Source organism: Balaenoptera musculus, chromosome 2, assembly GCF_009873245.2.
Source record: "Balaenoptera musculus isolate JJ_BM4_2016_0621 chromosome 2, mBalMus1.pri.v3, whole genome shotgun sequence".
In the NCBI taxonomy this organism is placed as follows: domain Eukaryota; kingdom Metazoa; phylum Chordata; class Mammalia; order Artiodactyla; family Balaenopteridae; genus Balaenoptera; species Balaenoptera musculus.
In genome coordinates this window covers 33,367,952-33,440,040 of record NC_045786.1, presented here as the reverse complement: position 1 = coordinate 33,440,040, position 72,089 = coordinate 33,367,952, and the positions used below count along the sequence as shown (strand labels likewise).

Here is a 72,089-nt window from a genome sequence, read left to right as displayed (position 1 = left end):
CTTAGAAACCTGGGTTGGGCGGTCATACGCAGGATTGAGATGAGGAACTCAGGAGAAGTGATCTGAAAGGAGAAGGTGATGTGTGTAGTTTAAGCATGCCGAGTTTTGGTGCCTGAGGGCCATGGACAGGAGTCCGTTCTTTCTTTTTTTATTGAATTATAATTGACTTACAATATTATATTAGTTTCAGGTGTACAACATAGTGATTCAATGTTTTTATATGTTACAAAATGATCACCATGATAAGTCTAGTTACCATCTGTCACCATATAGAGTTATTACAATACTATTGACTATATTCCCCATGCTGTACATTACACCCCCGTGACTTATTTATTTTACGGCCGGATGTTTGTACCTCTTAGTCCCCCCCAGCTAGTTTGCCTGTCCCCCTCACTCTCCCCGCCTCTGGCAACCACCAGTTTGTTCTCTGTATCTCTGAGTCTGTGTCTGTTTTGTTTTGTTTATTCATTTGTTTTGTTTCTTAGATTCCACATATATGTGAAACCATATGGTATTTGTCTTTGTCTGACTTATTTCACTGAGCATAATACCTTCTAGGTCCATAAAACTCCTAGAAGAAAACACAGGCAGTTAGCTCTTTGACATTAGTCTTAGCAATATTTTTTGGATATGTCTCCTCAGGCAAGGGCGACAAAAGCAAAAATAAACAAATGGAACGGCATCAAACTACAAAGCTTTTGCACAGCTTTGTAACAAAGCTGAAATGAAATCAAATTTATATTTTAAGGCAGGACAAGAAAATTTAAACATAAAATTATCTCTCTGTGTCCCTTTGGGTCTCCTCCCTCCCTAATGTGCAGGGTGCACCTGCATTACACATTAACCAGACCTCCTCAAAGATGGGAACGCCTGCTCAACCTTGAAGATCAATTTTTTTCCTTCCTCCTGATGCTAACAATATAACTTCTTAAAAGAACAGCATTCTTTCCCAGCTCTGCAGGGGGTCATGGTGACTTGCTACTTGCTTTGTAAATGCCTACCTGGACCATTTGTCTTTGGTGAACTTTATGTAAATATCAATATATCATCCTGATGAATGATCCTTTATCTCGAAAATGTGTATAACTGTGTTTTTGACTTTTTTTTTTTTCTTTTATCTTTGGCTGCATTGGATCTTCGCTGCTGCACGTGGGCTTTCTCTAGTTGCGGCGAGCGGGGGCTACTCTTTGTTGCGTTGCGCGGGCTTCTCATTGTGGTGGCTTCTCTTGTTGCAGAACACGGGCTTTAGGCGGGCGGGCTTCAGTAGTTGTGGCTCACAGGCTTCAGTAGTTGTGGCTCGCAGACTCTAGAGCGCAGGGTCAGTAGTTGTGGCGCACGGGCTTAGTTGCTCTGTGGCATGTGGGATCTTCCCGGACCAGGGCTCGAATCTGTGTTCCCTGCATTGGCAGGCGGATTCTTAACCACTGCGCCTCCAGGGAAGTCTGACTATGTCTTCTTTATTCACTGAATCTACAGTGGGAACCCAGTAGATATTTGTTAAATGAATGAGTGTGTGTGTGTGTGAGAGAGAGAGATAGAGAGACAGAGAGGAAGGGGGAGAGGAGAGGCATGTATGTGTGTGGATAGGGAGGGAGAGAGAGAATGAGAGAAATACTTGTCATCCTTTTGTAGGCTTGTGGGGAATATGAGATTAGCAGGCACAGGATAAGAGCATAGCAGACACACACACTCGGGGTCCCCTCCTCCTTCCGTAGCTAGAAATGACAGGCTACTGTCCTGTAATCTGAGCAGCCAGGCTCTCCTGAGCAGGTCATCCGAGGGTCATCAGTGGTGGCCGTGGCCATGGCAATTACTGTAAAGGGAACCCGGGACTCTCACCTCACTACTGCCTGGCTGACCCTTTTCAATGACAAATGCATCAACCTCAGGGAAGAAGACAAGAACTGATCACAGACAGAGATTGAGTGGCCTGAGATTTCATTTCACTCTCTCTCCTTTCCTACCCTAAGCTCAGAGCTTTTTAAAAGTCTTCTTCTCTCTCAGCTTTTCCTCTCTTCCATCAGCTCTTCCCTTCATGGGGGCACAGCTTACTTGAATTAGAAGTGCATCCCATCTGCTAGACAATGCTGAGGTTTGGAGTCTGGAGTCAGATAGAGGATATGGGGAGATGCCAGCAGTGCCTGGAGCTGTACCTCATACCCAGCCCTGAAGGGGAAGAGGAGGCACAGGGAGTGAAGAGGCAAATGGTCTTTTTGGAGTGGGGCTTCCTTATGGCTCCTCAGGGGACTGTGGGCTTTTGAGCAGGCAGTGCTTCCTGGGAAGCGTCCATCCAGACCCACTCACTTGTAGGAGAGTCAGGAACCACAGACCTAGGATCAGGACGGTGATGAGAAGTCTGTGAGTCCCGGAAACTCTGCACTCCGCCCGCCCCCGGCCATTTGCTACTGCCTTCTGCTTTCCCAGAGAAGAAGCCCCTTAAAGCAACAGTGCGTGCCTGTCTCTGGAAGTAAAGCAGGAGGGAAGCTGGGGCTCAGCCCCACTCCAAGAGACGCCCAGAGACAAGGGTGGGATGAGGAGGCCAAGTTCTCAGAGGACGAGTAACTCTAGACTCCAGCAAGGATGGAAAAGAGGGTGCACAGTAAACAGGGACTCTGCAGCACCAGGGCTCCCATGGGCCATCACCAACTCGAACCTAATCTTCCTGGGAGCAGGTACAAACCTGCACACCACCTCTCAACACACACACACATACATATACACACACATACATACACACACGTACATACACACATACACAAACATACACACACACATACACACACATATACATATACATACACACACACACATGGTCACCCGTTCTGGGCTGAAGGAGGAGACGAGGGGCCCAAAGATCTCTGTACTGAATGATGCAGATCCCAGAGAGGTCAGACTCTTCCGGGCTGATCTTTCAAACTCGATGGTTCTCGAATCACCAGGGATCATGCTTGAACAAAGATGGCTAGGCGCTTCCGCCCAGAGACTCTGATTCAGATCTGGGATAGGGCCCACGAGTTTGCACAGCTAACAAAAATGAGAATTCCCAGGTGATGCTGATGCTGGGGTCCTGGGGCCACCCTTTGGGTTCTCAGGGGCTGCTATGGTCAGGCTGCAGGCAGATCCGTTTAGGAGTGTTGACAGACTGGAATGGCTTTGGGAAAGCCTGGAAAAGAGGAGGAGTCATGGAAATTGGTGCATGACATCCTGGCAGGTGCCAGGACAAAGGTTGTGACAGCAGAAATAAATGGGAAAGAGTCAGATGGAGAGCAATTTCTTTTGCCTGAAAAATTTACAGCCCTAAAGGCTCCACCAGTCACAGGATTTTTTATGCTCCCTGTGAACCTGCTGGCATTCCTCAAAAAGTTAAACATAGAAAATTACTATATGACTCAGCAATTCCCCTCCTGGGAATATACCCAAGAGACCTGAAAACACCTGCCCGCACAGAAACTTGTATAGGAATGTTCATAGTGGCATAACAGTCAAACAGTGGGAAACAACCCCAAAGTCCATCAACTGGTGACTAGATAAACAAAATGGAATATTATTCAGCCATAAAAAGGAATGGAGTATTGATCCATGCTACAACATAGATGAACCTGAAAACATGCTAAGTGAAAGAAGCCAGTCACAATGGACTCATATTTTGTCATCCTAGTCCTATAAAATGTCTACAATAAGCAACTCTATGGAAACAGAATGCAGATTAGTGGTTACCAGGGTCTAGTGGGTGAGGAGAAGAGGAACTATCTGTTTTATGGGTGTGGGGTTTCTTTTTGGAGTGATGAAAATGTTCTGGAATTAGACAGTGGGATGGTTGCACAACATTATAAATATACTAAAAACCACTGAATAGTTTTAATAGTTTTAAAACACTTCAGATTGATATGTACACATTGCTATATTTAAAATGGACCTACTGTATAGCACAGGGAGCTCTGCTCAATATTAGGTAAAAACCTAAATGGGAAAAGAATTTGAAAAAGAATAGATACATGTATATATATAACTGAATCACTTTGCTGTCCACCTGAAACTATCACAACATTGTTAATTAACTATACTCCAATATAAAATAAAAAGTTAAAACAAAAACAAAAAAATTAAAAAATAAAATACTCCAAATGGTGGGTTTTATGTTATGTGCATTTTACTTCAATGAAAAAAAAATTTTTTAATAACCTGCTTACATTTTTCTTTCTCTCTAGATCCCCTTCAGGAGGGCAAGACTTGAATCCAGGACTTAGAAAAGAGTGTTCACATAGGGAAGAGCAGACTTTGAGGGAAACAGCTCAGAGTGAGTGCCCTGCCTTCATTTACCATGGCTCGGTAACGCCTGTAACTATGGGGCATGGAGAACAATTGCTTCCATCCCATACACACAGCTCCTGTTACACAGCAGGAAAATGCCAACCTTCTCTCGGGCACCTTACGTTAGAAGCAAACATGCCTTACAAACAACAGCCTTGCTCCTGGTGGCAAAAATCAGTCCAGGGGACCAGTGCTGCCTGGCTTTATTATGGAGTCAGCGGGAGGGGTGGGCAGCTGGCCGCAGGCATCAGTGGGGCTGCAACCCAGCACAGACTTGATACAGACAACGCAGCCTTCCCCCACCAAGGCACTGAGTCACTGGGCTTAACACAGGGGCCCTGAAAAGGACCATGCCCTTCCCTCATTCACTCGTTTGTTCATTCAGCATTGACTGAGCAACCGCTACCTGTCAGCTGCTGTACTGGGTGCTGGCCCAGCGATAAACGAGTCAGGTGTAACCGAGCTGCTTCTCCTCTGCCTCTGTGGACACAGGGAGACTCAGGTGAGGCACCTGCCTGCCTGCTTCCATCTCAGGAAAGCACTTCTGCACACACTGCTGTAGCAAGCAGAGGTATGGATAAGGTATGGGCTGGTTTATGCTGTGCAAAATTTAACCAACAGATCTAGTGGCTGAATGCTATGAAATCTATTTCTTGCTCAAGTTGTCCATGACCAGTAGGGGTCAGTAGGGAGCTCTGCTCTACGCAGTCCTTCACGGACCCTGACTGATGGAAATTCTACCATATTGTGGCTGTACTGTTTGGAATCCATGGCCTTCTCCATCACCTGGCAGGAGAAGCAGGTGCTGAGAAGCCTTTGCATTGGCAGTTCGAGGCTTCATCCTGGAGGGGACACACTCATGTCCGCTCAAAATCCATTAACCAGAAAGAATCAAATATAACCCTCCCATGTGCCCAGAAGGAGAGAATCACTGTGGATTAGCACTAGAAGCCTCCACGATAGTCACCTCCAGGGGAGAGCACTCATTTCGTCCTATGGACTTGGTGGACACAAATATCATAACAATATAAGTAGTAAAAAATGCAAGGGAAAATATTCAGAATCCCATCACCCTAACAAATCAACCATTTTGGGTTTTCATTTTTTTTCTCTTCCTTTCACTATTCATCTGAATAAATAATTGTACATTGTTTAGTGTTTTTCAGCATGTTTTGCTCATTATCATATGACAAACATTTTCCCACAATCTTCATTAGCATTACTCTAATAACTGGCAACCATTTCAATTGATGGGTCCATCTTTAATGATTCTTAACTATTCTCTCGCCCTAGGCGTACTCATTATACACCAGGCTCCGCACTCACGTTTTACCTGTGTAACCTGGCTCAGTCCTCACAACACCCCTAAAATGCAGACACCCGTTTATCCTCCTGTCCAGGGAAGGAACCCGAGACATGAAGATGGTGAGTAAAAAGCCCAAACCCTCTCAGTGAACAAGTAGCAAAGCCAGAATTTGAACCCACATTTGTCTGGCTCCAAAAGTTCACCCGTGGTCACAGCCAGCTGGTCTCTATTGTGGATCTTGCTTCCAGAAACCCTGCGAGTGTCTCATGGCACCAGAGCTTTTGCTGTTGCCCTGCATCCCACAGAACCCCCCCTTCCCTGGCACATTAAGACCTTCCCCAAAGCGGGTTCCCAAAGAATTCCAGGTAATGGGCTCTTTACTAAGGATTTTCTCCAGGAGACAAGAGAAGGTTACATTGTAAACCATTCAGCAAGACTTTCTGAAAGTTTGTTCTAAAGGTGTCTTTCTCAGAATGTATGTATGTATATATATATACATACATATATATATATGTATAACTGAACCACTTTGCTGTATAGTAGAAATTAACACAACATTGTAAACAATTATACTTCAATAAAATAAAATTTTTTAAAAAACATGTCTTTCTCTCTTCGCAAAATATCAGCCCCTCTGGCAGCTGTTTAATAATGCCTCCCTCCACCCCCTTCCTGCCTCTGCCCTGCTGCCTCTCTCCAGAATCCTCCCCCTTATTCCGCTCGAGCTGCAGCTCCAGAACCTCCCGAAAACTTGTCCTCTGCTTCCCAATCCTCTCCCAGATAGTTTCCTCTGGCTGCATCTCTTTCTGGGCCGGGATCTCACACCCTCTCCCGGCTCTCCAGTTCTCTCCACCTCCCAGTCCCGCCCCCTTCAGCAAGAGGCGATCGTGGATGCCCATCCAAGATGCAGGCCAGCTACGAGTCCTTCCCCCTTTAAGAGGTGGCAGGAGGGTGTTATGCATGACTAAGGTAGTCAGGGGTCTTCCATGCCATACCCTTCCCCTCATACTTTAGTGTATTTCCTGAGGGCACGTGGGTACCGCCTGGAAACAGGCTACAGCAGACCAGCACCTCCATACCTCTTCCTATGGTACGAGGGACCATAGGCTGGGCTGACACCTCCCTCCTGCACCTCCTCCAACGGGGCTTCGCTCCCTTGTCTGCATCTCCAGCCCCGAGGGACACTGAGCATCGGCACCCGTGAGTCTAAATGCCCTGAGCCCTTGGCTTGGCAGAACCTAGGGAGGCAATAGACCAGGAGGTCTGGTGTCACTTGGCCACACAGTAACAATTTCAACTTCAAGAGTGAAAACGTGACGATGGCAGGTGAGGCGGTTGGACATGGCAGAAACTGCCTCAGCCAGAGACTCAGGAGACGGGTTCTAGTTCTGGGATTTTGGACTGAAGTCTCAGGACTTTGGACCAGCTACTTAATCTCACTGTACTCTCCGTTTCCTCATCTGCAAAACAGATATCGTTCCCTGCCCGTTCCGCCCTGCCTGTACAGATGATGTATGAGAAAGGGCCCTGCACACTCTGAGCTGGTCCAGCTGGCAGGCGCCACCTTCTTCCCTGGGGCCTCTTCATTTAGGATTGGGCCATCCATCAGTCCTTTGCGAAATGCAAAGAGGAGGGACGGGCCATCACCAAAACCTGCTGCCCGCCGCCCTTCTAGTTCACTGAGAGCATGAGTCAGCCTGAAGTTTCTGGCCCCGAAATGCAGGGTGATGGGAGACGGAGGGGGAGCTGACCCCACAGCTCTGCCTTGTCGTCAGCAGCGGCAGGGAGCCCAGAGCAGAGGCAGAAATGGTACTACAATGCAAACAACAGCCAACAGCTGCGGATTTTCCAAAGCTTTCCCTCAAAAGCCACTTCTTCCACCCATCCTGGGATGGTATGCCAGAGCTGATGGGAAGCTCAGGGTGCTCCAGTCCAGTGGAGAAAAGGTGACCAGAGAGAGCAAAGGGTTGGTCCAAAGTCACGTGCAGAATCCTGCCCACTGTGCCCTTTCCAAGCTGCCTCCTGAGGTGGCCCCTGAGGTCTTTCCTGAGGGTCTTTGGGTCTCCTCTTCCCAGGTCTCGGAGGCAAGCAGCCCTCCTCTGGGCTAGGACATGGCCAGACAGGGAGAAGCCCACAGCTGAGCTTTCACAGGCAGACCCTGCCCCAGTGCCTGACACCCAGCACGGGAGGCAGGAGCTCTCCCATCCCCACCAGGCAGCAGCCTTGCCTCCCGCACCAGGTACCCCACCTGGGCATCCATGTCCTCAACTCGGGCCCATCGCTAAAGACACAGAACCTAAGAAAACAGTGACCCGCCCTCGTGAACATGCACTCCAATGAAGAGAGACAGACCACACCCAACTATACAAATAAATACAGTGGGGATAAATGCTACAAATAAACAAAGCAAGGTAAGTGAGACACAGTGGAAGGGTCAGAGTTTCTATTGTGTATAGAATGATCATGGAAGTTATCTGACATTTCAGCACAGGAGAAAGGGAGGGTGCTGTCCTTGTTGATCTCTGAGGGAAGAACGGTCCTGGTTCTTCTGAGCAGGAAGTGCAAAGGCCCAGGGGCAGGATGAACTGGGGATGCAGAAGAGCCTGTTGACTCTCACGCTGAAGAAGCATGAGTGCGGGTGGAAGGGGCAGGAGAGGAGGGTGGAGAAAGACCAGGGTGATCTCCTAGGGGCTGTAAGTCATTGAAAGACTTTGGATTTCACTTTGAAATGGAAAACCAGTGGAGATTTCTGCAAAGCAGTGGTAGGTGTTTTGTTTTTTTTTTTCACTATTATTAGTGAAACATTGCTTTACAATGTTGTGTTAGTTTCTGCTGTGCAGCAAAGTGAGTCAGCTATATGTATACATATATCCCCTCTTTTTTGGATTTCCTTCCCATTTAGGTCACCACAGAGCACTGAGTAGAGTTCCCTGTGCTATACGGCAGCTTCTCATTAGTTATCTATTTTGTACATAGTAGTGTATGTATGTCAGTCCCAATCTCCCAGTTCATCCCACCCCCCCCTTCCCGCCTTGGTAACCATAAGTTTTTTCTCTACATCTGTGACTCTATTTCTCCTTTGCAAATAAGTTCATCTGTACCATTCTTCTAGATTCCACATATAAGTGATATTATACGATATTTGTTTTTCTCTTTCTGACTTACTTCACTCTGTATGACAGTCTCTAGGTCCTCCACATCTAAAGCAGTGGTAGGTTTTAAAGAGGGTAGATGTGGCCACTGTTTGGAGGAGTGGTCAAATTCTGAATGTATTCTGTAGATAGGACCAACTTAATTAACTAGTAAGTGGAGAGTAAGAAAATGCATCAAAAGTGACAGGAGGGGTTGAGGCTGAGTGGAATCTGCTGCCTGCGTCTCCTTACCTACGGCAGAGCCAGTTTCCCAGGCTGTGCCCCCACTGTGGGCTTCAAGAGAAGACCACAGTTGTCTGGAACCACGAAGCTGCCAGCCACAGACAGCAAGCTGCGTCGCCCAGGCCCAGAGCAATCGGAACCTTGGGCTGGGAAGGAGCCTTGGAGACAGACCAGTATGACCCTCCCCCGCCCCAGCCCGTGTCAGAGCTCAAATCCCTCGGCAGCCCTCCAGGCAGTGGCCACCCACCGGTGCTGTGCTGAGAATGTTACGGGTGATTTCAAGCCACCAATGGCTTACAAACTGGCTTGAAATTTTCCAAAAATTTAAAACTGGCTCTTGCCAGCTAGTACAGGCTTATACTAGCACCTAGGGCACCACTTCCCTCCACTCTCTTGTTGAGCATCTCCTCAGACGGAAAACCTACTGCGTTCGTAATTCATCCCATGCTGGGTTACAGCCAGAAGCTTTGGAAATATTTTCCCCCCAACTGTCTCCTTGCGAATCCGGCCATTGAAGTAAAAGAACCCCTGGGCCACCAGCAGGAATTGGGAACCAGGAAGCTATATGCCTGCTTCATGAGGAGGTCATAGATGCATGTCACCTGCTGCAGAGAAGGCATTGGTACCTATAAATGTGCTAAGGACCCACGGGCACAGATTCTGGGGCCTTCAATGGCATCACTGGGGTACAAGCTGATGCCAATGATGATCGCCAAGCAGGGAAGAGCAAGCAGACTCCACAGGGTAAGGTTGGTGCCACCCTACCTGTAGTCTCTCCCACAAAGAGGGCAGGCTTCCACAGAAGCTGACTCCAGTGCTCAAATATCCACCAAAATCAGGTGCAAATGAGTGACACTTTAATCCTGTTGGAAGCGACCTCTGAGTTAAAAACTCAGTAGACACAGGACATCCCTTTATGAAGGATGCCACTGATTTGTTCCCGGTGCATGCCGAGTAGGAGCAGGTGGGCAAATTTCTCTTTTTAAAGGTCAACAATAGGGCTGAGCCAACCCAGCGACACTCTGCTAAGTGGTTTACATTTGATGTTGCATTTGATCTCTGCAACAATCCTGCAGAATTGTTATCTCCATTTAATGATCGAGAAGATGCCCTGACTTGGCCATGGTTATATGTCTAATGAGTTGCAGAGCTGTCTGACTTCAAGTCCAGCATTCTTTCCAGTGCACCCCAACTTCCCCCAGGGACCATTGAGCCCATTTCCAGCATCACAGTCTCAAGTTAATGACCAGTGTGGTCAAGAGTGATATAATTGTCTGCTTAATGTTCCCACCCCCTTTTCTCTGGATGGAGACATGTCAGAACACGGCATCACTGTTCCATCCAATGATTGTGGTGATTAATGTCGTATTCTATTATGGCCCCATCCCGTTGGCCACAGTTTACTGGCTATGGGAGGCTGTATTGTTGCTCTGGGTGACCCTGGCTTCACTGACATTAGGCTTGGCCAAGTGATTTGCTCTGGCAGCAGCTTTAAGACCTGTGTCCACTCTTTCCCTCTGCCATCAGGCCAAAAATATTCCATATAGAAACTTGTTCTTCATCTTGGGTTCCCAAGTGGGGTTCCCAAGTGGGGTTCCCAAGTGGGGTTCCCAACATGGTACCAAGCCACAGCCCACCCACAATGGACGCACAGCGTGAGTGAGGGGTAAACTCTACTGTAGTGAGACGCTGAGATTTAGGGTTGGTTTGTGACTATGGCATAACCTCGTCTATCTTAACTGATGCCCCAGCTAGCAGGAATTTGTCCCAAGCTGGGTTAATGAAGCCATGACTTGGAAATTTAAAAACTAAGAACCAAGAAAATTCATCAGTTTGGGTGACTAAAGCTGTTACATAAAACTCAGGAGGCTGCCGTGTTTTCATGGGTTGATGAGGAATGGAACCAAGGGTCAGATTAAAGAGAAGAAGCAGATATGGTGAGGAGAGAGAGAAACCTTGAAACCTGTGCTTCTCCAGCAGCCCTTTAAGCTAATTGGCATCTCGGTCCTTACTCTGCCTTGGTTGTCTTACTCTCCTTGGATTCTCTAATCCTTCCAGGAAGTATGCCTTATTTTTAAGCTAGTTTAAGTTGATTTCTGTCCCTTGCAACCAGAACCCTACCTTATCCATCTCATTTCACAGATGAGACCCTGAGGATCAGAAAATGGATAGGACTGACCCAAGTTCTCAGTGTCCTCCGTGGCAGTACCAAGACTTCACCCAATTTGGTCCAGTGCACTGTCCTCATTCAGCTAGAGGGCAGGTGGAAGGTGCACAGGGGATGCTTGGGATTAATCTGGGGCTAAGAATTTGCAGCCAGGGAACTGAGTTCTCAGAATTTGAAGAGAGAGACGAGATTGGGAAAAGCCTAGAATATCAGGATGCTGAAGGACCGAAACATAATGTGGGAACTTTCCCCCAAGATTTTTCTTCTGAATGTTTAAATAATATATGTTCATAATTTTTAAAACCTATGTCATTTAGAAAAGTATAAAAAAGAAAGTAAAAAAGTCATCTGAAATTCCATCATTCAGAAAGAAAGCCTGTTGAACTATTAGTTGATTACTCATCCGATATCTCTCTAAGCCTATATATATAATATATATATAGCCATATATAAATAGATTCAATTTTACATAAATGGGATTACATTATGTATGTGTGTCTCAGTTCGTTCAGGCTGATATAACAAAATACCATGAACTGGGTGTCTTACATGCAGCAGAAATTACTTCTCACAGTTCTGGAGGCCAGAAGTCCAAGATCAAGGCGCCAGCTGACTTAGTGTCTGGTGAGAGCCAGCTTCCTGGTTCACAGACATGTTTCCTTCCTGCTGTGTCTTCTCATGGTGGACGCAAGTAGGGAACTCTCTGGGGTCTCTGTTACAAGGGCATAATCCCACTAAGGAGGGCTCCACACTTATGACCTGGTCACCTCCCAAAGCCCCCGCTTCCTATACCCTCACAGGGATTAGGTTGCAAAATATGAATTGTTCAGGGACATATTTAGTCTATAGCAATGTGGTTTTGCAAACTTCCTTTTACACTTAATATTATGTCGTGAACATTTTTTCTGCCAATAAGTACAGAGTCACATTGTTATCATTAATGGCTACAAAATTCTCCACCCTATGGAGGAAATCATCCTGGCATGTCCTCTGTGAGATTCCATTAAGTACACAACATAGCACAAGAGCTGAGAGCTGGTGTCCGGAGTTAAACTGCCTCAGTTTAAATCCCAGTCCCCCATTTTCCAGCTGTGGGAACTTGGGGAAGTTGCTTCACTTCTCTGTCCTGTCTCCCCTTCTGTAAAATGGAGACGCTAACACTATCTTTCTATTCAGCTGGAGTTAGTAGGGGGGTTTGGAGAGATTTGTTTTATTTTGCTTTGTTTTTGAGAATTAAGCAAGTTTATACACAGGAAGCGCCTAGAACAGTGCCTGCATCACAGTAAAGTCTCAATATATGTGATTATTACTTAATTAACCCGTCCCCTAGCTATAGACATTTAGGTTGTTTCCAATTTTTCACTCTTATAAATTCTTTATGCAAAGCAGTAAACATCCACTGTATGCATTTGATTCACTTGTCAAATTATCTCTTTAGATAAATTCTTGAAAATGGATTTGCTTGGTTTATGGCTATGCGCGTAAAGTATTCAATTTTGTTCTTAAACTGCTTTCTGGAAATAATACTAATTTACATTCTCAGCAACAGTGAGAAGAGAATGCCTGTTTTTCCAAGCCCCACGCCAACATTGAGTTTTGTCAATATTTTAAAATTTGCCAATCAAGAAAGTAAAAAGCACAACCTCTCAAACTTCTTATTTGTATTTATTTCATTGCAAGAGAGGATGGCTATTTTGTCCTATTTACCGGATACTGTGAATTGCCTGCTGGTCTCTTTAATTCTCTGTTCTATTAGGGTGATCATCTTTTTTGGTAATGACTGTAAAAGTTCTTCATAAATTACGTACATTAAAATGTTGCTGTAATATTAGGTCTACCAGATAAAAGACAGGACATCCAGTTAAATTTGACTATCAGATAAACAATTAATGGCACATACTCATACTAAAAAATTATATGTTGTCTACCTGAAATTCAAATTTAACTGAGTGTTTGTATTTCTATTAGTCAAATGTAGCAATCTCATATCATATATATACATATATATAGTAAGTATCTTTCCATTTTGTCATTTACTTTTTTTTTTTTAAACATCTTTATTGAAGTATAATTGCTTCACAATGGTGTGTTAGTTTCTGCTTTATAACAAAGTGAATCAGCTACACATATACACACGTTCCCATATCTCCTCCCTCCCGCATCTCCCTCCCTCCCACCCTCCCCATCCCACCCCCCCCAGGCGGTCACAAAGCACCGAGCTGATCTCCCTGTGCTATGTGGCTGCTTCCCACTAGCTATCTATTTTACATTTGGTAGTGTATATATGTCCATGTCATTTACTGTTTAACTTATTTTATGGTGTCTTTTTTATTTTAAATTTATTTATTTATTTATTTATTTTTGTCTGCATTGGGTCTTCGTTGCCGCACGCGGACTTTCTCTAGTTGCGGCGAGTGGTGGCTTCTCTTGTTGCAGAGCATGGGCTCTAGGCGCATGGGCTTCAGTAGGTGTGGCACACGGGCTCAGTAGTTGTGGCTCGTTGGCTCCAGAGCGCAAGCTCAGTAGTTGTGGCGTACGGGCTTAGCTGCTCGGCGGCACGTGGGATCTTCCCAGACCAGGGATCAAACCCATGTCCCCTGCTTTGGCAGGCAGATTCTTAACCACTGTGCCACCAGGGAAGTCCCTTATGGTGTCTTTTTTAACAAAGAAATTTATTTGGATTTTTAATAAATCATACCTATCAGTCTTTTCCTTTATGGTTTCATGATATACTTAGAATTTCACAATCCCAGGTTTACAACAAATATTCACCTATATATTCATCTAATTATTTTTTGGCTTCACTTTTTTACCTTCAGTATTGGATGGATTTGGAATTTATTTTTGGCCTAGGGAACTATGTAGAAAATCAGCTTCCACTAGTCCAGTATCATTTTTTGAAAAATTCCTCTATTCTATCAACTTGAAGTGCCACATTTTAACACCACAATTTCTCATGTACTTCTAAATTTGAGCTCTTCGTCCTGCTCCATTAAACAGTCATCTCTGGGGCAGTAACATGCTGTTTTAATTACTGTGGCTTTGTGATAAAGGCGGTGTAGCGTGAGGGAGGTTTAAGCACAGGTGCAGAGGTTATGGAGGCAGAATGCCTGCATCACATCCCTAATCCCCTACTCCTAGCTGTGTGATATTTATTCTACAGGGCCTGCATTTTCTTATCTGAAAGTGACAGCAATAGTAGTATCTGCATCACAGGTTTGTTGTGAGGATCAAAATGCATTAATACATGTAAAGCACTTCCTTAAATAGTGAGCCCTGGGTCACTGTTGCATTTTATTTATTCCTTCATGCATGTATACATTCTTTCATTTTAATATCCAACAGGCCTAGTTTTTCTTATACAGAACCAGGCCTAGTTTCTCTTCTTTATCAACATTGTGTTGACTGTTCTCTCTTTATGCTTCCACATGAGACCTACAATCATTATGTCAAGTGAAAAAAAAAGATTCTACTTGGAATTTGATGAAGACTCTATTGAATTTACAGGTAAAGAGGATGTCACAAGGTTACAGTGTTGGCGTATTTTTGTCCCAGAATAAGGATTGTGTCTTAATAGATTCCAGTCTTCTTTGATGCCTCAGTAGACAGTAGAAGTTTTTAACAAAGTAGAATATATTCCCTGGTAAATTTATATTCCTAGCTTTTTATGGTTTTGCTAGTAGTAAGAATGATATTTTTTTCCACTGGCATTTCTAACTGGTTAGTAAATACACAGGAACGCTGTTAGTTTGGGATGTTTATTTTGTAACCTGCCAGTTCCTTGGAAAAGCCTACTATTTCACTCAATCTTCAGTTTGGATTTTCCATCTAAACAATCACATCTGCTGCATATAGTCATTGTTTTTCTTCTACTTCCCAATTTTTAAAAACCGCCCCCCCCCATTTTTTGTTTGTTTTACAAAGGCACAACTTCAGCGTTTTTACACCTTTTTCCTTTTCTTGTCTAATTGCATCAACCAGACTTTCCAAACCAGCCTCTTGGTCTTGCTCCTAACTTTGATGGAAACGTTTGTCTCGCTATGAAGCGTAATGCAGACAGATGCTCTGAGAGAGGTATCTGCTTTCCCATGAAGGAAATATCTGGTGGGAACGCTTGTGAACAGCATATCAGAGAAGCCCAGACTGGTCTGTGCGCCTGCAAGGGGCTCTTGGGCCCCCTCCGCGCTATCCACGCTCTGGTCTGGGGGCTGAAGTTTCTCCCTGCGTTTCCGTTTGAACAGCCTCCAGCTGCCTCGCCTTTAAAATGCCAGGGCGGCCGCGGCTCCGCTCAGAGCCCCCCTCTCGGCGGCTGGCCCGCGCTCGCCGGCGCCGCCGGGGCTCTGACTCAGCCGCAGCCCGGTCGCTGCCCGCCGAGCCAGCTCCCTCCGCGCCCCGCAGCTCCCTCCGCGCCCCGCGCCCCTGGCCGGCACGCGCCGCAGCGAGCGCTCGGGACGGCCTCGCCAGGTAAGCATTGCAGGAACATCCCGGCACCCGCCGCCGCGGCGCCTGCGGGGCTGGGGCGCAGCGCGGTCGGCGGTGCCGGGGCGTCGCGCGGGTGGGTCCCCGGCCGCGGAGCCAGCCCGCCGGCCACAGGCGGAGGATCTGCTCGCTGGGGTCCTGCCAAGCCCCGCCGCCCCCTCCGCGAGGGGACCCGCCTGGCCAGCCGGGACCGGGACGCCCCTCCTGGTGGCACGGCGCCCGGGACGCGCCGCGGTGGACACGGGAGGGCTGGCAGGTGGCGGCAGCCTTGGGCCGCCCGGGTGGGAGCCGAGCCGGGCTCCGCGTTGCAGCAGCCCCAGTTCTGCTTCGGGGCTCGGGTCTCTAAAGCCTGGAAGAGCGGCGTGCTGTGTTCAAGGCGTAGTCACTCTCCTGAGCCGTCCTCTCTCCCTTTGGGGGTCCTCGACCCCTCTCCACTGGGGGGTTTAAGGAGTCTGAGTTGAAACTGAATCAAAGTTAGAAATTTCTTCTCGTTAAGTTCAGTGCCTAAAATTCAGTCCCTTCTTGTGGCTGACAGTGTACCTGGAACAGATTTTTCTCAGTGTAGCTGATGAAGGTCACATTTGAGGTAACTTCTGGGGAAAGTTCTGTTGGTGGCAGCCTTTCTAAAACGTCAGGCCCCGTTGGATTTTGTCCGGATCTGCAGCGAAAAGCCTCATACAACCTTTCAAATATTTTTTCCCTTGTCAGTGTAGAAGCAGAGAATGACTGGGTGATTTTGGGGGAATGCATTATGGAACTGACTTTTATAACAGTCTCCATTGCCCATAAGGAAAGTTCTGGAAGGGAAAACCTGTCAGGAAAGACCAAGGTGATACACCTTCTCACTAGATGCTCAGTAAGGTCACAGTGTGGCTTTGGACCCAGAAATAAAGTCCCAGGCAGGACCTTCCCTGGGAGAGATTCCGTTCTAGTCCACTTCTGCATCAGCTTGAAGGATCTTCTTAATCACTGTGTGGGTTTAGCTGAACCTCCCCAGATTCCAACCAGAAAATCAGAGTATCTATGATGCAATCTTACTCCTTTACATAAAATATGTACCCAGTAAATTAGGGGGTTGATGCCTAGGTTCCAGGTAACTTGGGTCTCCTGTACTTTCCCTCCGTCTCTTTAAGCCACCACTTGAGATGAACTGTAATAACCTGACTTGTGGTCTTTGCAAACCTACGAAGTGGGTTTAGGACATCAGAAAGCCAAACATCCAAGGCCTTAGATGTGATTTACGAATTGGATTTGGATTAAGGCTATATTTTCAGGGATGGCTCAGCCTAAGACATGTAGCAGCTTTGAGGAGAAGGAAAATTGTCAAGCAAAAACTTACCCTGGAAAACTGTTCTGGAACCAATGACTTCACATTTATCCAAAAGAGATATTGTGGGTAAGCTGTTAGTTGATTCTATATGATCTTTAGTATAGTCTTATTCCAAATGATTAATTTCCCAGTCACTTCTTTTTTCAGTTGTATTTAATATCTCTGAACAACGTTCAAGTAATGAATGCCTGAAGTATAATGTGTCTCTGAACTCAAATATGTTTGGAAATTTACAGCAAATTTCCGGCCATTAGATAGTTAAGATGTAAATTTAAAATAGACAAGGTTATGGTAAAATAAAGGGCTTTTAAAATAGTAGGAACCTGAATTAGCCTGAACAGAAATAGTTCTATTAACCGCTTGTAAGTTGTGATTCAGAGGACTGCATTTCTCTCCAGTTTATTTACTTACAGGGTTAATGAAAAAGGTAGCCACTCTGAATATACTGCCCTGCTAGTTAATTTTTCTCCAACAAATACTTACACTGCCAGGCCACCCGATCACAGCACAGACTCAAAATCTGCAGTCCTAGGGTGGTTTGTGTGCAGTATCATTCAAATTCGACAACATTTCCAAGATTTAAATGGAAAATGAAATGGTATCAAGGAAAATGTCCTTAAATTATCCTGTCCGGCCACAATAGAAAGAACAGTGTTTCTAAAATTGACAAAGTTCCAAGACTCTGAAGCTATTGCTCTAGTAAGTCCTGACGTGTAGGAAGACCATAATGGCTCTGAATTTTGGCATCGAAGGCTCTGGAACTGGTCCATGTCAGTGAATTTTTTAGATAACTGAAGTTCACATTAAAACATTAAAAGTGGCAACATTTTCAAATATTTGATTTGTTTGGGAAGGAAATATTCCTCAAGTGCACTCCGTGCTTCCCTACAATCAGACAGCTGGCTAATGGGAATGTATGCATTTCCTGATGCCTGGGGACCAGCCCTGTGAAAATCAGTTATCTTGTGTCCATAGGGGAGAAGGAGCCCTGACGTTTGCATCCAACAGATCAGCATTTAGTCCTGGCTCTGCCTGTGGTCAGATGACCTTGACTTAATCGAGATGCCTTTCTGAGCTTCTGTTCCCTCATTTGTAAAACCCTAGGAGAACCGATACCTAAAAGTCAGTTCCATTTGTTAAGTACTTACTGTATGCTAAGCATTTTATACATGCTGTCATTTAATTCCCAGAGAAACAATTATCATTCCCATTTTCCTGATGAGGAAACTTATGATCAGAGAAGCAACTTGAATTACCCAAGGTTAATTCAGGGTAGGAAAGCTGCTCTTCCAGACTGGGATCATCTGATTTTGAAACCTATATTCTTCTGACCTATCATATGAAGTTGCTAAAAGGAAAACATCCCTGATGTAGAGTCAGCACTCAAAAAAAAAAAAGGTAGCTGCCCTTAACTATGATGACCAGTTCCACTTTGTGAGGGTGAAGTTAAATGAGGTCATTCATGTTTGAGCCTGGGGAGTGGTCCCTCTGTAACTGGTCTCTATACAATCAGTTATTACATGGAAGCTCCTAACTCCTTCTGAGACTCGGTTTCCCTGTTTTAAACTTAGGAAACCATTGCCTTCTTTGCTGGGTGGTTGTGGAAATCATACTTGGTGATGTATATGAAAGAGCCTAGCACATAGTAACGAAGTCCTTGTGGACCTCCCCTTCCGGTGTCTGCCCCTGTCTTTACCATGGACGTCGGTGCTCCGTAGATTTCCTCTGTGTGTTCTTGAACACAGGACCCTATGCTGGCCATTCCTGAAGACGGTCCCCCCAGGGACAATGATGCTTCAAGCCCTTCAGATGGAGCCCCCTTGGAAAACTTATTTCAAGGGAAATATAGAAGGCCAACATCCTTGATGGGAAGAGGTGAGGTTGGGATCCCTCATGCCAGAATCTCATAAGAGACCCCTGTAGCACAGCATCCTTCAGCGTGCCTGTCCCCTTTAGTCATGTCCTGCCCTCTTGCTGACCCAATGACAAAAGAGTGAACGTGCCCCTGGGTTTCAGTAAATGACTGGCCTCAAGGCACACATTTCACGTTCAGTATATAGTTTACACTCTGTTCTTATGGGAATTTAAAAAAATGTTTAATTCTTTTGATATTTTTTAATGTTTACATTATTTTTAAGTATTTTATTCTACTCCATAATACAACTTTGTGTTAATATAAAGCAAGGCAGCCCACTACCAACACCACTCTGGGAAGAAGTGCCCTTCTATCCTGGGCCACACTTCTGCACCCTCCATGGTATGCATACCCCAGGTAGGGAGGCCAGGCCCTAGAAGGGTTTGGACCCTTCCTCTAAAAGATCTGGCTCCTAATGCCTTGGCACATAGAACCCCACAGACTCCAGAATGGCGTTTCATCCTTGCCCTTGGGATGGCGTGACAGCAAGGAACCCTGAGTTTCCCCTACAGATTGAGCAGGGTTAGAGAAGCAGCCACTCCTGCAACCCACGCCCATGGCAGACATTGGGGTTGAAGTATGATGTTGTCTGAGACCTCTCTCCTTGGCTTGCAGACAGCTGCCTTCTCCCTGTGTCTTCACATCGGCTTCCCTCTGTGTGTCTGTGTCCTAATCTCCTCTTCTTACAAGGACCCCACTCATATTGAATTAGGACTCACCCGTATGACTTCCTTTTACCTTCATTACCTCTTTAAAGGCCCCCATCTCCAAATACAGTCACATTCTGAGGTTCTGGGAGTTAGATCTTCAACATATGACTTGAGGGGAGCCGGGGACACAATTAAGTCCATAACAACATCTGAAGGGAATGATGCTTGAACTTGGCCTGTTTGAGAGGGTGCGGTCCAGGCTGGCACAGTAACGAGACCCCATACAGAGGAACAGCCACAAGTACCAGGTCTCTGGAGGGCGCGGATGGACCTGCATCCAAACCTCCATCATTAGGGCAGTTGTTCAGCTTCCAGGATGGCCCTCCTCTTGGAAATAGTCTGCTCCCCTCTCTTATTAACTGATGTTTGGGAAGGGTGCTCTTGTCCAGTGGGCCAACGGACTGGCCAAACGGACGTTCTGGATTTGACTCCCAGGAGGTGACCTGGGCTCCATCAGTATCGACCGTCAGGCGGAATTGTCCAGTATGATCAGAGCATATGTCCCCCTTCCCTGTGCCCCAGTTAAAACACTAAGATAGTCGTTCTCAGTGTCTACAGAAGAAGGGAGAAACGTTGCCACCATTAGCAAACCACGCTTTGAAACTCCTGCGCCTCCCCAGTGGCCGCATCTCCAAGCGAGCAAGGACAATATTGTTAATCAATATACATACCCAGTCGACTGTAACTCTCCTAAAAATCTGTCTTCTTGTTCAGCAATTTCTCTGATTTCTGAGAATACTCCTTAGAAAGATAATGAGCATCTATGTGAGTGTGGGGAGGTTGGGTTTGCAGTATTTCTATCAAGAATTGATTTCCGGGACTTCCCTGGTAGTCCAGTGGTTAAGAGTCCATGCTTCCGGGGCTTCCCTGGTGGCGCAGTGGTTGAGAATCTGCCTGCCAATGCAGGGGACACGGGTTCGAGCCCTGGTCTGGGAAGATCCCACATGCCGCGGAGCAACTGGGTCCGTGGGCCACGATTACTGAGCCTGTGCTCCGCAACAAGAGAGGCCGCGATAGTGAGAGGCCCGCGCACCGCGATGAAAAGTGGCCCCCTCTTGCCGCAACTAGAGAAAGCCCTCGCACAAAAACGAAGACCCAACGCAGCCAAAAATAAATTAATTAATTAATTTAAAAAAAAAATCTGTTAAAAGAGTCCATGTTTCCAACACAGAGGGTTCCCGTTCGATCCCTGGTCGGGGAACTGAGATCCCACATGCCACATGGCATGGCTAAAAAGTAAATTAAAAAATAATAATAAATATAAATAAACATAAGCATAAAAATAAAGATATCCAAAAAAAGAATTGATTTCCCCTCTTACCACTCCGCTCCCCGTCCCCTCAGTGCCTCCACTCCCCCATTCAGAGGAGGGGTTCCCCACCTGTGATTCCAAGCAAGGAACCCTTCAGCTGCTCACAAGACAAAAGCTACCATCTTAGAGGCATCTTAGAAGCAGAGGTGGTGGGGGTTATGGGATAATTGAAGGAAAAGGCTTCCTACATGGGAATGTGGCCAGGGTGATGGAGGATGGGGAAGAGAGAGATCCAGTAATCAATTCCTTGGCTGGTGAGACTCAAAAATTATGGGACCTTGGAGATATTCTCCCAGGGGGGACACGAGGGACTCTGGGTTGTCAAGTTCCCCGGACCTGGCTCCAAATCTTAACTCCACTGCTTACAGCTATGTGACCACGGACAAATCACCCCACCACTCTGAGCCATAGTTTTCTCACGCATAAAATGGAGATATGAACGCTGAATTCCGAAGTTCCAGGAGGAGCATACAGAAGAGAATATGTGAAATCAAGTAGCACCATGCTTACCATGCAGCAGGCCTGCAGAAGTGCGTGTGGAACCTGACTCTGATTGTACCTGACGTTGCAAGAATGAAACAGAGAAATTCTCGAAGAATCAGCTGGGAGACTCGTTGTAGGATTCAGATTCAGAGGCTCAACTCTGAACCCCTGAATCAGAACTACCCGGCACAGAGCTGGCAATGCACATTTCAACAAGCTCTGAGAGAGATGATTAGCACGCTAAACTTTGGAGTCTAAAGTTTGAGAATCACACCCCCTGCTTGGGGAAATTAGCACCGTTTGCACCCTTGCTTGATTTAGACTATGGACCCCTCCAGGTCCACAGCTCCTTCTGTCTGGACAGAAACACGAATGCTCTCTCTCCTTCTCCACCTAGAGAGGCACATTCGTTCCCACAACGGGCTTCACTCAAGGGCATTTTGTAATTTCCTGTTTTCCACAAAAGTCATGACAAGCCGGCTGCAGCACGCCCTGCAGCCAAAGCTTTGCTGTCCAGGCTGACGTGGCCTCAATCTCCGCTGCACCAGCCCTGGAAAATCACAGAAGGACAAACAGCGGAGGCTGTATCTGGAAGGAAACCTGTGCTTCTAGGTCTAAGGCAATTGTGTCTTTGACCATGACTTTTTTACCACAAAAGTCCAATTTCAATATACTGCTCCAATTTCAATCTATATGTTCATCTTTGATCTGTCTTGTGGTATTTTTTTCACCTTTATACAGAGTAAACTTTGAAATTATCTCAGTTTGCTTCTTTGGAGGAAAAAGATTTTAATAGCTTAATAGCTGAGTCCTTTGGATTCAGAGCAAGGAAGGTTTACCATTTATTTTTAAAGGTATTTGCTCTGAAAAAAATATTTTTCTGATTATTCAAGTTTTAGATATACTTTGTAGAAGTTTGGGGAAATACTGAAAAATAAAAAAAGAAGGAGGGCTTCCCTGGTGGCACAGTAGTTGAGAATCTGCCTGCTAATGCAGGGGACACGGGTTCGAGCCCTGGTCTGGGAAGATCCCACATGCCGCGGAGCAACTGGGCCCGTGAGCCACAACTACTGAGCCTGCGTGTCTGGAGCCCCTGCTCCGCAACAAGAGAGGCCGCGATAGCGTGAGGCCCGCGCACCGCGATGAAGAGTGGCCCTCGCTTGCCGCAACTAGAGAAAGCCCTCGCACAGAAACGAAGACCCAACACAGCCATAAATAAATAAATAAATAAATAAGGAAATAACAACTACCTACGATCCCCAGCACATAACTATCATTTTGGTAGTTCCTCCTGTACATACCTTTTCCCCCTGTATACACACCTTTTTGGTGTTATTGCTCATTTGCTTGTTTACATAACTGGAATTTGTGAGCATAAAACCAATGACTTGTGGTCAAGAGCAGAGGATGCTGTGGGGTTCAGGGGTGGCCTGGGGCAGGGCTCACTCTTGGAGAGTGAGTTTGATGAGGACTTTGGACGATGGGCAGGATTTGAGCAGCACAGGTAGGCAGGGTGGCATTTCAGGCAGCGAGGGTGGTGGCAGAAAGAAATAGGGGCAGTGGGGACAGAGCCTCAGGGTGGTTTTGAAACATGTCCACAAGTTCTTTGACACTCATTCCACCAAGAGGTGGAGCCCGTGCCGCCCCCCCCGCCCCCCCCTCCCCCTGCCTTGAGCCCAGGTGGGCCTTCGTGGCTGCCTCAGTGAATAAAACTGTTAACACAAGTTTGAGTGCCCGACGCACAGTGACGATGCACAGTGAGGCCAAACAAACGGAAACATCGGAGTTTGGAACAGAGAAAGGTTTATTGCAAGGCGACGGGTGGCTCATGCCCTAAAAAGCCTCAAGCTCCCAGAAGGGTTTTGGCAAAGCCTTTTTAAAAGCGAGGTGAGGGAGGGGGATCGCAGGGTAGGTAATCAGATCGTGCACAATTCACTGATGGGCTGATGATGAGGGAACAGGGCGGGGTCACAGGGGTTAACTTTGTCAGTCCTTAGGCTCCGGGAGGCCTGGGGCAATGTGCTCATGGTCATCAAGTAGATAACATCTTCCATTTGATGGGGGGTTGTCACATCTGCAAAACAACTCCGGAAATTTGCGTCAAATACTGTTATCTAGGTACTTCAGAGAGGAGCTAAAGCAGAGGATATGGGGGGAAGGAAGGCCCCATAGGGTCCTGCTCAGTTACAAAATGAGGTGCAAGGGATGCTTTGTGGCTTCTGGACTGGGTTAGAAAAGGCCATTCGACTAATGCTGGCCTCTCTTGGGACCCTTGCTCTGTGACCCTTGAGCTGCCTGAGGTCGCCACGTGGAGAGACCACGTCGCTGAGGGCAATGCCCGAGGAGCCTGGGTGCTGCAGCCCCCGCTGTGAGTCTTCCCAGCCTGGACGTGAGACGCGTGAGTGCCGGAGCCTTCCAGAGGACCCCAGCCCCACCCAGCACCCGGCCTTAACTGAACGTCAGAACTCCGAGCAAGAACAACCAGGCTGAGCCCAATCAGCCTCCAGCTTCATCAGCAAAACAAATGACTGTTATTTGTTTATGAATAAATAACCAGAATAAGTCTCTTCAGGGACCATGTTTATTTCAGTCTTGAGGCAAACACACGATTGCCAAGGGCAACACGAGGATGGCTGGGGTCAGAGCCTAGAGGCCCTTGATGCCCGAGGCCTAATTTCCCCAAACTGCTCAGCTACAAGTCATCACCTGCAGAGGGATAGAATAACAGCAGCTGGTGTTTGCACCATCATCTCTACACGTGGGCACTAAGCTTAGTGCTTTCTGTGACGTCACTCCTCGAATCCTTATCTTGACTCTATAAGGTTGCTGCTGCAACCATCACCCTATTTTACCCGTGAGGAGACTGAGGCACCAAGAGATTAAATAATTGACCCAAGGTGCATTGCCAGTAAATGGGATCAGGGCTGAGATTCAAAACCCAGGGACTGGCTCCGGTGCCTAGTCTCAACCTTTATACTCTCTCCCTCTTCAAGGAGTGCTGGAATACAGACGAGATTGTATATCTGAAGGGGTAGGTACTTAACGTATCAGGGGCTGAACTGACCTTCTCTGCGGGAAAGATCTAGTCCGAAGGGCTCCGGGAGGAATGGCAGGAGCAACGGCATCACCAGGACACTCATCAGAAACGTAAGTCCTAGTCACTGTGTCGCCTTTGCTTTGATTGCAGAGGCCAGTGTCTGGGTCTGATTAACCTTCCTCACAACCAGAACTGTGCAGACTATCCAATCCTTGCTCACCCGTCCACCCGCATCGCCCTTTGCTGTGAGCCCTTCTGCACAGACTCAGAGGAGAGTCTACCCAGTCTTCATCAATGACGGTCCTTTACTTTCCCAAAAAAGAGACCCCTTAATATTCTGCATGTCCTCCTGGGAGAGGGAGGCCTGGCTTTGCCCCCTCCCCGTGTCTTACCTGGGGAGCAGGCAGCTACAAGCCCAGCCTGCCATAGTCAACCGTGTGTCAGGCTACCCCTCCCCACAGTTCGGTTTATCAAGAATAATAAAAGGATGCTTGTAGGGCCTGTTGATTTCAACACATCCTTTACCAGCGTATCCCCCATCGTCCTGAGCTGGGGGCTTTGCACATAAACTCTCAGGCCTCATCTGTTCACTTGAATCTGCCTTGCTGGGCTCAGAGGAAAGAAAGCATTAGCAGACTGTGAGAGGATTGCTCTACGTTCTGCAGAAAACAAGCCGACATTTTCAAGGACTCTAAACAGAGAAGGGTGATGAGTCATAACGGGCTGGACTCATCTTCCCATTTCCCACACCCTTGGTGACTGGGATGTGAAACTTGGCCAGGTGCTGCATGACGGTCTCTGTGCGGACGGGGAGATCCAGAAGACGGACGCTGCGCTGCGCCGCGCTCCAGTGGAGCCGGACTCCTCTCGCTCTGCAGATGGCCCAGAGCATCAGACCCCTCCAACACCCACTGCTTTCCCCCAGGAGCCGCCAACACCATTCTTTCCACTTGTGCAAAATGCTCTCCCATGTTTGTTTTTGTTTTTTTATAAATTTATTTATTTTATTTTTTATTTTTTGGCTGCATTGGGTCTTTGTTGCTACGTCCAGGCTTTCTCTCTGGTTGTGGCAGGCGGGGGCTGCCCACCCCACTCCTCATTCACCCACCCAGTGGCCACCCTTCATGTTCTCCTGGGGCCTGGTTCAGAGAACAAGCCAAGGTGGCAGTGGACAAAGGGAATTCCCTGGGTGGTAAAGTGTCTAGTAACCATTGCAGTGGCCACTGACCAATGTGTAACTTTTCCAGCATATCTTGGAGAGACCTAACTTTGCATTTACCAAGCTGGGGGAGCTTAAAACAGTCCCCAACAACCAGGCCACATAGGAGACCCTGGAGGCTCCTGAAGCCAGGCCTTGCTGGTTGTGCTGACCCACATCTGTTCTGGGGGGCAGGTCAAGGGAAATGCACAGCCTCCTTCCTGAGTGAAGAGGACGTGGTTGAAAGGAATCAGAGGATTGGTAGATGGAAGCCACAGCTCAGCGTGGTCACAGACGAAATCTTTGACAAGTCCAAGGCTCTGGACCTCCCTGGGTAACAATGATTGCATGTTCTAATTCATGACCTGCTTCTTGAAGCAACACATGCCTGGGATAGCAAAATCAAATACCTCCAGAAGCCCGGCAGGTGACATAATGACTGAAGCAGGCTGGGTCTAAGACAATAGGGAGTGGTGGAGACTGTGGAAAATGAGACCCAGGAACAGTCTAAAGGGGACACTGGCAACTTAGCTCCTACTACACGTTGCTGAGCAGATACGTAGGCCCAGGATCGCCAGACCCGACAGTTTTCCAAAAGCAGAAATTCTGAATCTTATCTAAAATCTCCCAATGGCCAATTCTTTAAAATTAAAACAAAATTAAACTCATAGCCATTCTGCAGCCCAAGCATAACATATCTTTGCCCAAATCTACCAGAGGACACTTTTGTGACCTTGGATGTCCACACTACGCTGGCATTGTCTGGTGGAGTGAAATAGGAGACCCAATTTAGAAAACAGACAATTCAGAGCTGTTCTGGTGAGGAGCAGCCAGATGGGACCATATCTTGGCCGCCCTTTGCTGCCCCAGGGGGTGTTGGCCCTGAGACCATCAAAACTGAGGATTCTTCCCCAGGCTCACAGTCGCCCTCTGGTGGGCCAGGAGAGTTTCTGCAGGTTTCAAACTAGCCACAAAGTCCCTGAAAGCAGAGGGTGAAGGGCGTCTGGGGTGAAGAAGCTCGTTTCAGGACCCGTCCATCTCGCCTGCCTCTCAACAGGGTCAGTCACTTGGAGTGACCGTGATGCAGTCAAAATGCAGCCCCTCTGTCTCTTTAGGGTGCCCCCAAATCTTCTCAACCTATGTCACGTATAATAGGCTCAGAGATATCTGCCTGGATAAGGAGGTCTCTCCAAACCTCAGTTTCCCATCTATAAAAGAGGAATACTAGTCCCCGCTCTGCCCACCTCCCAAGGGCATTATAGGAATGCAAACGGGATATGGATGTGAAAGTGTTAGATGTGAATCAAGGCAGAAGATAGGGCTTATTGCCATTTTGCATGTCTGGGTTCTTGGCTAGCAAGAGCAGACGAACTTGACTTTGGTCCTTCTCTCCTCCTTCCCCAGCTGCACTAGGCAGGCCTCCAGGAGGTAGGCCCAGCATTATGGATTTCTGAATGTCCTGATCATCAGGACGCTGTGGCTTTGCCAGTGGCAGTGTGTTTCTGTCATGCTATGGGTAGAAGGGGTGGCCCACAAGCAGCTCTGCTTGCTCCTGGGTGGGCTACTGCAGGGGGCCCACACTGGTCTGGAGGGGTACCTGCCTCCTCGACAGCCAGAGAGCACGTCCAGTCCTCCAGACACTGGGTGATGGCAGAAGGTAGAGCAGGGGCTGCCATCCTCACTGTGCCCAGCCACTGAGCATGGGGCTGCCCTCATGGGGGTCCCTGCCCTCAAACGGGGGGAGGAAAGGAAGATGGGCACATAGCTGCTGAAGCCTTTCTATGTTGGACCAGAGCACACACTTGAAGCCAAGTCATAAGAAACCGGAAAGGAGATCTTCAATTCAGATCAGAAGGGGTGGATTTGAACTTGGCCTGAAATATTTCTCTGGGGAGTGGGCTTTAGGGGCAGAAGGGTCTGTGTGAACAAAGGCATGGAAGTGAGGAAAGATAATTTTTTTTTTGGAACCAAGATTTTCAGTTTAAGAGGTAAGAGATATGTTCATTTGTTCATTTTAATTGGCATTATTATACATGTATGATTTTTTAAGATATTTTTCCTGATTTGATCCAATGAAGAGACCAAGAAGCAATAACACCCTCGTAGCACTGAACATCCCTAGGACCCAGATTTTGGTATCTAAATGCAAGTTCCCATTAAAGGGAACCAGTACTCCTTAGGGAAATGACTGATTCTAGGGACTGTTACCAACTGATGCCAAAGAAGACTTCAGGGACTGAGATGATGTCAAAGGTTATAAAAACCAGATTAATAGGGCTCCCTCCGGGCAAAACTGGGACAATTTTTGCCTGATTCTACTTGATTTAAATGTATTGACTATGTGAAAATCTACTGAATTGATCAAAATATTGTGTTTGTGAAACACAGTGATTGGAGTATAATAAATAAAAAGGAGAAGCAGGAGGCAAGAAAGGAAGCGGAGGGGAGGGAGGGAAAGAGAGGAGGGGAGAGAGGGAATGGGGGAAGGAGGAAAAGAAGTGAGGGGGGGGAGCAAAGGCCACTCTCCCACCTCGACACCCACTGCCTTAGGAAATCTGGACTGTTAAAAATAGGAAGGCAGGGCTTCCCTGGTGGTGTAGTGGTTGAGAATCCGCCTGCCAATGCAGGGGACACGGGTTCGAGCCCTGGTCCGGGAAGATCCCACATGCCGCGGAGCAACTAGGCCTGTGAGCCACAATTACTGAGCCTGCGCGTCTGGAGCCTGTGCTCCGCAACAAGAGAGGCCGTGATAGTGAGAGGCCCGCGCACCGCGATGAAGAGTGACCCCCGCTTGCCGCAACTAGAGAAAGCCCTCGCACAGAAACGAAGACCCAACACAGCCAAAAATAAAAATAAATTAATAAATAAATTTATTAAAAAAAAAAAAATAGGAAGGCACATAGCACAGGGAGATCAGCTCGGTGCTTTGTGACCACCTAGAGTGGTGGGATAGGGAGTGTGGGAGGGAAACGCAAGAGGGAGGAGATATGGGGATGTATGTATAGGTATAGCTGATTCACTTTGGTATACAGCAGAAACTAACACACCATTGTAAAGCAATTATACTCCAATACAGATGTTAAAAAAAAAAAATAGGAAGGCCTTTCCTGCGAGCTCCCTGCCCATCCAAACCCTACTTGTTCTGGAGGGGGGGCAGGCGGGACTCTTGGTGGGAAGGCTTCCCAGGAGACATCCCTGCAGGGCTTCTCCTGCCCTGAGCACCTGGGCCCTGGCCCTGGGGAGTGGTCTGGGTGAGCGGTCACACCCAGGGGCTCTGCTGCCCATAGATAAGCCTTTGACCACCAGACCACTTCTTAGTTACTATTGGCTGGGCCATTGCTAGGTTTCTTTTTTTTTTTTTCCATATGGATAGAAATTTATTATTTGTAGAGCACAGTTCCAATAAAATTGGGAGAATTTTCAATATCTCTCCCTTAATAAAGAAAAATTTTAGTAAACAAGATGACAAAGTATCCATATTATTTGGAGAAAAATTTTAACATACCTTGTAAAACAATTCTGAAATTGAAGAAGGTAAATTAAAATGATAATTATGGACTAATATGAATGATTTAATGTTTTACAGGTGAATTTCTTGGAAGTCACTAAAGTTTATAGCAGAGTTGTATTTTATATGTGTTAATACCTGTGTGATACCCAGGGAATCTGTTTATTTATAAAGCAGAGGTACCGTGACTCTCCCCACCCCCAAGGCCTTGGCCAGGGGGCAGTGAATGAGCACTAAGGCTTTCAGGCACAGCAGCTGGTATTGGCTGGATTTCAGCACTTCCACCTTGTAGCGCTAGTCTCCCAGCGGCTTCCCCTCAGGGCCTGGCACAAAGCAGGACCCAAAGGTGAAGGAAGCCAGGTTTCTCCTGGGGACTTCTCTATGTCCCAGGATGTCTGGATGGCTTCAGAATAACGATGCTGGCTGCTGAAAAGAAAATAATGTCCCTCGTCAAGGGCTGCTTGAGCGTTTATTCACTGGTTTTATTTTCACTTACATGTGACATGTGCTACTGGTTTTTATATCTTGTACAAAGTGCCTCCAATAAACAGATGCATTTTTATTTTATTTTTTTCCTGGCTGCACCATGCGGCATGTGGGATCTTAGTTCCCAGACCAGGGATCGAATCTGTGCCCCCTGCAGTGGCAGGGCAGAGTCAACCACTGGACTGCCAGGGAAGTCCCAAACAGATGTATTTTTAAAGAGCTCTTATCAATGAATCAGTGAGACAAATCAGCTTCTAAAATCCTTTTCCCCTTAACAGATGTCTGGAAAGTTCTCAGGACTTCCAGAAGGGAGTCTCCATGGAGAGACTTCTCACTTTACACGGTGATTAGGAACTGATTCCGCTGCGAAGAGCTTATCATTTGGTGGGAGGCGGGGTGCTGGGGGGAAGTTGAGCCTGCAGTTCAATGTAACAGATCCGCAGGCCGGTGGATCAGTTTAGCGTGGGCTCTGAGCCATGTCCCCGTCGGGGTCGCCTGGCGGAACAGGCAAAACAAGACAGCCATATAGAGAGGGAGAGCTTGGTCCTCCCTGGGGATGAGGGACACGGGCAGATGCAGATTTTATGAGCTCTAAAATTTATACAATTCGGGGAGCCCTCCTTCATAAAGCAACACAACATTATGAAAAAAAAATTAAGCACAAAAGAGAATCTTTATTTCGAATGAGGAAATAAATCACAGCAAATTACAAATAATAAAAACATTTCAAAAATTTTTTTGTTTTAAAAAAAGGTAGGGCTTCCCTGGTGGCGCAGTGGTTGAGAATCTGCCTGCCAATGCAGGGGACACGGGTTCGAACCATGGTCCAGGATGATCCCACATGCCGCGGAGCAACTAGGCCCGTGGGCCACAACTACTGAGCCTGCGCGTCTGGAGCCTGTGCTCCGCTACGAGAGAGGCCGCGATAGTGAGAGGCCCGCGCACCGTGATGAAGAGTGGCCCCCGCTTGCCATAACTAGAGAAAGCCCTCGCACAGAAACGAAGACCCAACAAAGCCAAAAATAAATAAATAAATAAAATTAAAAAAAAAAAAAGATAAAAACCCTACAGACATCACAAAATCCATAAAAATTAACATAATTTTAAAAATTCACTGCTTGCCCCACCTGGATGACATTCTTATTCCTACATTTTTGGCTGAATTTTGATCTCCCCTTCCTATCTCAACTACTTTGGTAAAATCATTTCTACAGAAAACAGAAATAGTGTCAATCTTCTTTCATAGTTGGCCAAACTTTGATTTTTTTTGGGGGGGGTGCTTAATTTCAAATGTTTCTTTTAGCTTCGCACCTCATTACTGATAATGTCTTAAATTATCATATGTGAGGAAACCTCTATCATGGCTTTTTCACTTATCAGGGGTAAGATTGCAAGGCATTCCCAGCCTTCTCAGGCACGGACTGATCTTAACTATTCTGCATGATGACACTCAGCCAGCTGTCTTCCACGTCCACACTACAGTGGGGTGTTCAGAGCTTCCTCAAATCCTCATGGGTGTCAGTATTTCATGCCAATCCAGTAAGAAATCAATAAGAGCCACACAGATGGCTGAGCTAGGCCGTTTCAGGCCAGGAAGAGCGTGCCCAAGACAAAGGTGTGGAGTCTACTCTGGGGAAGTCCGGGCAGCTCGGGGGGTCCATGAGGCAGGAAAGCACATGGGAACAGACGGAGAGTGGGAAACAGTGTCAGAGGCTGGCAAGGCTCTGAAAATAGACTAACCTGCCTTTGCTTAAGGAATCCAAGGCCTGTCCATGACCATCGATGCATGGGAAAGCCAATACAGTAGATTCTAAAGATCAAGTCAGACAAGCCTCAGTTTCGATCTTCCCTGCCACTTTGTAGCCCGGGGAAACCTAGCTACACGTGGCATTTTTATACACAAGTCATTGTGGACCAGGTAAATATGTTCCAGTGATCCAAACTGAATGTATTTCCAACTGAACTTCCTCTTGGCCTGATCCCTCAAATGCTGCTGATTCTCGAAGGCCTCAGACTGGAGGGGAAGGGAGCCCAGTGGTGGGCAGCTGGAGTAGGAAGACGTAGTGTTCTTAATCATTTGAAGTTAATATATCTTGCTTTTGCAAATTTTGCTAAAATACATGACCACGAGAACATACTGTTAGAGCACATGCCTCCCAAGGTCTTAGAAAGGGCCCACGCAAATGAGGGGCCCTGAACCTTAAGCACCATTAGCCTTATGGGAAAGGCACCTCTGAAGAGGGACACAGAAAGTCTGGGAGGGCTTCCTGGAGGAAAGGGCTATTGAGCCAGGCCTAGGAGACTTTTTTTTATTTCCTGTGTAACTGTCAATTTTATTTAGTTTTTATCTTTTAATTTTAAAAAATTGCAGTAAAATATACATATCATACAATGTTACCATTTTAACCATTTTTAAGTGTATAGTTTAGTGGCATTGAGTACATTCACATTTCTGTATAACCATCACCACCATTCATCTCTGGAATTTTTCCATCTTCCTAAACTGAAACTCTTTGCCCATTAAACAATAACTTCCCTCACTCAGGCCTAGGGGACTTTGGCTGGTCAGTGAGAGTGAACATTTAAAGTGCAGGGACTAGAATGAACCAAGGTCCCCGGTGTGTCAGGAGCAATGGAGAGGGGGCAGGGAGGCTTGGGCAGAGCCAGGCCACAGCGGGCCTTGAAGTCTTGGCCAAAGGGCTGACTTGACCCTAGGGATGATGGAGCTGTAGCACGTTGGTGATTAATGCGGCCCTTTGACGTGGCTAGTCTGGCAGTGGACGTCCGACAGAAAGATGGGCCGCAGGGGACCAGGAGGAGGGACCCGGGTCAGAGTGCTAGGGCTTGTGAAAGAGCGGGAAGGGAAGGGAATGTCTGGACAGGGAGGGCTTCAGAAAGCCGAGCCTCCAGAGCTAGGATGTGGAAGACAGAAGCAAAAGGTCCAGGAGAACCCAGGCAGCACTGCTGTCACCCATCGCTCAGAATGTTAACAGGTGTCACTTGAAAGAAAAAGGAAGTTGTGGCCAAATAAATCTAGGAAACACTAATTATGAAACAGCTACACCGAGGAATGGATAAAGAAGCTGTGGTACATATATACAATGGAATATTTCTCAGCCATAAAATGGAACGAAATTGGGTCACTTGTAGAGATGTGGATGGACCTAGAGACTGTCATACAGAGTGAAGTAAGTCAGAAAGAGAAAAACAAATATCGTATCTTAACGCATATATGTGGAATCTAGAAAATGGTAGAGATGATCTTATTTTGCAAAGCAGAAATAGAGACACAGAGGTAGAGAACAAATGTATGGATACCAAGGGGGAAGAGGGGGTGGAATGAATAGGGAGATTGGGATTGACATATATACACTATTGATACTCTGTATAAAATAGGTAACTAATGAGGACCTGCTGTGTAGCACAGGGAACTCTACTCAATGCTCTGTGGTGACCTAAATGGGAAGGAAATCCAAAAAAGAGGGGATATATGTATACATATAGTTGATTCACTTTGCTGTACAGCGAAACTAACACAACATTATGAAGCAACTATATGCCAATAGAAATTAATTTAAAAAGAAAACAGCTACTCTGGATCTCTTGGGACCTCTAACACAGAAATCAGCACACTTTTTTCAGTAATGGGTTGGATGGTAAATATTTTAGGCTTTGAGGGCTATGTGGTCTGAGGCCACTGCCGTGCAAAAGTGGCCATAGATGTGTAAACACAGGTGTGGCCATGTTCTAGGAAAACTGCACTTATGGACACTGAGATCAGAACTACATATCCTTTTCGTGTGTCGTGATTTCAGTTTTTTTGTTTTTTCAACTATTTAAAAATGCAGAAACCATTCTGATCTCATGGGCTATGCAAAAACAGGAGGGGACCAGATTTGGCCCACGGGCTATAATTAGCCGATGCCACTGTTCCATGTCAGGGTGCAGTGGGAACATCCCAGAGGGACCAAGAGATGGGGTGCTTCCCAAATGGACTGAGCAGCGCTCAAGGGGTCCCTTCCCTGTTCCAACATGTTCCAGGAAATGTTGGGCTAAGAATTTCAACCTGCAGGATTTAGTATGGTTCTCAGCTGCTACAGTTTGAATGTTTGTGTCCCCGCCGAGTTCATGTATCGAAATCCCAACTCCCAAAGTGATGCTATTAGGAGGTGGGACCTTTGGAAGGGGCCTGGTCATGAGGGTGGAGCCCTCGTGAATGGGACTGGTACCCTTACCATAGAGAGAGTTCCCTGGCCCCTTCCACCATGTGAGGACACAGTGAGATGTCTGCATCCTGGCAAAGGGCCCTCACCTGTCTGTGCTGATACCCCAGTCTCTGGCTTCCAGCCTCCAGAAGTGTGAGAAATAAACTTCTGTTGTTTACAAGCCACCCAGCCTGTGGTATTTTGTTATAGCATCCCGAACAGACCGAGGCACCAGCAAAAGACAAGTCCGGATAGACAGCTGGTTGAGGAATATTTTGCAGTGCTCGCTAGGAACCAGACTCTCTTCTTAGTGCTTTATGTATATTGATTCTTGTTAGTCCTCATCACCACCCCATGAGGTTGTTACTGCCGCTCTTCCCATTTTGCAGATGAGCTAACTGAGGCTAGGAAGGGTTCAGCAGTTTGCTCCAGGCCATCATCATGAGGGGACAGAGCCAAACTCAAGGTTTTGAGAGGAGGAAGGGGTTGGCAGGGTGGTGGGGCGAGGAGAGGGCTGCCTTAACTGCAGAGCTACACAGTGGCGACTCCACGCAGCCAGGAGCAACATACTGGGACATCCCAGTGAAGATGGCCAGCTGGCAAGATTGGCCCTCAGGAGAGAGGTCAGGCTGGAGATAGAAACTGGGACTTGATTTCCCTGGCAGCCTTCCAGAATGATGTTATGCACCTCACTCCCAGCTGCTCCCCGCCAGACAAGCCCACAAGTAGGTTACGCAAAGGAACACGATTCAGGGGGAGCTCATTCTGAGATGCTGAGCTGCGGAGGTCAGCCAGCCTGGTCAGCTTTCCCCCGGGAGACACATGTGCACCATGGCCCTTGGATCAGGAGGGCACCTGTCCTGAATCCCTTCTATGGCTCACACTGGGATGTGCTTCAGGGACCCAGACGGAGAATCCCATTCTCTAGGCTTCTGCTGCTCCGGTGTCTGACTAGGTCCCTGTCAGCACTGGGGTAACCCCACAAGATACCATAAATGGAGGAACACAGGAGGCCCATACACTGCTTCTCCTTCTGCTTAGCTAGAGGGAGGGGCTGTCTTGCAGCCCGTCCCCCTGCCTCATCATCTCCCCATGACTCCACAAGGAAGAACAGCTGAGGGGCAGGGGAAGAACTCTGGTTGCAAAGCACAGAGAGGCCACGCAACCTGACCAAGGTCACACAGCCACCATGAGGCAGAGCCATTACTCAGACTCTGGGGGTGGGGGTCGCCCCTCAGACTGCTGCTGTCTGCAGCTCACCATCCCTGCCTCACTGAAGAGGGCCACGACCAAGAAGCAGGCTTGTGTCCAGAACTGACCTAGGGCGTCTGGAACACTGCGGGGTGTTGGGAGGGTGGACCACCGGCGCAGCAGTTGTGAAGAGGGGGGCATTTTGACAGAGGTGATTTGACACAGCCAAGGTGTGGCGTCCCAGTTTTTACTTCTAGATGTTGTGCATAATAAGCAGCCCATCTCACCCTGTCCCTGACCCAACCTCTGCCCAGACTCCATCCATCCCTGACCTCCATCACCCTACTAATTTAGCACAGTGCCTGGTTTTTAAAAAATATTTAGTGATTTGTTTTCCAAGTTTCATCCAAATGCCCCTGGTCTCAGAGGATCAGCCTCAAACTGTCAAGTTTCCATAACCAATCCCTGTCCTCAAACCCTCCCCACCCCCAAGAAGTCTGCAAATGCATTGAAGGAAGAAGGCTGGTGTTCCTTGGTTTCTGGCTTCTGCACAGTGCCCTACACGCAAGGACGGAATCCGCCAAAACAACCTGCCCGTCTTCCTGGTGAGGACACCAGGCTCGGTGACTTGCTCAAGGTCATTCAGCTTTTCCACAGCAGATTTGCTCCCATTCTGAGGGACACTCTTCTCCTCTGTTTATGGGGATGGATGAGGCAGGCAAGGAACCCTGTGATGGTGACCCCATTCCTGACCAGTGTCGGAACTCGTGGGGAGCCCTGTGGATCCCCGAGGGCCGTGGACACCCACAGGGTTGTCGTCTATCCTCACAAATATCTTTGCATATGCAGATGAGTCTTGCAGCTTGGAGGTGCACAGCCACTGTGGCTGCCTGCCTTGGAGGGACCATTAATTTCAGGGAGATCAATTACTCCCGGGGACAGCCAAGTCAGTCTCCTGCAACTTGCCTCTGTTGGTCTGAGTCATTGTGGGGAAACAGGCTTGTGTCGCTCTCCTGAGCCCCTCGTACCAGCAAGTACAGCCAGCGGAGTGCAGCCCTCAGCCCTCTGATCCAGCTTTGGGTGGAAGGAATGCTCCTTGGATAATTCAGTCACTGTGGTTGTCCCCTTGTCAGAGGACACCAGGTGATTTGCTGTGTGGTTGGCGGTGTTCTGGGGAAGCCAGCACAGAGAGCCAGGCAGGTGTGCAGGCTGAAGGCTGGGAGCATCTTTACTCCTGTCGTCATCGTGGGGAACTCACGCCTATGGAGGGGCCATCAAAACAAAAATCAAAGCAACAGCAAATATTTTCATCACGTGTTTACTCTCTGTTGGACACTCTGCTTAGCACTTTCGACATACATCTTCCTTTATTCTTTTCAGAGATCCAGTGAGACTCATTGGGATATTATTATCCCCATTTTAAAGATAAGGAGACTGAGACTTGAAGAAGTTACATCACTTGTCCAGTGTCACGTGGCTGGTGCGCCAGGTGGCCAGAATCTGAGCCTGGACATCTTGTCCCAGGACCTGAACTTGTAACCACTTCCCTCCCCTCCTAAGAAGGGGACTGCTTTCTGTTTTCACATGAGAAAGGGCTTTCAGATGCTAACTACAGTGGTGAGAAATAACGGCAAAAGTGGCTCAATGTACCTGAGTCAGCCTGACTGTTTATGAAAAGACACTCCCTGCTGAGGCTCTCCGGGAGGTGGAGGGTTTTCTTTGGGAGGATGAGGGGCATGAAGAACCGTGCGTTTTCGGGGAGTCCTGTGCCCAAGGTTGTGGTTGAGGCCTGGAAGGGCGGCCTGAGCAGAGCTGTTGAATCAGATGTACTGCTCATCCGTGTCGTGCAAATCAATTTCATTATGAGGAGAAAAAAGGTTGATTCTCTCCATTTAAAAGAAAAATCTGTTAAAGGCTCTTTGCCAGTGTTGAAAAGGTAAATAATTACATAAGGGCACAAATGAAATTGCTGTCAAATTAGAAATGTAGGTTCAATTTCCTAAACATCTCTTTGGCCGCTGGTCTGATGTAAGACATTTGGATCACTCCAAATGAATGAGACTTTGTAAATGAGTCCTCCGTGCTTCAGAAAAAGAAGGGAGGTTCACAAAAGCCAAGGGTTTTCCCTTTTTCGCTGGCTGCCTTGCCCACACTAGGCTGGTCCTCACTGCCACTACCCTCGTTCACAACCCTCATCATCTCTCTGCTTGTTGATTGCAGGTCTCCAGGTGTTCAGTGTCCCAGGCAGACCCCACCCCATTCCTAGGGCGTGGCTCTCCCCATGCCCACCCCAAGTACTTCCCTCCAAACATAGGAACTTACTACTCAGAGTCATTGTGGATCCCCACGCCCCAATGGCCGCAGAAGCACCACACTATCCGGGTGCCCAGACTGGAACATAGTCTCATGAACCTGCTTAGCTTGGTAACCAAAGCAATCCCATGGTTATTGCTTTAATATCACCATTAATGGAAACGCGTTTCCAAAATATAAACTGTGCACAGGTATCAGCCATTGCTGTTCTCAACGTCCACAGACCTTTCCCTGGTCGCAAGATGGGAAACGTTTTTACAAAGTTAATGGGCTTTTCTCTTTCACCTTCACCCGGTACATCCTGGGCAACGATCTGCTGGAGAAGAGATTAGAATGCTACAGGCGGCATGCAGAAAGAAAGGCCACACTCATATTCAGTTCCTGACACAATCAAAAATACAATTATGCAGCAGAATAATAGCCTTGCAAGCCAGGCTATTTTCCTGAGAAGAAATTTTCCAAACTCCCTTATTTCCTTCTTTACTTAGCAAATCACAAACCAACTTAGAGTAGTTGGCTCATAAATTTCTCCCACGTTTTAGAGCCTTGTCTATGTTCTTAATGAGATATTAGCTGCATTCAAGAAGGAGAATTAGACTCAGGGGAAGTAAAATTTAGAAAAAAAAAGAAGAAGGCAGGACAAAAAATGGCAGGGGGGATGGTGAAAGAGAGATTGAAGGTGGTGAGATGTGTCCCCCAACTTCTCCACACTTGGACTTGGCAGGGCAAGGTGCATTAGAGAAGTTGAAGGATCACTGAGGACTGAGGGTCCTTCCCCTTGGGGACGGTGGGACAGACACAGAGAAGCGGTGGTCAGATGCCAGAGCAGAATTAAACTCAATATCAATAACAGGAAGGCAACCAGAAAATCTCTAAATGTTTGGAAATTAAGCAACACACTTTTTAAAAATTTATAGGTCCAAGAAGAAATCGCAATGTAAATTAGAAAATATTTTGAGCTTGTGGGTTACAGCTAAAGCACTACTTTTACAGGAAAATGGATAGCTCTAAATGCATAGGTTGGAAAAAGAAGAAAGGTCCAACTTTAATGATGTATGTTTCCAACTGAAGAAGGTGGAAAATGAACGGCAAAATCAAAGGCCGTAAAGTAAGTGTAGAAATCAATTAGATAGATAGCAAACATACAAAGCCAAGGGTTAGCTTTTTTAAAAGATTAATAAAATTGGGACTTCCCTGGTGGCGCACTGGTTAAGAATCCGCCTGCCAATGCAGGGGACACAGGTTCGAGCCCTGGTCCAGGAAGATCCCACATGCCGTGGAGCAGCTAAACCTGTGCGTCACAACTACTGAAGCCCATGCACCTAGAGCCCACGCTCCACAACAAGAGAAGCCACCGCAATGAGAAGCCCGCGCACTGCAGCAAAGAGTAGCCCCTGCTCGCCACAACTAGAGAAAGCCCACACGCAGCAACAAAGACCCAACACAGCCCCAAAAAATAATTAAATAAATGTTTTTTAAAAAATTAATAAAATTGATAAACTGCTAAAGAAAAAGAAAGAAAATGCTAATTACTGATATCAGGAATTAAAGGGCAGCATTACAATAGATTCTACATATACTAGAAAATAGTGAGATGGGACTTCCTTGGTTGTCCGGTGGTTAGGACTCTGCACTTCCACTGCAGGGGCCGTGGGTTCGATACCTGGTTGGGTAACTAAGATTCCCACATGCTGCTCAGCACAGCCAAACATAATAATTAATAAATAAATAAATAAATAAAAATTAAAAAGAGCAAAGAAGGGGCTTCCCTGGTGGCGCAGTGGTTGAGAGTCTGCCTGCCAATGCAGGGGACACGGGTTCGAGCCCTGGTCTGGGAGGATCCCACATGCCGCGGAGCGACTAGGCCCGTGAGCCACAATTGCTGAGCCTGCGCGTCTGGAGCCTGTGCTCCGCAACAAGAGAGGCCGCGACAGTGAGAGGCCCGCGCACCGCGATGAAGAGTGGCCCCCACTTGCCGCAACTAGAGAGAGCCCTCGTGCAGAGACAAAGACCCAACACAGCCATAAATAAATAAATAAATAAATAAATTTAAAAAAAAAAGCTAATACTTAATAAAGGTCTCATACAGATAAGTTCTCTTTAAAAAAAAAAAAAAGAGCAAAGAAAATAGTAAGAGAGTGGTATAAACAAACAACTTGCAGTCAATTTGACAATCTGGATGAAATGGATACATTTCTTTAAAAACACAGCTGAGCAAATGTAGTGGTCCCAGGGAGATGGCCTTGAAGTTTGGCTTTCTCGAGCTCCCTTGCTTTCTGTGTGGCCTCTGAGACAACACCGAGGCTCAGCACCCCATCCCAGAGACTGAAGTGAGCTGCACGGCCATCAGGCCGGATGGAGAAAAGAAGAGGGCTCAGAGACGCTACAGCCAGGGAGAGCTGGTGAGAAGCCACGTCAGCCAAAGAACCAAAACACCACCGCCAAGTTACAGCAGCCGACAGCATGAGCAAAGAAGAGCCGTGGGGACACAGAAGCCAGGCAGAACAGGGACCTAGCCCCAGTGACCAGGGGACCAGCGCAGCCACCACACCTAGTGCCACAGGACACATGTCCACACACCCCACCTCCCTGGAGTCCAGACACCATCTTAGAGAAGGATGAACTAGAAGACTCTTGGAAGGACCTACCTTTTTTTCCCTAGAAAGCCTGACTGTTGCCTTAAGGTGCTGCGTACAATCATCAGATCAGACAAAATTTAAACTGTGTTTGACACTTGGAAAAAGATTACTTCAATAACAGGCAAAAAAGAAAGACGTTACATTTTCTCTGTGTATCAGAGTTGTGATGGGAATGATTTTCAATTTTCATACATTGTCTCGTTTCCAAGAGGACAATAGAAGTGTCAATGTATAATTTTCAAAAAGTTAAAATCGGACTTCCCTGGTGGCCCAGTGGTTAGGAATCCGCCTACCAATGCAGGGGACATGAGTTCGATCCCTGGTCCGGGAAGATCCCACCTGCCACGGAGCGACTAAGCCTGTGCACCACAACTACTGAGCCTGCGTTCTAGAGCCCACGAGCTACAACTACTGAGCCCACGTGCCTAGAGCCGGTGCTCTGCAACAAGAGAAGCCACCGCAATGAGAAGACCACGCACCGCAACAAAGAGTAGCCCCCACTCGCCACAAGTAGAGAAAGCCTGTGCGCAGCAACAAAGACCCAAAGCAGCCAAAAAATAGTTAAAATTACGACTCTCATGAAAATATATAAAGTGAGCAATGATTTATTCAATTCTTTAATGAAGGGACCATCAGGATGGTAAGGCTAGCTCCAAGAGAATTGGAAAAAGTAAATTATTCGAAGTCCCTGAAAGAAAGCTGCTTGAATACAGTTGCTGATTTACATACAAAATTTTTAATGTCTTACAGAGCAATAAACTGTAAGCTCTGGAGTGATCTTTTCTACCAGGCGAAATTCTTTGCCTTGCTATCGGGCAAGAATCATCTGCACTGCTATCAGTTTTCTACAAGTTACATCTACTCTTCGGATTTGTAAAATAGTCTAACCAATAAATAGTAAGGAGCAGATCAAACAGAGGCCCACAGCCAGAGAGAATCAATACAGCCTGGGCAGGCCTACTAGACACAAACACACCCAGCAAACACAGAAAGGTCATTCAGCAATCCTATGGCCCCATTTCCAAATCTTGCACACTTTTTCCTAACAGAAATGGGTGAGTATATGTTGACATTCGTGCCATTTGGGAGGTTGTGAATATTCAAGTGACAGGAGCTGAAAGTCCTCATTGTTTTCAGTGGTGACATCATCCCCCACCCCCGACCCCCAGGGGCATTTAGAGACTTAACGTGACACTGGCCACCCAGCAGAATGCAATTTATGATTACACTGCTGCAGATCTGCAAACAGAACTGATTCTCTACCTTATGTAATTCTGTCAGCTCCAGAATTCCAGAAAGTAGCTCTAGAAACTAATCAATTGATTCGAGGAAGGTCTATAAAAGTATCTTGTTATTTTCTAATAACTAGCCAAGCCTTAAAGAAAATTAGGTCCAGGACCTTCAAATAATTCAGAACAGCACCAGGAATCATACTTTGCACCATGCCCACCATTGCTGTTTTTCCCAACCAGGACATGTACCCGCCTCACCCTAATCAGCTCCTCCTGCCTCACTTCAGTATAAGGTCTTCCAGCCTCAATGTGAAAGAATTTAGTATCTTGGGGAACATCGTCCAGCCCAGATGGAACTCTCTTTGTTTGAGATAAATATAAAAAGGAATTTTTTTTAACGATATGTATGTATCTTTTATATTTTTTGCACCTAATGTTCTCCCCTAATCAGCCCAAAGCACACCATCACAAGGATTATTCATACTTTGCTGTACAGCAGAAATTAACACAACATTGAAAATCAACGATACTTCAATTAAAAAAAAAAAAAAGCTAAAAGAATGAGTTATTCAGCTTTTGACTACCATACACCACAGTAGAATTTTTTGGTCAAGTCAATATTGCTTTGAAAGCTAGAATACCAAGGGAATAGGAGGTTATCATCCTTTCATTTCCATGAGACTATCAAGGTCATGGAGTTCTTCCATCCTATAGAGAGGATGCTCCAACACAGCCCCCCTCCCCCTCCCATCTAGCCAGGCCAGGTGGCTTGTGGTCCCAGGGTGGAAGGTGAATATGGTGGAGAGCAGTGCTTCTCAAACTCTCCAGCGAAGAACCTGTTGTTGCTGGGTTTCCCCTAAACTCCCAGTCTGTGGTTTTACTGCGCATGATCAGTACTCAGCTAGTACCGCGTGACTCATATCTAGCTGGTCAGTGCGGTGTCCCGGGAGAGAGTCCGCTATCACACACTTGGATGTCACTGCAATGTCAAATTGCTGTAAAAGTTTCCTAACACTCACTCTCAAGTCTGTACTGACCTGGTGTGAACCAGGAAGTTCAAGGACAGACATGAAGCCTGCCGTAAAGGAGACAGAAAGCCTGAAGCCTGTCCCTTCCAGGGCGAGAGATCATGGGAGGGAAAAGGGGGACAAGGAAGGTGAGCATGTAGAGTGGCAGGAGCTTGTTTCCCAGCCTCACGTGTCTTGGGGGTCACACCGTAGGGGCTTTCAGAACACCCAGCTACATGTGAGGAGCTCACAAACATGGGGTCAGGAGCTCACTTTCTGGGCATGCGGTGAGGGAAGTTGCAGGACCTAAGATAAGCCCACTGATGGTGACCATGTGTAGGAGAAGTGGCACACAGGTGGTGAGATCACAAGCCCGAGGTCGTGCTCCTGGGTCCCCACTGCCTGTGCACAGTGTGCAGGGCACCCAGACATCACTGCACATCCTGGGGTGTGACGTGTGACAGGGTCAAAAGCCCAGGGTTAGGGCTTCCCTGGTGGCGCAGTGGTTGAGAATCTGCCTGCTAATGCAGGGGACACGGGTTCGAGCCCTGGTCTGGGAAGATCCCACATGCCACGGAGCAGCTGGGCCCGTGAGCCACAACTACTGAGCCTGCGCGTCTGGAGCCTGTGCCCCGCAACGGGAGGGGCCGCGATAGTGAAAGGCCCGCGCACCGCGATGAAGAGCGGTCCCCGCACCGCGATGAAGAGTGGCCCCCACTTGCCTCAACTAGAGAAAGCCCTCGCATGAACCGAAGACCCAACACAACCAAAAATAAAATAAAATAAATAAATAAAGTAGCTATAAAAAAGAAAAGTGCTTTAAAAAAAAAAAAAAAAAAAAAAAAGCCCAGGGTTAGGAGGAAAGTAGGACCATGGATGAGGACCTGGAAACAGGGGCAAAGCCCATCATTCCAATAGTCCGGAAGGGACCAGGCACACTACAGCAGTCACTGTTCTAGGGAACGGACGCCAGCAAGGATCCAGAGGAGGACACTTGGATCTGAAGGTCCTTATTGCCCACTGCAAGGATGTCGTAACCACTCGTAGACACAGATGTCAACTGGAGGAGGAGGAGGAGGGAAGAGAGGCAGAATTCAGAAAGCCTGCACGTTTACCTAAAGTTTTGGACCACTGAAGTCAGCCTCAGTGGGAAGTGGAAAGTTGAATGACAAATAATGAATGAATGAATGAATGAAACTGAATAGCTGAAGAAAGTAGAAGACTGTGATATTGTTAATGAGTCAGTGTCCCCTACTGCTCACCAAGGTGGGTGCCTGTGAAGGACATTCAGTCTGCTGTAGGAAACACAGGTACTTTTTCTTTGCACACCAAGGTTACTGGGTTTGTTTTGTTTTTCTTTGTAACATTAAGGAAGGAGCTGGAATTCAAGAGTCAGGGGAAGCATGTAGGAAATTATGTATTTCACAAAACAGAAGTAATTTTTAAATAGAATCTGCTAGGCGTACTCAATAAAACTCAGTAAACCATGATCCCAACAAATAAGATATGAAGACTAGAGCAGTTAATAGACAAAAGAGCAAAGATATGGGGCGGGGGCGGTGAATGTTGCTCGTTTCAAAATGAAGAATTGCTTCCTTGTTTCCTTCTCTTCATTCTTTATATCCCACTGAAATTACCAAAGAAATAAAATGGAGACACAAACGCCTGTAGCAGTGCAGGAAAAGGAGTCAGGGTGTCCTCAGTGGAGCAGAAGAGTGTAACAATTTCTGGAAGATATGAATCAGATGGGAGCAGGTGACAATCACTGGTTGAATGCTCAACACTTATGTCAAAGGTTGACCCCTGGAGGGACGTGAGACTATCTCCAGCAGCAGCAGAAAGCCCAGGGCCAGAGTATCAGGCTCTGGCAGCCGGGGTGGTGGTGTGCTCAGCCCTGGGGCTCAGGAGAAACTGAAAAACTCCAATCTGAGAGCCGTGCCAGGGCCTCCTGCATGAAAGACTTGCCATTTGCCCCGGGGTCTCGTGCATGGACTGCTTCCTAAATGAAGTAGAGAATTTGCTCTTGGAGACTGCTAACCCAAGCAGGAGGGCCAGGGGAGGGGTGTGGGGAGGGGGCCACCCCACCAATACTGAGGGGGAGGAGAACTCTTAGGAAAGAACAAGACCTCGAAGCAGCATCCGCAGGAGAAGGCAGGTTGAGCGATGGACATTAGAGAAAAACAAAGGGGTTTATAAAGCTCTGCCCTGAACCTAGCAGGGAGGATCCAGACCAGGAAGGTGCCCTATTCCTTCTTAATTGGCTGCAATCGGGGATTTGCTTCTAGAGTGGATTTTGAGCTGCCCACCTTCCCCTGAGAGGAGGGAAGGGCTAATCTCTTCCTTCTGTTTCTGGCCCAAGTTCCCTGAAATAAAACTCGCCTCCTGCTTCCCACTTCAGTCACTGTGCCCAGGGTGGACCCTACCTGTGGAGCCCTGCAGCTCTTAGAGCAGATGGCTGGGTGTGTGGAACCAAGGTAATTGCTGAAGGAGCCACAGCGGCTTCCAGTATAAATGGATCTACACCTCCTTTCATAGAAGCGAGCAGACAAAAATATGAGGACATTCAACATCCCAACAAGCTGAGCAAGACTCAGGATAAAGCTAGAATAAGAAAATGGGGTTTTGGTAAAAAGAAAGACAATGGAACAGGATAGAGAAGTCCAGAAATAGATGGTTCTGGTTATCGATTGCTGTGTAATTTACCACCCAAATCTTGACTTGAAACAGTAGTAACCATTCATTTTGATCACAGATCTGGGAGTTGAAGTCAGCTCTGCTAGGCAGCTATGGTTCAGGATCTTTCAGGTGGTGGTGGTCAGACGGTGGTTACGGCTGGGGTCTTCTCCAAGTTCTTTCACTCCCGTGTCTGGCACGTGGGTTGGGAAGACTCACACAGCTGGCGCTGGAACAGCCTGGCTCTTCTGGCAGTCTCTCCACATGGCAGCCCTGGGCAGTTCCTGGCATCATGGCGCAAGGCTCCCAGAGCCAGTGCCCAAGTGAGAAGAGCAAAAGTTGTGTGACCTTTTCTAACCCAGCCCCGGAAGTGACACAACATCCCTTCCACCTCATTTTATTCATTGAGGCAGCTGCAGAGGCTCATCCAGGTCCAAGGGGAGGGGCCATGGACTGCCCCTTTTGAAAGGATTTGTGGACATATTTTTAAATCTGTACCTCAACCCAGTTATATGGGTCACTTAACTTGCAGTGAAGGTGCCACAGTTATACAGTACGAGAAAACATGGTGTTTTCAATCATTGGTGCAAAAGAGATTGGATATCTGTTTGGGGAAAAAAGATGAACCTTACTTAACAGCAAACACAGACATTTATTTTAGTGCATGGCAAAATATATAATTCTGGGAGCAAACATAGGAGATCTTCATGACATTAGGGTAGGAAAAAAATTCTTAAAAAGGATATAGAAAGCACTAACCATAAAAGGAAAAATTAATAATCTGTATTTTATTAAAATTAAGAACTTCTGTTCACTAAAGACATCAGTAAGGGAATGGAAAGGAAACACAAAGATTGAGAGAAGATATCTGCAATATACATATCCAAAAGAAGATTCTTATCTAGTATATATGTCATGCCTACAAATCAAAAAGAAAAAGACAAATAGCCCAATAAGTAAACGCTCAAAAGACTTAAATAGGCATTTCACAGAGAAGGATAGCCAAATAGCTAAAAAGAAAAGAAAAAAAAACTCATTTCACATTAGGGAAATGCAAATAAAACCCACACTATACCCAACAGAATGGCTGAAATTTAAAAGTCTAAAAATACCAAATGCTGATGAGGATGTGGAGGGACTGGAATTGCTGGAAGGAATGTAAATGTGTACGTCTACCTTAGAAAACACTTTGGCCATATCTGCAGAAGTTGAACATACAACTACTATATGGTCCAGCAACCTGACTTCAAGGAATACAACCAATAGAAATGGGTACATGTATTCACCAAAAGATAAACAAAGAAGTCCAAATATTTCTTAGCAGCACAATTCATAATAGGCACAAGCTGGAAATAACCCAAATGGCCAACAGCTGTAGAGTGAAAAAATAAATTGTGCCATGGTCACACAGTGGAATACTTCACAGCAATAAAAAAGATCTATTGATAGATGCAGAAATATGGTTTAAAAATCATAGACCATAATTGGAGTGAAAGAAGCCAGACACAAAAGAGTACACACTTCATTTCATTTATAGGAAGTTTATAAACAGATAAAACTAATCTATGGTGATATCAGAATGTGATTTCTTCTGGGGAGCAGGATACGTGTGTGTGTGTGTGTGTGTGTGTGTAACAAATATGCTTAAGAAATTATATTAAGTAGTCATAACCACAATACCTCTATCATAACCAACAAAAATTAACCCTAACTCTTTAATATCATACAATATTTAATCCATGTTCAATTTCCCCCAATTATTTCAAAGAAAAATATAAACATATGTATTAGGTACTCAGAAATAAGCAGAAAATGTGCATTTTCTCATGGAGAAAATGATAAAACATGATTAATGAACATGAATGAAAGCCTGAATACTTTTGTCATGAGTCAAAGACTCCATATCATAGAGATGGCAATTCATTACTAATTAATTTATGAATTCAGCACAATTCCAATCAACATCCCAACAAAATGATTCTAACATATTTGAGGGGCCAAGGTACTCTTGAGTAAAATTAGAAAGTGGAGGACTTGGACTAGCACATATCAAGCTGTACTATAAAGTCATTGTAACATAGTTTCAGACAGCATCGTATTGGCACAGGGAGAGACAGTAAACAAATTTAAAATAGATAGCGAGCCCAGAAGTGGACTCCTGTGTAGATGGAAACTTGAGGTTGCATTACAAATCACTGGGGAAAGGACAGACTAGACAATAGATGGGGATGAGATGATTGTCTATCCGTATGGGGAGACACAACTGTGCACCTCCATGTCAGATAACATGAAAATCAATTTCAGATGGATGGTAAACCTAAGTAAGAAAAACAGAATGTCAAAATTCTAGAAAATATATATAGGAGAATACATCAAAGACATCAGGATAGGAAAGGATTTAAGAAGTCACAGAAAGAATAAATTATAAAGGAAAAGATGAATGAGGCTGACTATATTAAACTTTAAAACAATTTGAACAAGTAAAAATAGATTCTATGAACAAAGTTAAAAGACAAGCCACAGACTGAGGGGAAATTTTGCAAAGCACAGGACCAATGAAGAAATATCTAAAATGAAGAAACAGGGACTTCCCTGGCTGTCCAGTGGTTAAAACTCTGTGCTTCTAACGCAGGGGGCATAGGTTCGATCCCTGGTTGGGGAACTAGGATCCTTCATGCCGTGCGGCATGGCCATAAATGAATGAATGAATGAATGAATGAATAAATAAATAATAATAAAATAAAATGAAGAAACAAACAAGAAAAAGAAAAGTATACCTAGGAATAAACCTACCTAAGGAGACAAAAGACCTGTATGCAGAAAACTATGATACTGATGAAAGAAATTAAAGATGATACAAACAGATGCAGAGATATAGCATGTTCTTGGGTTGGAAGAATCAACATTGTGAAAATGACTATACTACCCAAAGCAATCTACAGATTCAATGCAATCCCTATCAAACTACCAATGGCATTTTTCACAGAACTAGAACAAAAAATTTCACAATGTGTATGGAAACACAAAAGACCCCGAATAGCCAAAGTTATCTTGAGAAAGAAAAACGGAGCTGGAGGAATCAGGCTCCCTGACTTCAGACTACTACAAAGCTACAGTAATCAAGACAGTATGGTACTGGCACAAAAACAGAAATATAGATCAATGGAACAGGATAGAAAGCCCAGAGATAAACCCACACACATAGGGTCACCTTATCTTTGATAAAGGAGGCAAGAATATACAATGGAGAAAAGACAGCCTCTTCATTAAGTGGTGCTGGGAAAACTGGACAGCTACATGTAAAAGAATGAAATTAGAACACTCCTAACACCATACACAAAAATAAACTCAAAATGGATTAAAGACCTAAATATAAGGCCATACACCATCAAACAGAGGAAAACATAGGCAGAACACTCTATGACATACATCACAGCAAGATCCTTTTTGACCCACCTCCTAGAGAAATGGAAATAAAAACAAAAATAAACAAATGGGACCGAATGAAACTTAAAAGCTTTTGCACAGCAAAGAAAACCATAAACAAGACAAAAAGACAACCCTCAGAATGGGAGAAAATATTTGCAAACGAAGCAACTGACAAAGGATTAATCTCCAAAATATACAAGCAGTTCATGCAGCTCAATATCAAAAAAACAAACAACCCAATCCAAAAATGGGCAGAAGACCTAAATAGACATTTCTCCAAAGAAGATATACAGAGAGCTAACAAACACATGAAAGAATGCTCAACATCACTAATCATTAGAGAAATGCAAATCAAAACTACAATGAGGTATCACCTGACACTGGTCAGAATGGCCATCATCAAAAAATCTACAAACAATAAATGCTGGAGAGGGTGTGGAGAAAAGGGAACCCTCTTGCACTGTTGGTGGGAATGTAAATTGATACAGCCACTATGGAGAATAGTATGGAGGTTCCTCAAAAAGCTAAAAATAGAACTACCATACGACCCAGCAATCCCACTACTGGGCATATACCCTGAGAAAACCATAATTCAAAAAGAGTCATTTACCGTAATGTTCATTGCAGCACTATTTACAATAGCCATGTCATGGAAGCAACCTAAGTGTCCATCAACATATGAATGGATAAAGAAGGTGTGGCACATATATACAATGGACTATTACTCAGCCATAAAAAGAAACAAAACTGAGTTATTTGTAGTGAGGTGGATGGAATAGGGTCTGTCATACAGAGTGAAGTAAGTCAGAATGAGAAAAACAAATACCGTATGCTAACACATATATATGGAATCTAAAAAAAAAAAAAAAAAAAAAGTTTATGAAGAACCTAGGGGCAGAACAGGAATAAAGACGCAGACGTAGAGGATGGACTTGGGGACATGGGGAGGGGGAAGGGTAAGCTGGGACGAAGTGAGAGAGTGGCATGGACTTATATATACTACCAAATGTAAAATAGATAGCTAGTGGGAAGCAGCCGCATAGCACAGAGAGATCAGCTCATTGCTTTGTGACCACCTAGAGGGGTGGGATGGGGGTGTGGGAGGGAGACGCAAGAGGGAGGAGATATGGGGATATATGCATATGTATAGCTAATTCACTTGGTTATAAAGCAGAAACTAACACACCATTGTAAAGCAATTATACTCCAATAAAGATGTTAAAAAAAAAAGAGAAAGAAAAGTAACCCATCAATTCAAAAGGAGAAAAACGAATTGCCCAATAAAGTTATGAAAATATACTCAACATCATTAGAAATCAGGGGAAAGCAAATTCAATCCACAGTGAGATACCATTCACACCACCGGAATGGCGGTAGTTCAAGTCTAACAATACCAAGTCTTGCCAAGGATGTGAAGCAGGAGCTTCTAAGGACTGCTGGAGAAAGTGTGGATTGGAACAACCACTTTGGAGGAAAACTTGGCAATATGCAAGAAAGTTAGAGAAAGTCTTATTATAGGACTCAGGAATTCCAGTCCAGTTAACACACCATAGAAAAAACCCGGCCCAAGTGTATATGCATAAGAACGTTCACTGAAACATTGTTTTCATTATTAAAACTTTGAAATCATATAAATCTTCATTATTTGGAGAAGAAATGAACAAATCTTGGTCCAACCACAGAATTCTATGCAGCAGAGAAAATGTATGAACTAGCATGTATTTTTAGCATGGGAAAAATTCTCAAAAGTCATCATGTTGAATGAAAAAGCAAGCAGCAGGGTGATGCGGACTTCATAACAGCCTGCATTTAAAGTTTTAAAAACAGAGGAAATAGTACTCAATGTTGTGTATGAATACATACTTATATAGTAAAAAATATAAAAATATGCATAGGAATGATTCACAACAACTTCAGGATAGTATTCACATCTATGAAGGAAAATGGCATGTGGGCTCTAGTTAGAATACATAGTTGGTTTCCACTACATCTCTGGTGTTTTGTTTATTTTGAAAAAGGAGACAAGCCAAAACATAAATATTAGTTAAAACTGGATAGTAAATATATAGATATTCTCCATATTCTCTCTAACTTTCTGCATGTTTAGCTCTTTCAAATAAAATACTGGCAGAAAAAAATGGTAATAGATACTATTGAGAAAAAAGGTAATGAGAAAACAATTCATTGGAAAGCAAGAGAAGAGCGTAGAATTGATCTATAACATCAATAATTTTTTTAACATCTTTATTGGAGTATAATTGCTTTGCAATGGTGTGTTATTTTCTGCTGTATAACAAAGCTATACATATACATACATCCCCATATCTCCTCCCTCTTGCGTCTCCCTCCCACCCTCCCTATCCCACCCCTCTAGGTGGTCACAAAGCACCGAGCTGATCTCCCTGTGCGATGCAGCTGCTTCCCACTAGCTATCTATTTTACATTTGGTAGTGTATATATGTCCATGCCACTCTCTCACTTCATCCCAGCTTACCCTTCCCCTTCCCCGTGTCCTCAAGTCCATTCTCTATGTCTGCATCTTTATTCCTGTCCTGCCCCTAGGTTCTTCAGAACCTTTTTTTTTTAGATTCCATATATATGTGTTAGCATACGGTATTTGTTTTTCTCTCTGACTTACTTCATTCTGTATGACAGTCTCTAGGTCCATCCACCTCAATATATATAACTCAGTTTTGTTTCTTTTTATGGCTGAGTAATATTCCATTGTATATATGTGCCACATCTTCTTTATCCATTCATCTGTCGATGGACACTTAGGTTGCTTCCATGTCCTGGCTATTGTAAATAGTGCTGCAATGAACATTGTGGTACATGTCTCTTTTTGAATTATGGTTTTCTCAGGGTATATGCAGTAGTGGGATTGCTGGGTTGTATGGTAGTTCTATTTTTAGCTTTTTGAGGACCCTCCATACTGTTCTCCGTAGTGGCTGTATCAATTTACATTCCCACCAACAGTGCAAGAGGGTTCCCTTTTCTCCACACCCTCTCCAGCATTTATTGTTTGTAGATTTTTTGATGATGGCCATTCTGACCAGTGTGAGGTGATACCTCATTGTAGTTTTGATTTGCATTTCTCTAATGATTAGTGAACATCAATAATTTTAAAATCCCATCAAAATGGAGAAACTTTGGAAAGTCTGACCAAGAGTAAGCACAACTGAATAACATATGCAGAGAGAAATAAGCAAATAACTACGGCCAAGAATGACCAAAAAAAGTAATAGGAGAATACCATATACGATTTTATGTCACTAAAGTTAAATATTTACATAATATAGACAATTTCCTCCTCCAAAAAATTATGTTTCCCAAATTGCTATAAGAAGAGGTAGAGGGCTTCCCTCGTGGCGCAGTGGTTGAGAACCTGCCTGCCAATGCAGGGGACATGGGTTCGAGCCCTGGTCCGGGAAGATCCCATATGCCGCGGAGCAACTGGGCCCGTGAGCCACAACTACTGAGCCTGCGCGTCTGGAGCCTGTGCTCCGCAACAAGAAAGGCCGCGATAGTGAGAGGCCTGCGCACCGCGATGAAGAGTGGTCTCCGCTTGCCGCAACTAGAGAAAGCCCTCGCACAGAAACGAAGACCCAACACAGCCAAAAATAAATAAATAAATAAATTTATAAAAAAAAAAGAAGAGGTAGAAAATCTAAATACACGGGCATCCATTAAAAAATCAAAGTGTTGTTCATCATCCATTTCCAAAAAAGACCCCAGGCACAGGCTGAGTTTTAAAAACTACTAAGGAACAGATAATTCCTCTTCCTAAACTATTAGATATGCAGAATTATACAGAAATCTTCCTCTTGTGCTTAGAAATTAGCACAACCTTGATACAAAAATCTGACAGACTAGCACACCAAAAAATCAATAGATCCATTTCACTTAGTAATGGTTGTAATAACCCTAGATAAAACATTAACGTTTGAATCCAGCAGTGTTTTAAAAATAGTGTACAGAGTGGAATTTATTCCAGGATATAAATTTGGTTCAACATTAAGATATTTTTTCATAGACAGTGAAAAAATCCACGTTCATCTCAAAAGATCCTGAAAATCATTAGAATACTGGAATCAATAAGAACAGCTAGCATTTATTAAGCATTTACTATGTGCTGAGAATTTCCCATGTTTTATTTAATCCTCATAACAATCCTATGAGGTCGGTGTCATTATCATCCCCTTTTCTCTATATAAGGGAACTAAAACTTAGAGAATTTAAGTACTTTGTCCAAGCTAGGAATAAAACATCCTTAACTCGGTGGAAGTTATTGACCAGAAACTAATAGCCAACACCATAATCATTGAAATAGGATTCCAACCCCTTGCTTGGATCTCCACCAGCCCTCATCTTTGGCAGTCTTGTCTCAGTTTCCTAGATGTTTCTTTTTAGAGCTATGTTACTATGCAGTCCACAGGAGGACAGAGGCCCTGCTTATAAGTGGCGCAGACGAAAAACACAAGATGGATTTTTCCTCTCATGTCCTTGCACTAGAGCCTACCTTCTGCCATTGGAAGGAATTCAAGGAAACCAGAGATTTTTGTTGGAGATCATGGATAGTGTCAAGTCACTGCCCTCCTCAGCAACCAGCATTCAGGAGTGCTTGTCCCATAAAGGGATCCTTGATCACATCATTTGCCCTCTCTGAGCTACAGTCTCAAAATAATGGCACTGGATTGGATGCTGTCCAAGGTCATCACTTCTGATTCTATATTGAAAGACTGATTATCCAAAACAAGGCTCAAATTACTTTTGAAAATTGCAGCAAAGGAAACGTCAGCTTCTTGGCCCACCTGCTGCTAGATAACACTTGTAAAATTTGTAAGAAGGAAATGTGAACATCTCAATTCATGGCTGGAAATGAATTATGTTCCTTAGAAAAGAAACATCTCTTCCCAGTTTGCAAAACTTTGGGCTCTTGTCAGTTTACCCTTCAAACCCAGGAAAGCAATTTGTGGAGCTCTGCAGAGGGGATTTGCATTAACTTGGGGGAAATACTATCAACAGAAAGTGTTCCCTTTTGCCATATGTTTAACACAAGTAGAGACAGAAAACATATGCTCCGTGCACTTTCATGGAGCCCCAGCCCTAGCAAACAGGAAGACAGTGTTCAAAGTTTTCTAACGCAAGATGAGGTAAGGACAGACATTTTAAAATGTCATGTTGGTTCTGTGTAGCAGGATATTCAAAGAGATGGAAATTTAACATTTCTTTCTGGGAAATAAACTGCTGATGAGCAGACCTAGAGAGATGCCGGGGGAGGCGGGCATATTTGCATGAGGAGCCTGGGAGCCTCGTGAGTGGAAACTGATTGAGACTCTACCCCTTTGCCCCCGAGATTCAAGTTCCAGAAATCTGCTTCAGTAGCTCACGATTTGCCTAAACAATATCCAGAGGGAGGAAAGAGCAACGAAGCCCCTGAAATAAAATCATCGTGAGGATAAAAGCATTAGGCTTGGAGTTGGTGTCTCTTGAGAGAGGAATGGTTTGAATCCCTGAGGCTGTGGATCCTGGGGTGGGTCACAATCCAGCCGTCCTGGAGGCTGACTAGAGTCCCAGGAATGTGGCTCATACATGGGAGCGAATCTAAGGAGCTGTGACGTGGGGTCTCCTGACAGAGCACTTTGGAAGGCTGGAACAGCCCACACCTGGAAGAACCACCTACGCTATAAAGTAAGCTTCCTAGTTGTCCACCAACTTCCCGAGGTGATGTGGCATCCTTTGGCCTCAAGGGGGCGCTCCACCTGGAAGGCATGAGCAAACTGGCCCTTTGGTCATAAATAAGCATGTTGGGGACTTCTTAGTCCCAGGAAACATATTCAAAGTTGGTGACTTTGGAGCTTGAGCTGTTCAGTAGAACTATTAACAAGAAATGTGTTCCTGTTGTTTTGTAATCCCAAAGTGGCAAAGAGGAGCACAGATGTATAAGAGGAGAGGAAGCCTAGTGGTGGCCACCAGGCTGTCCCCAGTTCTCAGAACAAGGAAGGGTGCCTCCCCAGTCCAGGGAAGCTCCAGGGAGGCCATGATGCACTGGAGGACTTTAGGCAGCTTCATGGACTTGGCCTTGGTCTGGTTGCTGGACCCCAGCCCAACTTGGGCTAAGCAGCTGCTCTTGACAAACCTCTCACGGAGATTGTTTAATTTTGTTTTCCAATACTGCATATTTTTAGTTCATTTTGACCATTTACATTCTAGAAAACATCCATATCATTGAATTTTTCAAATGTATTGGTGGAGTTTTACACAGCACTGCCTCTTTATATTTTTAATCTCCTTAGTGTCTATGGTTATAGCCTCTTTCTCATTCCTAAAGGTGTATATTTGACTTTTCTCTTTTTTTCTAGATTAACCTTGCCAGAGGTTTGCTCAGGTTCAAACTATACAAAGACCTTTCTCTATGGTTTATTTTTAATTGTATTGGTGCTCTGTTTTGTGAATTGTTAATTTCTGCTTTTAATTTTACTAATTTCATCTTCCAGATTTCTTTGATGTGTTTTTTTAGCTGTCTCAGTTGATTTCTTCTTTCCCTTTGTTTAATTCTTTTTGTTTAATCATGAAAGCTATGATTTAGGTCCTGAGTGTAGTAAACAGCTGTCACTCACCTCACCCCCTAACTTCTAATATGTAGTATTCTCATTAGAGTGTTTTTCTAAATATTCTGTAATTGCAGCTTAATTTTCTCATTAACTCAATAATTATTGTTTAACGTTATTTAAATCAAATATTTTGTTGGTTTGTTAGTTTGTTTAATCCTTTGTGGTCGGAAAATACAGCCTGTAAAATTTCTACTTTTTAAAATGTGTGGGTGTTTTCGTTGTAAATCGACACTAAATCAATTTTTGTAAATGTTCCATGAACATTTGAAAATAATGTATATTCCCTACAGGCAATAAAAATGTCTCTTCAGTTTACCAATTATATTATTCAATTATTTTTTGTCATTCTCCTAGTTTTATCTTTAAATATTCAAACACATGTCTTAACCTACACTACTCTATCAACATTAAAATAGAACTGGCATTAAATTATTGAATTAATTAAAGTTATTAAAATATTTACATTACCCAAATAATATTAAAAATTTATTATATTCTGATTTCCTTCCCCCTTCCCTCCCTTAATTTTTATTGAAATAATGTGGAATTTTAGATACAGATTATTTTTATAAAGTCTTTATGTTATGTAACTTTTATTTTTAAAATACTTTTTTTAACATTTACATTGTTTTATACCTATATTTATTATAATTATTTACACTATAGATTCTTTTATTGGTTTTATTATTCTCTGCATGTCTTCCTCTCCCTTGAATCTTTCACTTTGATTTATTTATTGGTATGAATAAATTTATTCATTTATATCAATATTCATTAATTGAAAGGGGTACCTCTTCAAGCAAGTTTTTTTTGGCTGGAAGGATGGAGGACTTGTATGCATGAGATGAGTACTTCAAATCCATTAATATCTGAAGATGTCTTTCTGTTGCTCTCACAGCTGAATAGCATTATTTTATACAGAATTCTTTGTTTTTACTCTTCCCCTTCAAAATCCTAAAGATATTGTTCCCTGTTCTCAAGTAGTTAGTGTTATAGAGGAGAATCTGATGCCAGTCTATTGACATTATTTTCTTACGCTCTGTGAATAGCCTACTTTTCTCTCTCTCTTTATAACCTCATAGCTTTTTTTCTTCCCCACTATCTTTGAAAGTCAGAGGTCACCAAGAAAAATGTAGGTGTAAGTCTCTTTCCATTAAAAATCCATTATATTCAATTAGTCCATTTAAGCTACAGACGTAAGGCTTTCTTCAGCTGAGGCAACTTTTCTTCTATTATAATTTCTTCTATTCTTTTCTCTCCTCCTGAAATTCCTATTCCAAGTATAATTTAACTCCTAGGTATGCCATGATACGTATTGTTTGAGCAATCATATTCATTTCTGTTTTCCTTTACTTCTGAGATCTTTCCTGTTTCCTGGAAGTTTGAAAATGTCTGAGGCAAATGACAGGAGCAGGTCATGGACAGGATATGACATGTTCTTCCCAGAGGCCTGAGAAGTCACGGGCCGGGTGTGGAGGGTAGCTGTGTAGTCATCATCTGCTTTTCAGTGGAAAGCACAAGCAGGAGTCAGCACAGGGAGGGTACCAGAAGGATGTTCTGAACTGTGGGGAAGAGCAGAGAGACCTGCAGGCCAGACTGAGACCAAGAGGGTCTGGGTGACTCAACTCCACATCCCCGTATGCACACTGAACCCATGAACCAAGCAGGTGATTTGGGAACACGGTCTGCGGACAAACAGAGGGGAGTCTGAAAGCAAGCTTATCAAAGGAGGTAAAAAAATCAGAGAGCAGGCTCTCAGCAGACCAAGAGTAATGTCAAGCTTTCCAAATGTGTTTTGTCCTTGAGCTCATGGGAGAACGGGAAAGATCTGGGCCAGAAAAGGACCATTCTTGCATTTGATCCACATGCCAACCCCATGAGATAGGCATAATTAGCCCTATCTTATAAGCAAGGAGATTGAGTCTTAATGGGGGCAACTTTTTCAAGATCCTCCACTAGTAAACAGTGAAGTTAGAATTCGAACCCACATCCATGTGTCCAGAGTTTGAGTTTTCCCGTGGTGTCACACCTCCTTACATAGCATTATATATATACACTATATATATACACTATAACAGTGTAACATTATCTTTTTTTTTAATCCGCTCCTTATAACCAGTAGAAAGCTAGTGCCCTTCCTGGCATTATTCAGCACACTGCCTTCCAGAAATGAAGATGATTTTTTTCAGGTGTTTTCTATTTGAGAGTGAGTCTATAAGGAAGAGAAGTTCACTAAGTTTACCACAAATAATGGATCTTTTAGTGTAAGGATGAGAACAGCCTTGCCCCTGTTCTCTGCTCATTGCCTCTCAGGGTCTCTACTGATGCGCTTGCTCTGGCTTCTCTTGTTGCTGTGATTGCCATGCCTGAAGGACCAGCAGGCTGGGAAGGGCAAGATCTACAGCTCCCACTGCACCAGGCTCCACGCCTCAGTTCTTGATGCTACAGCCTCAGCAAGACCCCTGATGAAACTCTCCGTATCTTTTTTTTTTTTTTTTTTTACTTTTATTTATTTTTGGCTGCATTGGGTCTTCATTGCTGTGTGCGGGCTTTCTCTAGTTGCGGCGAGCGGGGGCTACTCTTCGTTGCAGTGCGCAGGCTTCTCATTGCGGTGGCTTCTCTTGTTGTGGAACAGGGGCTCTAGGCGCGCGGGCTTCAGTAGTTGTGGCACACAGGCTTTGTTGCTCCGTGGCATGTGGGATCTTCCCGGACCAGGGCTCGAACCCGTGTCCCCTGCATTGGCAGGCAGATTCTCAACCACTGCACCACCAGGGAAGTCCTCTCCATATCTTTGTGCAATTTCTTTCCCCTCTCTTTCCCCAACTATGTGGCTGCCTTTGTCTGACTTGCATCAGTGCCCAAAGCTGGTGTGCTCTTGTTCCACCTTCATTTTGGTTTTCAGTTCCCTTTTAAGGTGCGTTTTTCTGACAGCCTGCCAGTGAGTCACTCCTCCTCTAGTAAGTAGACATCATGTTCTTGTGTACCTTTGATTGATTTGTTTCCATTTCTCCAAACCTGGGGAAATAGAGCATGTCTTTTATAGATCGAATGTAAGAATCAAAAGGATTGTGTACAGAAATGCCTTTATCTTAAACCTCTACAGTGACTTCCTGTTGCCTATGTAACAAATGACCACAAGCTTAGTGGCTTAAAACAACAGAAATATATTCTGTTATGGTTCTGGAGGTCAGAAGTCCAAAATGAGTCTTAAGGGGCTAAAATCAAGGTGTCAGCTGGGCTGGTTCCTATGGAAGGCTCCAGGGGAGAATTCATTCCTTGCCTCTTTCACTTAGAGAGGCTTCCAGAATTCCTTGGCTTCTGGTGTCATCATTCCAGTCTCTGCTTCTGTGGTCACACTTCCTCCTCCACTGTAGCCAAAAATCTCCCTCTGTAATTACTCTTCTAGGACACTTGTGATTACATTTAGGACTCAGCCAGAGAACCCAAGATAATCTCGCCATCTTAAGATCTTTAACTTAATGACATCTGCAAAGTTCCTTTTGCTATATAAGATAACATTCACAGATTCCAAAGATTCAATTGTGGACTTCTTGAGGAGGTATTATTCAATCTACTGAAGTCCACTCTCTGGCTTCCAAAGATTCATCTCTATCCTATATACATTCACCCCATTCTGACATCCCCAAAATTCTCAACCCATTATAGCATCAACTCAAAGTCCAAAATTATCAACTCCAAATCTAAATTATCTAAATTAAGTATGGGTAAAACTCTGCATATGATCCACCCTGGGGCAAAATTCCATCTGTGGAACTAGAAGTCAAGTTATCTGCTCCAAAAATACAGTGGTGAGACAGGCATAGGATAACAGTTACACACATTCCCATTTTAAAGGAGGGAAAAAAATGGAAGGAAGAAAGGAGTCACCAGTCCCAAGCAATTTCAAAATTCATTAGTTTTCAAGGTCTGGGAATAATCTGTGACTCAAGGATCCACACAGCTCTGCACTCTGAGCCAAAGCTCTTCTTCTCAGAGTCATTATTCTATTGTCTTGAAGGGTAGAACACTTTGTAGCTGACTAGTTTTATCATCCTGTTCCTGCCTGTAGAAATTTTAGAGTCCAACAGCCTTCCTTCGTTTTATCTTGTCTCTGTCCCTTTCGGTTCCAGCCAGCAGCATTTCTAATGTAACATTCTCAAACCCTTTGTATATTACCCATGCATGTCCCAGGGATTCACTCCATTAGATAAGAGAGTCCTCCAAAGACCTTTTCTGGATAATCTCATTTCTATTCCTGGTTTCTGCTGAGATGCCTGAGTGGCACATCTAATCTCTTCGGCACTAGCAAAAGGTTGTCCAGTCCCACCCTTGGCCTTCTGTTCAGAACACGCTTTCCTGATAGTGAATCTCCTAATTTTAGCATCTTGTGCAATCTGGGTAGGGTAAGAGTCCTTGATGTAAACTTCTAGGCATTTCGAGTTCTCTGCACGCATGGGTGAAGCAGCTGCAGTAGCCCAAGGGCAGTCTTCTAAAAAACAGTAGGTGTGAGCTGCTAGGATCAAAACATACAGAGGCTGGGGGGTGTGCACACCGAATAGTTAAGGGAGTACGAGATCTAAGTGAGACCAACAGCATCAGCATCGTATTGTAAAAGTGATACAGCAGAACTGGTATGACGGCTTATGGAAGTATGATACAATGATGATGCCTTCTCTTGGCGGAAATATTCTCTTTTCTTTTATCTGAAACGGTGCTGCTTCATACAGCCTCCTTGCTCTGCAGTGTTTCTTAGAAGTTAGGGATATTTAAATATTGGAAGATAACAAGTTCTCACCACAATATTCCATGAATCCCATCCCCTCCATACATCCTTCCCGCCCTGGTAGTGGTTATGGTCTTAATCGTCTCTTAGCATATACTCATCATTTCCCTCTTGCAAGCCTGTTAATTGCTCTGATGGAGGCGTGGAGCCACCAAGCGCAGTCCCACAGGACAACGTAATTGGTGTCGGGTTATGACACTGGACATCTTCTGTGTCCTGAGCAAATGTCATCCACTTAACCCATCTGTCATGTGGGGAAGTGATTCTGACAGGTCACATTTCATAATGGTTCCGCTACTATTTATAGAACCAGTGGATGATTGCACGTGATCAGCTCCAATCCTTGTTACCTGATTGAATCCACAATGTCAATACAGCCCGTTGTTTCTCCCCACAGTAATAAGTGACATGCTTTTTCAGTCCCCTTGCTTCCTCCCATTGGTGTCCAGAGGGCAGTGGCTAAGTGCAGGTTTGCATCACCTCTGACCTTTCCTGTGTACCCACAAGGGGTGGGCCTGGCCTGGTTCCAGGCTGGCAGTGCCCCTTGGCCAGACTTGGACCCTGCCCTTGAGGAACTGACACACTGCTATGGACTGAATTGTGTACCCCCCCAAAATTCATATGTTGAAGCCCTGACTCCCAATGTGTTGGAGATAAGGCATTTAGGAGGTAATTAAGGTCAAACGAGGGAATAAAGGTGGGGTCTTTGCCTGATAGGACTGGTGGTCTTATAAGAAGAGGAAGAGAGGGCAATGTCTCTCTCCCTCCTTCTGTGCTCATATTGGGCTGGCCAAAAAGTTTGTTCGGGTTTTCCGTAAGATGTTACAGAAAAACCCAAACGAAATTTTTGGCTAACCCAATACGTTGAAGAAAGGCCATGTGAGGACACAGCGAGAAGGAGGCTTGTCTGCAAGCCAGGGAGAAAAACTCTCACCAAAAACCAACCCCGCCAGATCTTGATCTGGGACTTCTCGCCTCCAGAATTGTGAGAAACTTAATTTCTGTTGTTTAAGCCACACCGTCGGTGGTATTTTGTTATGGTAGCCCTAGCAGGTAAGACACACATCTGTACAGAAACAAAGAAATATGTCAGCACAGGGAGTAAGGTCTCGAGCACCCCACTTCCAGCCCCGGGGTAGCACACACATTTGTATGTAAATCCTCTATTTGTGTTCCCTTTGAACTGTGGCTGCCCTATTGCTTGTTTGTTTCCTAAAACCCTGACTGAGATGCTTGTTTCCAGGGCCTCTATTTGGACCGGTCACTTTGTCCTGTGACTTCCCCATGGCATCTGGCAGGACTCTTTTCCATGTGGATCTTCTACACCCCAACCCTAAAACCGCTCACTTCCACAAGTGTGCTGGCTCAGCCCAGCAGCCGTTCCCCTTCAGGGTCATTCCCTCGCCCAGATCAGAAGCCCGGACTCAAGCAAGTTCACCTCCAGCCGCCCCGAGACCGTGGCAGATGGGGCATCTGGCTTGCGCAGGCGCCACGCTGAAGGACGGTTCAGTTCTGTTGGGGGCCACTGAGCTGGCCCCTGGGAAGGCCGGCTCCTCAGCTCCCAGGGCACGGCAGCCGAGTTCAGTGTTGCATCGCTCCCGGGTGTCAGGTCCTCACTAGGAAACGGGGCTGGAAGGGACGTGTGCCGGCCCAGTAACTAAGATTAATGCGCACGCTCCATCTGGAGGGTGGAAAGATGAATTTGTTCTTTGCATCCAAGTCCTTGGCATTCATTCCAGCCGGAAGCATCCAGAAAATGCTGATAATCTTCCTCTGGGGCATGTTACCAGGTTATAGGGACCAATTCTCGCCCCATACAAGACACGGGAGGGTAACAAGACAATTTCTCTGAGGTCTGACTTTTACAATTGGTGCAGGGTATCTGATATTAACTTAAGGCAGACCGTTGGCCAGGGATTTCAGAGTCTGTGCTTGAGAGGTCACACCGGGTGCAGCTGTGAAACACAAGAGCATGAAACTCCAGCATGTCCCTCCGTCCCTGAGAGCCACCAAGGACCATGTGGCTTCAGTGCGTGTGGCCCAAAGCACAGGCCTGGCTGGGGTCAGAAATGTGAGTGTGCTCCAAGGTCAGCTATGCTATCACTCTGAGATGCTGAGAAAACCCCTCCACCTCCCTAAATTCCAGTCTCTTCATTTCTGAAATGGAGAGAGGTGGACTAGATCTGTATTTTCAAAGTATGGTCCAAGGAACCCTAAGAGTTCCGTGGGTGCCCTGAGTGGAAAATGTACACCACACTCAAGATGGTGTCACCACTGGATAGGGTGAGAGGAAGTGGTCCTGCAAGCCCTAGTAGTTACAACAGAAGGATATATTTCTGGAAAAAGAAAAGACAAAGCAAACATGATTAGGCAATACAACTGTCCCTCAGTAGCTGTGGGGAGTCGGTTCCTGGATTCCACTGGATACCAAAATCCACAGATGCTCAAGCCCGTTATATAAGATGGCGCAGTATTTGCATGTAATCTATGCACATCCTTCTGGATACTTTAAATCGTCTCTAGATTCCTTATGATACCCAATGTAAACACCATGTAAATAGTTGCAAATACAATGTCTATGCATTGAATACCTCCAGATGAGAGGGATGTCTGAGGACCTCATAACAGTAGTTGTCTGTCTGGAAATAAACTGGATTGCTTGGAGAGAGAAGTCGTTAAAAACTGCTCTTCGTGGTTTTCTTCTTGTACTTTTTGAATTTTGAACTGTGTGTAAGTATTGTTTTATACAACGATGTTAAATTTAATCCTCAAAAAATTAAAAATAGAATTACCCTTGATCCAGCAATTCCACTTGTGCAAAAGAATTGCAACAGGAGAAGGCTCTAGACGCTGTGAAGCAGGAGGCACTTGGGATCGTCCACAGGGTTGGGACGCTACAGAGGCCGCCACGGAGCCCGCCGGAGCCACCGTTCCTACTGCTGCTGCCGCCGCTGCCCGAATCGGAACCGGTGGGCCGCAGCCGCCGGCAACGCCGCAAAGAAAGAGGAACGTAGGCAGTGGTTCAGATGGAACCGAAGATTCCGATTTTTCTACAGATCTCGGGCACACAGACAGTTCAGAGAGTGATGGCACATCCCGGCCATCTGCCCAAGTCACCCGCTCCTCAGCCCAGCTAAGCCAGAGTTCCCAAGATGCCAGTCCTGTTGGAAACGTGCAGTCTTTCGGCACCGAGGGCCCTGCTTATTCTACCAGGACAGTGACGCGTCGTCAGCGGCAGCCCACCCCAGTGACTCCGAAAAAATACCCGCTTCGGCAGACTCGTTCATCTGCCTCAGAAAGTGAGCCAGTGGTTGGCTTTTCAGATAGAGAAACTAAAAATACAGCTGATCACGATGAGTCTCCACCTCGAACGCCAGCTGGAAATACCCCTTCTTCTGAGTCTGATATAGACATCTCCAGCCCCAACGTGTCTCACGATGAGAGCACTGCCAAGGACATGTCCCTGAAGGACGCGGGCAGTGATCTCTCTCATCGCCCCAAGCGCTGCCACTTCCATGAAAGCTACAATTTCAGTAGGAACGGTCCTACACCAGGCTGTAACTCCCTAGGACACCTTACAGGAAAACACGAGAGACGTTTCTCTACATCAGGATGCCCTCTCTATCATAACCTCTCAGCTGATAAATGCAAGGTGAGAGCACAGAGCCAGGATAAGCAGAGAGAAGAAAGATGCTGTCCCACAGGCAAGATGGCAGCAGTAGGCATGCAACCAGGCACCAACAGAGAGGCAGTTGCGATGTAAGGAAAAGGTTGCTGAACTCAGGAAGAAAAGAAATTCTGGGCTGAGCAAAGAACAGAAAGAGAAATATATGGGACACAGGCAGACCTATGGGAACATACGGGAACCTCTCTTGGAAAACCTGACTAGCGAGTATGACTTGGATCTTTTCGGAAGAGCACAAGCCCGGACTTCAGAGGGTCTGGAGAAGTTAAGGCTGCAAGGCCGAATCACAGAGGGGAGCAACGTGATTAAAGCTATTGCTTTTTTGTCGCTATGAGCTTGATACTTGGTACCATTCTCCCTATCCTAAGGAATATGCACGACTGGGATGTCTTTACATGTGAGAATTCTGTTTAAAATACATGAAGAGCCAGACAATACTCCGCTGACACATGGCTAAGTGTGTGTGGAAACACCCACCCGGAGATGAGATATAATGCAAAGGTTCAGTCTCTGTGTTTGAAGCGGATGGCAAGAAAAACAAGAGCTACTGCCAAAAACTGTGCCTGTTGGCCAAGGTTTTTCTGGACCACAAGACATTATATTATGATGTGGAGCCCTTCCTGTTCTATGTTATGACGGAAGCAGACAACACTGGTTGTCACCTGACTGGATAGTTTTCCAAGGAAAAGAATTCATTCCTCCACCACAATGTATCCTGTATCCTTACCATGCCTCGGTACATGAGACAGGGCTATGGCAAGATGCTCATTGATTTCAGTTATTTGCTTTCCAAAGTGGAAGAAAAAGTTGGCTCCCCAGAACGTCCACTCTCAGATCTGGGGCTCATAAGCTACCGCAGTTACTGGAAGAAGTGCTTCTTCGTTACCTGCATAACTTCCAAGGCAAAGAGATTTCTCTCAAAGAAATTAGCCAGGAGACAGCTGTGAATCCTGTGGACATTGTCAGCACTCTGCAAGCCCTTCAGATGCTCAAATATTAGAAAGGAAAACACCTAGTTTTGAAGAGACAGGACCTGATTGATGAGTGGATAGCCAAAGAGGCCAAAAGATCCAACTCCAATAAAACCATGGATCCAAGCTGTTTAAAAGGGACCCCTCCGAAGGGCACTTAAAGTGACCGGTTACTCCGAGCCAGCAAACCCCAGCAGTAGGAATCCGTACCCTAGGGATCTGTCTGTCATTTCTGTTGCTCTTGTGATTGGCAAGTACAGTATCCTTTGGGAAGGCCATCCCCCTCAGGACTGTCCTGGCTCCGACCTTCGTGTACACTGCAGACGCTGGTTCTGAGGAACTGTTTTTTTTGTTTGTTTGTTTTTTTTTTAAAGACTGTTGCTTTTTTTTTTTTTTTTTTTTTTTTATTTATTTATGGCTGCTTTGGGTCTTCGTTTCTGTGCGAGGGCTTTCTCTAGTTGCGGCGAGCGGGGGCCATTCTTCATCGCGGTGCGTGGGCCTCTCACCATCGCGGCCTCTCTTGTTGCGGAGCACAGGCTCCAGACGTGCAGGCTCAGTAATTGTGGCTCACGGGCCTAGTAGCTCCACGGCATGTGGGATCTTCCCAGACCAGGGCTCGAACCCGTGTCCCCTGCATTGGCAGGCAGATTCTCAACCACTGCGCCACCAGGGAAGCCCCTGAGGAACTGTTGTTCGGCCTCAGTGAAGTTGCCTGGATGGGATCTGTATTAACTTGAGTGCAGATCCCTCGTAGCACTGACCCAAGGTGTTCTGTTTTGGTACTGTACCTGTCCAGTCACTGGTTCTCTCCTCTGGCCCCATGAGGTCGTGTCGTGTCCTCTAAACTTTGTAATAGTGCTTCTTGCCGCCCGGTCACCAGGCCACCAACTATGGTTACCGCCACCAGGACCTTCCCAGTTATTCCTTACATGTGTTTTTGGAGGGGCAGGGAAGAGGTAACACTTCTGAGTGTGTGTGTGTGCTAGGAGGGGTCCCTTCCCTTTGGATTTCATCTCACTTTAAGTTTTTTCCTCCATTTTTACTGAAAGACCTGTTTTTGATCAGTATCAGGCTGACCAGAGCCAAATACTTTTGAAGACTCTCGCAGGGATTAGTTTTGGTTATGGCACATTATCTGAATGAGATGGAGAAAAGAATTGAGAGGTGGTGATTCCGTATTTGGATTTGAGTTCACCTGTGGGCAGTGGGCAACGTCTTGGTGGAAGGGAATGGAATACTACTTTTTGCCTCACTAGAAAGTGCCCAGTAGTAAATGTTTTCTTCTCTTTACTCCCTGCCCGTCTTTACGTTTGCAGGTGCCCAAATAATTTCCAGTTCTCCCTTTCATGCTGCATGTTAACTGGTTAATTATACTGCAGAGACCTTTTCACCAGTACCAGTCTGATATAGCACACCTATACTTCCACATAAGTTACCTTGCTTTTGTCTGAACATCCTTGGAGAAGTGACTGAAAATGACTTCCGTGTCTCAGCCCATGACTCAGCAAGGCAGAATGGTCACCGCTGCCAGGGTTTGCTTCCCTTTTCAACAGTGTCTCACCCTCCCTCTAGGACTAAAGTGTTTATGCCCTTCCAAGAACTCCTCCTCCATTTCCTTTTTTGGGATTTACCACCATCCCCCCATTCTCTGGTCTCCTATTTTTGGTGTTGTTTAAGTGAAGGAAGAGATACTCCCTCTAATTTCTCTCTAGCCCATTATAAACTGCTACCTTGGGGCAGTTTTTGATGTATGACATGTCACCCTTTCCAACTTGGTCTCCTACAACACCGCTGTCTTCATGTGGAACCCTCACCACAATCCCAACTCTGGTCATTTGTGCCTTTCTCTTGTCATCTTTGTACACTACTTATATTCACTGTGGGTTGGGGGGAGCTAATTTTAAGCATGTTCAGGGGCAGCTCCCTGCCAGTTTCAGTGTCACTGTTAAAATTTATCCAAAAGCAACTTCACTGGGGGTTTTCTTAAGGGGTAAAGGCCTTTTACAGAAGCTAACCCTTCCCCACATGTGGTAGAATGTGCTGTTCTATATCTACTCCTCAGTAAAGCATGTTCTCTGTTCAAAAGAAAAAAAAAAAAAAAGAATTGCAACAGGGCCTCAAAGAGATATCTGTACACCCATGTTCACAGCAGCATTATTCACAATAGCCAAGAGATGGAAACAACCCAAGTGTCCATCAATGGATGAATGGATAAACAAGACGTGGTATATTCATACAATAGAATATTTATTCAGCCTCTAAAAAAGAGAGAAGATTCTGACATTCATTGAATGACTCTTGAGGACATTACACTAAGTGAAATAAGCCAGTCACAAAAAGAAAAATGCTGTATCGTTCCACTTATATGAGGTACCTAGAGCATAGAATTGTGGATGCCAGGGACTGAGGGGAAGGGGGAAATGGGGACCCGTTGTTTCCTGGACACAGAGTTCAGTTCTGCAAGATGAAAAGAGTTCTGGAGATGGATGGTGGTGATGGCTATACAACGATTTGAACGTCCGAAAGCCACTGAACTGTGCACTTAACAACAGTCACTATGGTAAATTTTATGTCATGTATATCTGACCACAATTTTTTAAAATGTTATATTTTTTATTTTTTAAATTAATTTTTATTGGAGTATAGTTGCTTTAAAATGTTGTGTTAGTTTCTACTGTACAGCAAAATGAATCAGCTATACATATACATATATCCCCTCTTTTTTGGATTTCCTTCCCACCTAGGTCACCACAGAGCACTGAGTAGAGTTCCCTGTGCTATACACTAGGTTCTCATTAGTTATCTGTTTTATACATAGTAATGTATGTATGTCGATCCCAACCTCCCAGTTCAGCCCAGTTGTTTCATGGGCACAGAGTTTCAGTTTTGCAAGGTGAAAAGGTTTCTGGAAATGGATGGTGGTGATGGCTGTACAACGATTTAATGTCCTAAAGCCACTGAACTGTGCACTTAACCACAGTCACTATGGTAAATTTTATGTCATGTATATTTGACCACAATTTTTTTTAATGTTATATTTTTTAAAAGAGAGAAGGAAAGAAAAAACAGCATCAGAATAAACTGTGGCCGCTCCCAGCGCCATGCCCAGGGAGAAGCTGCCCAGGCCAGACCTTCCTGCCAGCCCCGCTCACGACTGGGAGTGGGCATCTTGGGAGGTAATCAACCTTCTTCTGTCCTGTTCTGTTCCAGCTGCTGCCAGTGTGGGCACCTGCTCTCTAAGGGAAAGGCCACTGCTCTCACTGGCTCCCAGCTGAGATGTCTGGTCACTCCCCCTCCCTCCTGGAGCAGCCCCACCCAGGGTGCGAGCCCACCCAGTGGCCCTTGTGAAGTGGTGATCACTCCGACCAGCAGGTCAGTGCCCTCTGGGAAGGGGTGAGGATGGAGACGAGGTCTGAAAGAGGGGAAAGCGGGACTTCCCTGGCGGTCCAGCGCCTCTAACACAGGGGGCATGGGTTCGATCCCTGGTCAGGGAACTAAGATCCCGCATGCCATGTGGCGCGGCCAAAAAAACTTAAAAAAAAAAAAAAAAAAGTGGAGGGGAAAGCATAGTCACCTGTGGTTACAGATAGGCCAGGACCAGCCAGCCCAGGGCTGCATAGGTGCCCTTCTGAAGTTGCAAAGTGGGTGGGGGAGATGGGTCCCCACTTTACTTTCCATCAGAGAAGAGAGAGGCATGCAGAGGCTTAGGGTTTGGGATGTGGGACCTTGGGTAAGTCATTTCCCCCCCCTTTCTGTGACTCAGTTTCCATGTTTATAAAATGGGCATATTGATACACAACTAACATGCCTCCTGGGCTGTCGTGAGGATCAAATAATAAACTGGATGTGAAAGCACAATGTAGAGCTCAAGGGCTCTGAAAATTCGGCGGGGTTGGGGGGGAGGGCGCTGATGATAACGAGCAGCAGTGCCCCTCGTCCTAAGCTCTCCCTGACCGCTGGGCTGCAAGGACGTGACCTGCCATCTCGGCCTGCTCTGGGGCACCCACAGGGCCGGGGACCATGCTAGATGCGCTGAATCCTCACACCTTTGCGATGCAGCCTCGCGCCCTGTATTATCACAGCAGGGAGGCGTAGGCCTGATACAAGGATAACGTTACACTGCCCAGGACTGCACTGCAAGGCAGCTGGGCTCGGGGTCCACCTGACTGCCAAAACTGTTCTTCCTGTCACACCCGCAGTTTTCCAACTGTGACTCTGGGGCTCAGCAAAAGTCCCTCAGGAGTCCCAGAAGGCCCCCACGGAGGGGGAAGCGATGCAGACCCTCCACGCTGCCTGCCCACCCAACTCTGGGACAGCAGCCCCTCTTCAATCTATTCATGTATTGGTGTTCAACGTTCATTTTCATTTGAAACCTAAGTTCTACTGCTTTAAAAAATATATATTAATTACCTAACTTTTTAGAATGCTTTCTGGGGACTTCCCTGGTGGTCCAGTGGTTAGGACTCTGCGCTCCCACTGCAGAGGGCACGGGTTCGATCCCTGGTGGGGGAACTAAGATCCCGCAAGCCGATGCAGCACAGCCAAAAAAAAACCAATGATAATAAAATAAAATAAAATGCTCTCTGATCACCCTCAGTCAGTGGCTTGGCAGAGTTGAAAGCATTATTATAACTCGTCCTAAAGGGTTTCAGAGAGTGGAGGCAACTGCAGGGGCTCCATCCTCAGGAGGTGCTTCTGCTACAGCCCAGCTCTACCCCTGCTGGGCCTCCTCTGTCACCTCCCCCACCCCCTAGGACGCACTGGCTGGGCCCTGACACCTGGGTTGCCTATCAGGTTCAGGGCTGAGACCACGTAGGCGCCTGAAAAGGAGGCCCGTGACCCTTCCTCTCCTCGCCCTCATGTGGGGGAGGGAAGGGGAGCAGCAGACTCCCACGCCAGGGGGACATATAAGACGGGGGAGGGCTGTGCCCTGCCCGCACCCCAGGCAAGGTGGCACGACCCTCCGGTCCCCACTGCTGTGGCTCTCTGCAGGGGTGGAAGATGGTACCAGTCAACCGTGAGCCGGAGGAGGAGCCCGAAGCTGCTGCCGAGGGATGGAGGACCCCACGCCTGAGCCCGTCTACGTCGACGTGGACAAAGGACTGACCTTGGCCTGCTTCGTCTTCCTCTGCCTCTTCCTCGTCGTGATGATCATTCGCTGCGCCAAGGTCATCATGGACCCTTACAGCGCCATCCCCACATCCACCTGGGAGGAGCAGCACCTGGATGACTGAGGCGCCCGCGGGCGGGGGCCACGGCGAGGGACCAAGAGCCCAGCGCTCTCTGGACAGGGTTGCCCCAGGATGTGCCTCTGTCCCCTGGCCACCGGCTTTCCAGCCTATGGAGGCGAGAAAGGATTTGGCCACCCGGGGATGGAGAAGGTTCACCTTAGCCTTGCCTGCTCTCACAGGAGCAGCAGGGTGAGATAATCGGGAGGCTGTGGGTGTTGCAGTGGTGGGCCAGTCTGGGGATGAGAGCGCTGGACCGGGAGTCAGGAGGCCCGGGTGCCAGTCTGGGGAGTCACTGTGAGCCAAGGGGGCGGTCACCTTCCCTGGCTCGCGCACACCTTTTGGCATCGGATACGGGACCGTCACCCCCCATCATAACAACAGTGGTCTCGTTTTGAGGAGACTCTTGCCCTTAACATGCAAAGTAGCACACACACTAGCCCTGGAGGCTCCCAGCACAGACGTTCATCTGAGCCCCAGCCCCTTCCCAATGGGCCAGCAATGGAGCATGTGGTGACGTGGGAAAGGAGTAGGAAGGTGCATCACCCCAAATTCACAAAAGGCACAGGGGCTGCTTCCCAACAGTATTTTTTGAAACTAAAATATAGAGGGGTATATTTTTCCTGTTATAAATGAAATGTGTATTTTGGAAGTTTGGGAAAATACAGAAAAAATAGAAGGATGGGGGAAAATAACACTTATAATCCCACTTCCCCAAAGCCACCATTTTGATATATTTTCTCCCAGCATTTTTTACATGTATTTTTAAATAGTCAAAATCATACTGTGTGTATGATGTTGTATCACTGCATATTAGAGCATGAACACGTTCTCATTTCATCGAGCACTCTTTATAGCCATCATTTTTACTGGCTGCAGAGTATTCCATCAGGTGGATAGGTCATAGTTGCATAATTATCTCCTTTAGTCTTACTTTTTTTTTTTTTTCACTAACTTTTCCTCATGCAAAATTATTTCACCCAGTGACCTCTTGAGAGCACACAGTTATGAGATTAATATCGGACAGGAAGACCTGGCTTCTAGTCCTGTCAGTCACTCTAAGGCTGTGTGACCTTGAGCAAGTCACTTCACCTCTCAGTGCCTCCATTCCCTGATTTTAAAAAGGGAAGGAAAAGCCTTGCCCTTTTTGTTTTGTGTCAACCTCATGTGAATGCAAGGACAGGAGTGGGAGTGCTTTGAATGTAAACGTGCTGTGGGGGGAGACAAGGGATAAGTTGTTGATAATGACTCTTCTCCCTCTTTTCCCACCCTTCTGACCCCCTCCCACCCCATCACCTACATCTAAGGCCTTGCAGCAAGAATATTGGACCAGAGCCCACAAACCTGGTCCCAAGTCCCAAATCCTCTACTTCCTTGCTATATGACCCCAAATAATTCAGCCTCTCTGAGCCCCAGTTTCCTCATCTGTAAAATGAGGGAATAACATCTACCTCACAAGGTTGTTGTGAGGATGAAATGAGAGAAGATGGGCAAACATTGGTGTATTTTCTTGATTTTACCACCCCAGGAGAAGCCAGGGGTCTGAGCTGGGAGGAAGAGAGGTCTGGCTTCCCCCTTCTTTGCAGAGCCTGGAACCCTGGGCTTTCCTCAGTTCCCAGGGCCACTTCTGAAAGGCCAAATCTCCCAGCCAGGACCACTGGTCAGAGGAATACTCACAGCAACCTCTCCCAGCACCTGACCTCAAAGGTTATGGTGTCTATTAATTTACATAATTATCATTGTCATCGGTATTCCCACAAACATAATATGAAGTTAAACTAGACCACCAGAACTCCCCCTCTTTCTGAATGCATTTATTCCATCTCTCTAAGGCACACCTGCCATCCCCATCAGAAGTGCCTTGCAGCTGTGAAGAAGCTCAAGGCTCCCTTCCCATCACCTGCATCCCAGCCATGGGTCCCACTCCATCCCAGGTCACCTGGGAAGTGGGTTTCCAAAGCACCATCACCACTAGGTGACCCCTGAAATTGAACAAGGCCATAGCTGCTCAGACAGCATTCCAGGGCATATCCAGCTGTTCCTCCCTCCACACCCCCACTGTGTGGGATGCACAAAGGGACAGCTGGCAAAGGCAGTGGACCAAGGTGCATTGGAAGCTCTGTGTGAGGGGAGGATCTAGAGCAAGGGCCTTGTACATTGCCTCAGGCCTAGCAGCAGCCTTCACTCTGCAGCCTACCTCAGAGATACCAAGCACTTCTGTGAAAAGCTCATCAGCATGGATTTACAATGCAAATCAGAACCCACGCCCAATCAGTTAATAACAGATCCCAAGGAACAAGAAGAGGGCTTGAAGACCTCACTTGGAGATACTTTAGAGCTCTCAGGAGTGAAAAACAGGTGCCTGAGGGCCGTGCTACTCAAACCATGATGAAGGACAAATAGCATCTGCAACACTGAGGGGCTTGTTAGAAATCCAAAATCATGGACCCCTACTCCAGACCTACAGAATCATAATCTCTGGAGATGGGGCCCAAGAATC

At 45.8% G+C, this 72,089-nt stretch overlaps 1 protein-coding gene and 1 pseudogene across 1 annotated transcript; both read left to right on the top strand.

The window, feature by feature from the left end:
- Nucleotides 1-15,528: 15,528 nt before the first annotated feature.
- CTXND1 (cortexin domain containing 1) lies at nt 15,529-71,022 on the top strand. Its single transcript, XM_036841276.1, has 3 exons — nt 15,529-15,625; nt 67,572-67,733; nt 69,354-71,022. Exon 3 carries the CDS (start codon nt 69,416-69,418, stop codon nt 69,593-69,595), a length of 180 nt encoding a protein of 59 aa, XP_036697171.1. The 5' UTR covers nt 15,529-15,625; nt 67,572-67,733; nt 69,354-69,415; the 3' UTR covers nt 69,596-71,022.
- Nucleotides 61,950-64,704, top strand: LOC118889799 (annotated as a pseudogene).
- Nucleotides 71,023-72,089: the final 1,067 nt, after the last annotated feature.

Coding starts and splice junctions, on each gene's coding strand:
- CTXND1 (XM_036841276.1), top strand. CDS start 69,416: ATGGAGGACCCCACGCCTGAGCCCGTCTACGTCGACGTGGACAAAGGA.